This window comes from Apodemus sylvaticus, chromosome 6, assembly GCF_947179515.1.
Source record: "Apodemus sylvaticus chromosome 6, mApoSyl1.1, whole genome shotgun sequence".
Lineage (NCBI taxonomy): Eukaryota > Metazoa > Chordata > Mammalia > Rodentia > Muridae > Apodemus > Apodemus sylvaticus.
The window spans coordinates 36057898-36118845 of NC_067477.1; the positions used below are offsets into that span (position 1 = coordinate 36057898).

General features: G+C 44.4%; 1 protein-coding gene across 8 annotated transcripts; it reads right to left on the reverse strand.

The window, feature by feature from the left end:
• Positions 1–10944: 10944 nt before the first annotated feature.
• On the reverse strand, positions 10945–60320 carry Gpatch2l (G-patch domain containing 2 like). 8 transcript variants are annotated; one of them, XM_052185359.1, is made up of 10 exons: positions 60231–60320; positions 57505–58176; positions 44948–45012; positions 41343–41519; positions 40423–40502; positions 36799–36866; positions 34885–34924; positions 33044–33129; positions 21300–21391; positions 10945–13868 (listed from the first exon to the last, which is right to left on the reverse strand). In XM_052185359.1, the coding sequence occupies exons 2-10, from the start codon at positions 58164–58166 to the stop codon at positions 13717–13719; spliced, it is 1422 nt and encodes a 473-aa protein (XP_052041319.1). In that variant the 5' UTR covers positions 58167–58176; positions 60231–60320; the 3' UTR covers positions 10945–13716. The 8 variants fall into 8 exon arrangements, 6 of the variants coding, with proteins under 6 accessions (XP_052041319.1, XP_052041322.1, XP_052041320.1 ...); XM_052185362.1 differs by lacking the exon at positions 41343–41519; XM_052185363.1 differs by lacking the exon at positions 21300–21391 and having other exon boundaries at positions 13722–13868.
• Between the last annotated feature and the right edge of the window lie 628 nt (positions 60321–60948).

Consider the following 60948-nt stretch of genomic DNA (forward strand, 5'->3'; position numbering starts at 1 on the left):
CCATTGTAGATGGTTGTGAGCCACCATGTGGTTGCTGGGAATCGAACTCAGGACCTCTAGAAGTGCAGTCAGCACTCTTAACTGCTGAGCCATCTCTCCAGCTCCCTTCTTATTTCTTCTTTGAAGTCATGGATCATTTTTACAAGTAGACATTTGAATTATTTGTTCAACAAGTCAGCCATTTCACTATCTTTAGATTTGGGAAGTAGGGAGTTAGGATCTTTTAGAGGCATGTCCTGCCTTGCGTGTCCTGTGTTCTGTGTGATGGTCTGTGTTCCTGAGCCTGTGCTATCTCGTCCAGTTCTGTTTGGAGATTTTCTTAGTGAACAACCTACTCTTTGAGGACACAGTCCCCACTACCCCTCAGACAGAACCCAAACCACTGTAATTACAAGACTGAACTGAGAAAGACACAGAAATACATTTAAAATATACCAAAGACCACTAGGAAATCATCAATGACCACAGAATAAACAACAGCAAAGACAATGTAGACTATACCATACTTTACATTTTTAAATTATTTTATGTATATAGGTGTTTTGCCTACATGTGTGTCCACACTATGTGTATGCCTGGCACCCAGGGAGATTAGAAGAGGGTAGGTGCTGGATGCCCTGGAACTGGCACCGCAGACATGTAAACCACCATGTGGGAACTGAGTATCAGATTCAGGGCCTCTGGAGGAGCAGCCAGTGCTCCTAAGCATGGAGCCAGCGCTTCAGCCCAACTTTGCTATGAAGTTAAAATTATTTAGGGTAAAAATAAAATGGTGGATGAATGAAATAAAGTAAAGAAACTGGGAAAGGGGGGAAGAACAAGAGAGGCAAGGCTAAAGACAGAAGACAAAGAAGAAAGGAGATTAATCAAAACAGAGAGACGTGAGTAAAAGACAAAAGAAGCTGACTGCCCAAGGCTGAAAACTCATAAAATAAATGTAAGAGGAGGAATAAATATGTAAGCCTTTAAAGAAAAAATGTAAAAGCAAAATACAAGTAGTGGGAAGAAAAAAAGAACATTGGAGCCAAATAAAAAAATAAGTTAAAACATCAGTGTATCACCATGTGGGACTTTTTTTTCCTTTCTTTTCTTTCTCCCCCCTCCTCTTCCCCCCCAGACAGGGTTTCTCTGTGTAGCCCTGGCTGTCCTGGAACTCACTCTGTAGACCAGGCTGGCCTTGAACTCAGAAATCCGCCTGCCTCTGCCTCCCAGAGTGCTGGGATTACAGGCGTGCGCCACCACTGCCCGGCGGTTTGGGACTTCTAAATATGGAGCCTGGTGGGTGGAAGAACGTAGGTGCTCAGCTGACGATGGTGCCTCACCTTTTCTACCACTTGCGCTGGTGCTGAATCCAGCACATCGTGCCCGGTGCTCATCAGAGCCATGCTGCCTTTTGTACTGGGCCCCTGCTCTAGCCATGCGTAGCTTTACAGCCTGGGCAAGGTAGACCCTCTCACACTCCTGGGGCTCCAGGTTTGTATACTCTCCCTTGACTAGCCATGTGTGTTGGGAGGAGGGGTGAGTGAACGTCACTGGGACAGGCTGTTCTTAAAGCCCACTCAGTTCAGAGCTTCGAGAAACAGGGCAGCTCTCTGCTCTGCTGGTCCATCCAGGAGCTGATTCACAAACCCTCGACTGCATCCAAGGCTTGGGAGAGCTCTGGGCATGTCCTGACGGAGGACTATCGGTCTCCTTTAACCTGGACCACCGGTCTTACCTATTATCCTAGGTTCTCTTCCGACTCCTTCTGCCAGAGAGCCCCAGATGGGCCCTGTGCTACCTCCTGGGCACAGAATCCCACCACCTCTGTCTCTCCACAGTTCTCCACGGCCTCACTCCTCCTCTGTGGTTCCCGATGCTCCCTTAGGAGTGAAGTCAATCTTGTTATCCTGACTCCTCCCATTCAGTGTCTCACAGACATTACCCTTTTACACTCACAGTACATTTTAGATGAGGTCACCTTTAAGGATCAGCACATGGTCGCTTTTAGTAAATATTCCATAGGCATTTGCACAGAATGTCTTAAAACACTGTTGACGATAGTGTTCTATACCTAAGACTGGTAAACTGTGCCCTGTGCCCGCTTGGGTCTGACCCAAGGCCACTGTTTGCTGGGTGAGTGTGCTACCCTGGGTTCATGCCTGCCCCTAGCAACACAATTAGGTTAATTACTCCTCTATCATCCGTATTTTAAATGTCTATACAATTCAGTACTTGCAATTCTATTTTGCAACTATAATGTTTGGTACACAAAGATCCAACCTATATCTTCTTCTTTCTTATTTAAATTTTGTAAGAAATACTTGTGGCTCTGTGACCTTGCACTCCGGCTTCTGTCTAGCTAGACATCGGCCTCATTTTCCCGGCGCTATGCTCGGTTCATCTTTCCCGTCCTTTTACTTTAGCAGTGGTTCTTTGCATTTACATTAAGTGTGCCTCTTGGAAGCAACTGTGTAAGCTTCCAAGATATGTGTTGAAGATATTTATTTATTCATGCATGATAGCCACTTTAAGATTACCCTGTTGACTCAAACACAGAAACACACACACACACAGAAACACACACAGAAACACACACTCACAAAGCCTTTGTAATTCCCTCCCTTTTTGATGATTATGTGGACATGTAAAATATTCTTAACATCTGTGTTTCTTTCTTTTTTTTTCTTTTTGGTTTTTCAAGACAGGGTTTCTCTGTGCAGCCCTGGCTGTCCTGGAACTCACTCTGTAGACCAGGCTGGCCTCGAACTCAGAAATCCACCTGCCTCTGCCTCCCAAGTGCTGGGATTAAAGGTGTGCGCCACCACTGCCCTTCCAACATCTGTGTTTTTTAAAAGTCATGCGTGTTATCTCTGCCCTGAAACTCCCTCGATTCCTTCGATTCCTTCGGCTCAGCTTTATTTTGGACTGTTGGGCTCGTTCTTCATAGAAACTCTTCTATTTCAGTTTCTCCTCATAATGAAGCTGCCACACTTTACCCAGGTTCTCATTTGCCTTGGCTCGGGGCACTATTATCAAGAAGAATTTTTAATTTTTTATATTTATATATCTTGTATTTGAAGTGTTTTTCTTAAATGTATGTCTGTGCAGCACATACTTGCAGAGGTCAGAAAAGAACATCAGATCCCCTGGAATTAGAGTTAATGGAACCACCAAGTAGATGCTGGGAATTGAACCCAGGTCCTCGTAAGAATAAGTGTTCTTAACTGTTGAGCCATCTCTCTGTAGTCCAAGAAACTTTTATCTATGAAACTGAACGCAGTAACCTTTATAGTTTCTGTGCTTTGTTTTGTACTTAAAAGCCTTTCCACTCTTAAGTTTATATATATATCAGTTAGTTAGTTAAGTGCTTACTGCACAGTCGTGAGAACCTTGGTTCCAGCCTCAGCACCACATAAAAATACCCAATGAGAAGCTGTCTCAGAAAATAAGGTGGATGGCTACCAAAGACCACCCCTGAGGACTGGCCGCTGACCTCCACTACACCACACACCCACACAACTATTCCTGCTTCTCAATGGACCGTGTGCAAACTGTCCTGGCTCTGCTCACCTTCCCAGAACCCCATGGAGTGCTCCCGTGTCCTTCAGTCTATCTCTGACCTGCTCTGTTTTCCTCTATTTATAAATTATCGCCATGCTATAAGTGCTACACATGTGTAAACACGCTACACCCATGTAAACATTCATGTATAGCAAAGCCTCTCTCGTCACCGTTTCCTTCTGTCTGGGCCATTACTACTTAATTTTCCATGAGATTTTTAAACAGCTTATGTAAATATTTTTTAAAAGCATATACTAGTATGCTTCTTGGCTATCACGGGAAGATTTATTCTTATTTTTCGCGTCTGTGCATACACATGTGAATGCCTACAGACGCCAGAAGGGGGCATAGGATCCCTTTGAGTGAGTTTAGTGACCTCGTGCAGGTGCTGGAAACTGAACTTGGATCTTCAGAAGACTAGCAAGTGATCTTTTTTTAAAGTTATTTATTTATTGTATGTATATGTGTACACTGTAGCTGTCTTCAGACATACCAGAAGAGATCATCAGATCCCATTCCAATGGTTGTGAGCCACCATGTTGGTGTTGGGAACTGAACTCAGGACCTATGGAAGAGCAGTCCATGCTCTTAACCGCTGAGCTCTCTCTCCCGGATTTGGTTTTTTCGAGACAGGGTTGCTCTGTATAGCCCTGGCTGTCCTGGAACTCACTCTGTAGACAAGGCTGGCGTCGAACTCAGAAATCTGCCTGCCTCTGCCTCCCAGAGTGCTGGGATTACAGGCATGTGCCACGCAAGTGCTCTTAAATGCCGAGCCACCTCTCCAACTCTGGATATCACATCGAGCTAATAGATTAAACCTGGGAAGGTGATGTCTTCACGATGCTGTTCATTCCTATGAAAGAGCATGACCATGGAAGTGTTCCCACCTGATCTTATCTTCACTGGGTCCTGCTTGGGCCCTCACTAGTATTTACATTTTTTTCTGCAAATAAATTAATTCCTAATATTTTTTTTGTTTTCTGCAGGTATTGAAAGTTATTTTCCCTTAAAGCATGAAATTCGTCACCAAGTATATAAAGGTGCTGGTTTTCTGAAAGTTAATTCTGTAAATTATTTGTCTTTGATTAGTCCTCTGTTGCTTCTAGGTAAGCAATCCAATCATTTCATCTGGGAATTACAGTTTTATCTTCTCTTCCCTTCTAATTTCTCTGTCTTTAATTTCCTTCTCTTGTCTAATTGTTTTGTCTACGTCCTGTGGAACAATTTTAAATAATAGTGATGATTAGTAGTCATCTTTGTCTTGTTCATGGCTTTAATGAAATTGCTTCTGGTATTCTCAATTAAGCATGACGCTGACTTTGGATTGAGATAAATATATTTTATCATATTAAGGAGACACCCAGCTATTCCTAATATTAAATGATCCTTGTATCCCTGAAATAAGCCTCACTTAGTCATGGTGAATTACTCTTATCTACAGCCATCTGGTTGGTTTCAAATCCTAGCTCCACAGCATACCACTGCTGTTCAGTAGACTGCTTTTCCTTCCTCAGGACTCCCTTGCCTTTAAAGTGAGGATGGTAGGCACCTGCTGATTAGGTGACTGCGTTATCGCCCGGCTAGATGGAACTCTGAGCATTTCTTCAAATGTTTAAAAGCTATTTACAGGCAGACCCCTGAGCAGGCTGTTCATATTTAGTGCCCATTCTCCTATGGAACAATGTCTATTTTTTAAAGTTCCTTATACATTAAGTTTAGCCATAATCTGTGATGTCAATTCCAGTGTGCTTCCCAGTTACTACATTTTTGTTTGCGTATAGCACAACTGCATGCAAATGCTTTGTTTTCTTTAAAGGAGTCAAAAGTTTCCAACTGCAGCTGGATTTCCCAGCAGTGAGGGAAGACTCGAGGAGGTGGAGTTTTTTGCTACTGGTCCGAGGAGAATAAATGAAGATCAAGAAGCAGAGCCGCCCTGGCTCACCACCCCATCACAGCCTGGCAGCTGGCCACACCCTGGGAAGCTTCCCGCGCCCAGCTTACAGGTGGCCAGCTTCTTACATAATGTCTTTGTATTTTAAGGGCTTGCAACCACAGAATATCTCTCAGGCTCATTCCTTTCTTACTGAATCCTTAAATTGTGTGTGTGTGTGTGTGTGTGTGTGTGTGTGTGTGTGTACCAAATCAAACATTGACAGCTCCTAGCAGCCCTGAGATGGGCGTTGGGCAAAGTGGAGACTGCCAGCCATAGCCTCCTGACTCCTGTTAGAGATATCTGTCCTGTCATTTTCCCTAGTAATTGTATACTGTCATATAATTAAATTCCTGGCCAGGGTGGGAATTATCCTGCCACTAAGTATGAGGGACAGGTCTAATTTCCCCTTTTCTGTATAGCCATGGATGAAATTCTATCCAGTTGTTCCAGTATCGGTCTTCGAATCCATCTACACCCACCTACCCATTGCCAGTGTGACTGAGCACACCAACTTTACTGTACCCTGAACTTTCTGATGCAGTTGAGCCCTCTTCTGAATTGTCTGTTCCACTTCTTGACTACACGTGTGCCTGTACCACACTTTCAGAGATAGATTTCATGTGAACCTGTGTTAGGACAAAGTCTCCCTTCCAGATGCTTTTTCTGGGCTTTCTCTGTTCTTCCCTTTGTTCTTCCAAATCATTCTTATAACAAACATACCTAGCACCAGACAAAGGATGGTATTTAGAATGGGGGGCGGGGAAGAGGTGGGTTACAGATCCTTTTTACAGAGGACATTCCCAGATTTTAAATTACAGTCAAGTTTGTTTAATGTGGCAGAACTAATCCATCTTTTCATTTCTCCTGATTGGATACTTTTAGTCAATTATTTGGGGGAGATTTCCAAGTTTCTTGGCGAAAGTTGTTCACAGCATTACCTTGCTAACTTTCATATCTTGGCTGCATCTGCCTCACTTCCTGCTTTAGTTTATGGTTTTACCTGTAAGCCAGCTTCTACTTCACCTCACCTGTGGGGCTGCTTTGACACCTGCATGGACGTTTGCTCTGGCAGAGTTTTGACATTGCTTCTGCTAGTCATCTGGAATTATGACAGATGCAGGTCTGCTGCAGACTTTAGACCACACAAGCAGTCTACATTGGAACAGAAACCTCTTGTCAGGGACAACTTGTTAAACATTTTGTTTTTTAGGTGAAAAAATGCATTTCTTCCAGCAGATCAAGATGGAGAAAGGTAAACTTGCTTCTACTTAGGGTCCCTGTTCAGTTAGCACTTACCCCACACACTAGGAGATGTCATGCTTGGCAAGGAACTGGCCCTGAGACACACCAGCTGAAACCCCCGTGAGTATCCTGGGCCTGACCTGAGATGTTCACCTCAGTCTTCACGCCAGAAACTGGAGATCACTGGGGCTGGGTGACTACTTTTAGAGTCAAGGGTGGCACTGCCAAATGTGCCTCCCACCTTTCTGTTTGTTTTGTGCATTTAGGAAGATTTTCTTACTCCAGTGGATGTCTGGTAAAAAGTCACTCCCACAAGTAGAACAAGTCAGTAGCCGAAAATAAAATTAGCATACAAAAATCGGTAGCTTTTATATAGAGAATTATAGCTAGAAGGTACAATGGCAGGCAGAGAGCTTCTAACTGGCAAGGCATTGACTGCTAGGTCATGTTATCATGACTGCAGAAGTCCCTTTCTGTAGTGAATCTCATTTTAATCATGTTACCCAATTATGCGTAGGCATAAGATAGTGAATACAGGATGGACTCTCCCTAAAGTTCACTTGAAAACTGTTTTGCCTTTGATGAGAAGAAAATCCTATCTATTGTGCACGTGTGTCACAGCATCTCTGTACAAGGAAAAGGACACACATGTGAGGGCTGATTCTTCCCTTTTTCCATGTGAGTCCCAGGGGCAGAACTCAAATTCTCAGGCTTGGTGATAAATACCCTTCACCTGTTGAACCATCATCCCTTTTAAACCTTCCAGTTGATCCTCATGTGCATCCGGGATTAAAAGTCCCTGCTTCAATAGACAATGGTATTCCTAGGTAGAGTGGGGGCATACTTCAGTAGTAGGCAGGGGGCCAGAATTAAGAAAGTATTTGTGTGAAGGGAGGAGTTTATGAGCTTATTTTTTAAAATGCAAAAATATCTATAACAGCTAGCTCCAGTAATGCACAAATCAAGAGGACCGAGGGCAGCAGACTTGGGCAAGCGAGGAAGTGTGGTTGGGAGAGAGGGGAACGCTCTTCTCAATGGGTTGTGGGTGGGAGGGTGAGATAGCTGATGAGAGGCTGAGGTTAACAGGGTTTGGAATGGCTTTGCAAAAACTGCTACCAGAGGGGCACCGGCTGGAGGAGACACTGGGCGGTCGGAGCTGTCCCTATTCTGGCGGAGACACTGGGCGGCCCGAGCTGTCCCGATTCTGGGCTGGTATTATTTGGCTCAGCTGTTGTTCATCAGCCAGTGGCAAAAATATGATGTAGTTAAGTTTTAAAAAAAGCTACCTGGGGGTGGGGGTGGGGGTTGGGGTGGGGTGGGGGCTGGAGTGGTGGCTCAGTGGTTAGGAGCACTGATTGCTCTTCCAAAGGTCCTGAGTTCAATTCCCAGCAACTAGGTAGACGTTGCCGGGCAGTGGTGGCACCTTTAATCCCAGCATTCTGCGAGGCAGAGGCAGGTGGGATTTCTGAGTTCGAGGCCAGCCTGGTCTACAGAGTGAGTTCCAGGACAGCCAGGGCTATACAGGGAAACCCTGTCTCAAAACAGAAAGAGAAAGACAGAAAGACAGAAAGACAGAAAGACAGAAAGAAAGAAAGAAAGAAAGAAAGAAAGGAAAGAAACAAAGAAAGAGAGAGAGAGAGAGAGAGAGAGAGAGAGAGAGAGAAAGAAAGAAAGAAAGAAAGAAAGAAAAGAAACAAAGAAAGATAGGAAAGAAACAAAGAAAGAAACAAAGAAAGAAAGAAAGAGAAAGAAAGAAAGAAAGGAAGGAAGGAAGGAAGGAAAGAAAAAGAAAAAAGAAAAGGTACCCAGGGGCTATTTTGAAATTCTCTATCTTCATTCATTCTTCAATTTATAATATTTGAAGATTATGAGGGCCATAAACTACCTCGCGGAAAAAAATCTGCATTAATTAAACTTGAGGAGGTTTTTAAAACTGATTGGTAAAGACGAAGTCTTGCTATGAAGTTCAGGCCTAGAATCCCGCCTCTGCCTCTGCCTCTGCCCTGCCGGGCTCACAAGCATGAACCACCATCAAGACTTTTTTTTTTTTTTTTTGACAGCATTTCTCTATGTAGCTCTGGCTGTCCTAGAACTCAGTATGTAGACCAGATTGGCCTCAAACTCCTCTGCCTCCCTAATCCTGGGATTAAAGATGTGTGCCAACATGCCCAGCACTATCAAGAGGCTTTTGATATTTAGTAATGCTGACATGTTTGTCAACAGGTGGTCTTTAAGATGGGAAAGAAAAGCCGTGTCATGTTCTAAAGAGTTGTAACAATTGAGAGCCAAACCAACCATGCAGGTAAGCGGACAAAGAACAAGAGGAGACAGTTCTCAGAACACATTCCCAAACACAGTCAACTCCCTCACCACATCTGTCTGGAAGGGAAGACCTGGGTTGTGACCTTTGGCAGTAGTCAGGACTTGCCTTAATTATGATGAATAACCACAAAAAAACAATGTCCATTTCTACTGAAAGCTTCAAGATGAGATGATCATACTCTGAAGGGCTACAGCCATGACTCAGAAAACAAAGCAGTGTGCTATTCCTGCTGGACTTTGCGCCCTCGAACCGATTAGTTGTGTGTAAAGCACCCACGAGAATGTGGGTGGGCTGTGAAGAACTGAAGTTCTGAGATTACCAAACTCAATACTCAATAGATGCTTATTATATGCCTGTGATGAACCTGAGGTATTTTTTTTTCTCTTTTTGGTTTTTTGAGACAAGGTTTCTCTGTGTAGTCCTGGCTGTCCTGGAACTCACTCTGTAGACCAGGCTGGCCTCGAACTCAGAAATCCGCCTGCCTCTGCCTCCCAAGTGCTGGGATTACAGGCGTGCGCCACCACGCCCGGCTAAGGTATTGTTTTTTTAATTTTCATTTTTCTGAGCTATATATTGGAGTATATATATCATTATGTAGGAAACATGAATAAGGCTTTTCCCTGAACCTATGATTTAATGAACAAAGATTGAAAGCTCACGGGCGGCTATATCTTATATTACTGACAACTCAAATCTCAAGTCACTTCTATCTTCTCCTGTGGCCACTGGGAGAGTTTCTTCCACATCATCCTTTCTTAGTATTAATCTTTCAGGTGTCTGGGAGCAAACACATGGGGTAGACACCGAGTCAGCAGGCAGGTGCTGCTGGTGTGAGGACTGCCCTGAGCTGACCCTTTCCCTTTGCTGGGGACTGTCCTCACTGTGACCATCATCAGCACTGAGCTCCCTGCCAGTCTAAAGGTCAGTCTGAGGCTCTGCTGGGAGCACCCTTTCCCCTCTCTGCCCAAGATGGCTTCCCTGTGAATCCTCAGCACAGGCCTCATCTTGCTGAGATTTCCCACTGCTAGGAGTGTTTAGTCTGCCCGGTCTGCATTGCTAGACTCCTTTTGGAAAACCCTTACAGTCTACACTCATCAGCACTGCCGCTCCCTTTTCCTCCACACTGCAGCTTCCAGGCATAGGCCCTCCTTTTTCGGAGACCTTAACACAGGAGTCACCCCGGTGACTTGTGTGTGTACTGCCTGTGGTCCCACTCCTTGACTTTGCTTCTCTGACAGGCTAGGGACCTGATTGCTGCTAGCAGCTCTAACTCTGCTAACTGCAACAACAGGAGATAAGGAAATACTGAGAAGCAAAACTAGCTTTCAGCAAAGGGAGAGGCTGACTAGTATGAAATGCTTCCACTACCTCATTGCCTAAGCTCTGTCCCCAACAAGACAGCAGCCATGTTTGCTAGAACCAGCCACTCTACTCTCTGGTTCCTAAGAGACTGAATGCAGCTTCTGCTGATGAAGTATATCCATCCAAGGCATTTTCCCCAGGAAGGGAGGGTTTTGTAAAAGCACACTGCTCAGAACCACAGTAATGATGTTGAAACAGAGCAAAGACCTTAAATGAACCACATACCCACAACCTCCTTCACCCAGAACCAAGGAACCCATTGCACCAGCTGTGACCACAGCAGCCTGGCAGCTCCTCTTTAATACTCTCAGCTCTGAGTGGCTTCTGTGATTGACAACTCAGATGCAGCAGAACCTTCTAGATCATGGAAGGAAATCTTAGATGGATAAATAGGTAGATATAGATAGATGATAGATATAGATGACAAACAGATGTGTTTAGTGTCTCTCATCCCCAAATGTAAAGCTTAGTCAATCTTTTCAGGACTGGTAATTAATTACTCATTCTATATTGAGCTTTACTTAATAAAAGACCACATTCATAAGCACCACAAGTTAAGACGCTTTATTTACTTTGGGTCATTTGCTGTGAGAACTGCCTTGTTTAAGAGCCAATGCTCTGAACTTTTTCATTGCAATTGACTTCTAACCACCTCAAGGTGCCTGACCACGTCACTCAGAACCCTGCATTCTGCCCTCCAGTGCAGCACCATGTAAGAGCACTGGACTCCTCTCCTCATCAGCTCTGACCAAAGAGCTGCCCGGGTGATACAAATGAAGTTCTTCCTTTAAATGCTGCATTTGAAAATAGTCTCAGATCCCTTTAAACTTCTCAGTAAAGCTAACATCTTGTGAATGGACTTCATGCAAGTAGATATTGTGACTTTTGTCCACTATAGAAAAAAAAAACCAAAAAAACAATGAAATTCAGAGAAATATCCATGTAGTCAGTCCATAAGGCTATATCAGAATGTGGACATCAGAGCCGTGGCACTTGGCTTCAGTAATTCTGGTATGAAATGCACAAGCACAATCAATGGCCATCTCTAAGGTCTATCAGGTGATCTTCAATACTGACAACAAAACTTGATTGCAAAACTGCATCCCTCCTTGAAAAGCAGATCTTAATTTATGACATTATCCACTGTGACATAAAAATTTTTTTAAATGTAAAGTTTAAAATACAACTGATACTAAAGTTTGCCCCGAAGCTGGTTAACAGAAAATAAGCAGGATACATGGCTTCCCAAAGCATGCATTTACACTTTATAATGTCCATAAATTACAACCCTGTTTTAGAATTTATGTGCTTAATATTCTATTTTCTTGTTAAATAACTTTATTCCCATTCATTATAGGTAGATGCTGTAATCTTGGATGATCCCTGTCAAAAGTATTCAGAAATGTGAAGAAATGCATGACAAATAAAGATGATAAACAGTCATGAAAGCACTTCATAGGTGTAGGCCTCAGGCTGACTCGGGATACCAATGAGAAACAACAGATTATATGACCAGGGCAGAACAGTATGTCCATCTGTTGTTTCAGTTTGGGCTCACTCGTGTGATGGAGTAAAACATGCAACTCTGCCTTCACCTCTGAAAATTGGCATGGCTTCGGAGAGATATTTAAATTATAAATAAATATGTATGTAGAAGCTACTTTAAATCCCAGGTAAAAAAGAGGACAACCAGGCAGTGCACCACAATGTACCACAAAAGAGAGCTATGGGAAGACCTTTGCACCTAACTGTGGAGGTCTCCACAAGCTGTCATCAGAACCAATGTCTGCATGAACCAGTTTGGAAATATTTAAAAAGCATCGTCAGTAGATTTCTCCCTCAGCCCATCCCAGAACAGTAGAAATGTGTTCCATTGGCCACTGCTGAAACATGATGGCACATGCACCACATTCATCTCTGAACTCTAGAACAGTGCCACACCCCTTATCTTCTCCGGATGCGGCTGAGACACCCTAAGACAGTCAGTCACTCCTTGTAAGAACCAGGGTGGTTCTGGGGGACAGGTTTTGGTGTTATACCTCTCACCTTGTGGTCTCCCTCTGCACCCCCTCTACCACTGTTATGCTCAGCGGACACAGTCTCAGCCACCCACAGATCTATAAACATGGTGCTTCACGCTCCCCTTTGCAAACAGACTCCCATTCTGGCCCCTGCCTACCTCACTGCTAAGGAGTCACAGAGCAGCCTCCCAAATGAATGCAGCTCTCAAGGGGAACCTGATTCCACTCCGTGTGGGAGAGAGAATTACGCTTTAGGAAAAGGAGGCACTAGATCACCTGTCCTCAGGAGAGGTTATTCTCTCCGACATGACCAAGGCAGTGAGCATTTAACAATGCTACAGTGTGTTTCAGAGTGCGCATGCTCAGCTGATGTAAAGAGAGCACTCCATCAAGCAGCGCCCTGAATGACAGGTGCTCTGGTGACACGGTTGGGAAATGTGGCTCTTCCCCTGCAGCCCGGCACTCACTCACTCCTCACCTTGACAAAGTAGCATCGACTTTGGGCTGAGCAGTCATAAACACAGGAGGCATGTCAAGAAGACATCTACACCATGGCCCCAGCCAACCAGCACCACAACAGATAACAGAGCGGGAATTCCTGCTGAGCACTGCTTACTGACCTAGGAAACACTAACAACGAAATCCCACTTCAGATAAAGCCTCAGAAAGAGCGTCATCCGCTCTTCTGCACAGACCTCTGCGCCCTGTCAGGAGAGCACTGAGCGTGAGGATGAGGGCAGCTACAATGGAGCTGCTGGCGATCCCCTCAGACCATGTGCAGGCAAGGGAAGAAGCTCCCAAGCCATCCTGCCGGTGTCTCCCGTGGGCCCCACACTGAGATCGTGGCTGCTGTATCTTCCTGGCACTGAGTGAGTTGAGGCCCCACGACCAGCCTTACTGCATAGACATAATTCCATCCAGGAATGTGTTTCCAACTAGCTGCGCATTCAGGACTTCATCAGTGATGTTAAAAGCTCTACACAGAAGGTGTGCAGAAGCTGTTCCTAGATTTTCAAAAACAGAGAGACACCTGCCAAGGAGAGGCAGCTCTAAGGTGGCAGCTGGAAGTGAATGGTGGGCTAGCAACAAAGGAAGGAATACAGCAGAGGAAGCCCGCCCATTTAAAGAAAATTGATATTTTACAAAAAAGATTCCCCAAATATCATTTCCTAAAAGAAAGAGCAACTGCTGCGTGTGAAGGAATCGGTCCTTGTGGCATCAGGACCAAGACTGCCGATCAGAACACTAAGACTGCACAATACGAAGTTTCAACACCCATTGGTTACTGGGCTCTAGCTGCATCCAGAACTCTTTTCCTGTGGTGTTTTGAAAAATGTGGCTGGAGGAAAGGCAGTGGCTTTCTCTGCTGCAGAGGTCCCGTCCAAGCACTCTGAGTCAGGAGGCTTCTGTGCTGGGATGGCCGGCTCCAGAACATCTGGGTGCACTGCGTCACAACAGAAGGGGAGATGAGTTAGTGTAAGAAGTCAGGCTAAGAGGCACTTAGAAGTCAGCTTCTTAGGGGCTGGAAATGGAGAGATGGCTCAGCGGTTAAGAGCATTGACTGCTCTTCCAGAGGTCCTGAGTTCAATTCCCAGCAGCCACATGGTGGCTTACAACCATCTGTAATGGGATCCGATGCCCTCTTCTGGTGTGTCTGAAGACAGCTACAGCGTACTCACATACATAAAATAAATAAATCTTGAAAGAGGAGGCTAATCTTTGTATTTTATGTCTTATTCACCTGTTAATTTTTTCTTCATTTAAAACATTTAGAACAAATTTACAATACAGAAAAACCCAAAGCATGTCACCCATGGAGCATACGTGTGCCAGGCACTGCTCTGCTAGACACTGCACTCTCAGGACTCCCCACCCCACTCTTCCCCTCTCACCCCATGTGGGATAGTGTGTGTGTGTGTGTATGTGTGTGTTTCTTTTTAAATATAACATCTTACGTGCGTGTGTGTGTGTGTGTGTGTGTGTGTGTGTGTTTCTTTTTAAACATAACATCTTACAAAATAGCCCACGATGGCTTCAAACTCTGGTCTTCTTGCCTCAGTGCCCGAGTGCTGGGATCACAGCGGTGGCATTCATTCATTCATTCATTCATTCATTCATTCATTCATTCATTCATTTATTACCTGCATGACCTAATTTCTTAACAAAAACTCTTCAAAGTAGGCACTGTCATCCGTATTTTATGGATCAGGAAACTAAACTACAGAGATCAAAAGTAGAAATTCACACTCAAATATTAGGCTGGAAGCCCTATGGTTTTCTGGGCACACTGGACCCCCAATATGATAGCGTTACAAGGAAATAAAGGGAATCAGGCACAGTTACTTTACAGAAGTTTTATGAGACACTCTGGACTGGGTAATCAGTGCTGGTGCGGAGCGGTGCTGTGTGCTCACAACACTCAGCACCCTGGACCGCACCCACTGAATGCCAACAGCATCCCGTCACACTGTCACTTTCCTCACCTTTCTAAGTGAAGTCTGAGTAGATGACGACCGACCACCCCACCCCCATGTGTTCACTCTGCCAAGAATAAAAACACACTGAGACATAGTAACAGACAGCACAGTTTAGATCTTCCTTTCCCAGCCAGTAATCTACCCAAGTGGGTAACCTTGGTACATTTCTAATAGTGGGTCACACAGACAAATTTAGTTAAATGACACTCCCTGTGTGAACACACCATATTTTGATGCTCATTCACCTGGCCATGGAGATCTGGGCTGTTCTGCTATGATCAATGCTGCTGTGAACAGCAATATAGGAGACTCTATGTTTTGGGGGCTGGAGATATGGCGCAGCAGTCAAGAGCACTGGTTGCTTTTTCAGAGAACTTGGGTTCAATTCCCAGCACCCACATGGAGGCTCACAATCATAAACACTCCAGTTCTGAGTATCCAACATCTGGTTTCTGTGCGTTTTGCATGTATACAGCACATACAAGTAAGCAAAACAGCCATGTGCATAACATGATAACATTTTCTAAACATTTTAAATTTCCTGCTTTTAACTCTTTAGGTGCCATAACCAAGCAGAGTTGGCAGGTCTCGCGACAGTGTCATGGCGACCGTCTTGAGGAACTGCATGCTTTCCTCTAGGATGCAGACTTGATGTTCCAGCAGGAATGCTCAGGGCTCTGACCTCGTCTCTGTCAAGTGTTGTCTGATTTCCGAAGCCACCATCAGAGGAGTGTAAAGTAACCCAGAAGAATGTCTACACCATCCTCGCCCAGAACAATGTTTTCACAACAGTATAAAACAAGATATAATCTAAGGGCCATCAAGAACACTGAGCTGCGGCACAGGCCTCCTTATACAGTGTAATCCTCTGTGCGTGGCAGTCAGAAACAAAAGGATTTTGTACGAGAAAACATGCATCAATCTCAGAAACAGAACTGGGTGAAACTTGTCAATATGAATTCCTTTGTAGGAGGCCCAGAAACACTAAAAAACAGACAACATATTCTTTAGCAATATCTTTAAAGATGCACCTGGTCTGTTAAAAAACAAGTGATGGTTAAAACACAAGACAACAGACAAGTATGAAAACAGCTGCTGCTGGGCAAAATGGGAGCCCTTGCCTAAGGTGAATGATGCATACACACCCGCCACATTGTGTTTCTGTACGCCTATGCATCAATGATCCTTTATAGCCATTAGGTCTTTGACAAGGGGTTAGAATAACTTGGAGAACATTGTTTCAACTTAAAAATAATGTATTTAGATATATAAATTGGAGGTTGGCACCCTATGCTCAATTCTCTCACATTCTGATCAGTTAGTTGTAACTAGCTGTAATGGTCTCCAGCTATTGCAAAAAAGAGCTTCATTGAAAGCTACACTTAAGGGTAAGTCTTAAGAATGCAGTTAGAGATTATACTGATTTAAGATTTCCTCTAGGTTCTGTGGCCTCACTGATAATGTGTAGCTGACTAGGTTTAGAGTACCAGGCATAAAATCCTTCCTGTTGACCATGCCTTAAGACCAATCAGACATGGGGCTGGAGAGATGGCTCAGCAGTTAAGAGCCATCGGCTGCTCTTCCGAAGGTCCTGAGTTCAACTCCTAGCACCCACATGGTGGCTTATAACCATCTATAAAGGGACCTGACACCCTCTTCTGGAATGCAGGTATACACATAGCAGAGCACTCATACATAAAATTTTAAACAAAAGAAGACCAATCAGACAGCTGTTGGTCACTCCCAAGATGTAAGAACTACTAGGCATCACTGGTGATGTCTTGTTGTATTGGTCACTGTGTACAATCTAACCTACATCTAAGGCACACAGAACATCAAGAAGATGGAAGTGGTGGTGGTGGTGGGGGACTGCAAGAGCACGAGGACCAAGAGAGAGGGATGCCACACCACAGAAGATCAACAATATGTCTGCCTAAACACGACCTAGACAGTGACATCATCAAGTGACATGCCAGCATGAAAAGAAATCAGACAGGGTCTACCAAGAGATGAAGAGCTACAGAAAATTAATTACTGCTGAGACAGGGAATCCTAAAAACATGTACATATGAACAACACTAAATGGATTCAATAGATTGTACATATGTGTGTATGTTTTATATACATGTATAAGTATACATATGTTATGTGTACATCACAAAAATAATAAAAGCCAAGAGAATCTATGAACGTACAGGAGTGCTTAGAGGAAAGGAAAGGGACAGAGGAGGGAGAGCAGTACATGGTCATGGGGACTGACGGGGATCAAAGGGTATTATCCACATGTGTGAAATGTCACTGTGGCACTTCATAAATTAGCTTCATAAATGCTAATAAAAGTAAAAAAGATAACGTTGGTCTATTCATAAATCCTACCTGCTAAGCCTGCTACAGTGCTTCATGCCTTGCTAGGTATTGGGGGTTATCAGTGAACCAGTGGATTAAAAACACCCGCCTTTCCAAACACTCAGCTGGCTTGACGCTCAGTACAACTAACAGATCACATGTCAAACAGCTTTTTCATGATAATAATCATAATCATAAAAGTCACAATCCCAGGGAATGGAAGGTTGGGGAAAGGCTTTAGGAACAGAGTAAACTAGCCAGGCTCTAAGCAGAATCTCCAGTGGCCCCAGTTCCCCGATTCTAAAAACCATGGTTTACCTTTTAAAGGTAAAAGGTTTGCAGGTCAAGGGTTCTGATGAAAATCACTTCAAGTAGCACAGCTCAGTCAGTGTAAGCCTGGGTGCCTTACATTTCTCACAGCCACTGAGTGACTGGCAAGTTTTGAAGAAAACAGTTTTTCCTACTCCCACCCCCCCAATACATTTTTCTAAGTGCCTAGTACAGTTTGAGCCAGCATGCAGTTACAGCCTGGGTACCAGGCTTAGACAAGGCCTGCATGTTTACTCACTAGGATCCAGGAGACAGCTCCGCATTAAACCTCTACCTGCTATAAAGTCAGGGAGGGAAGGGAAGCAGAGACAAAGAGAAGAAAACAACAGTGCTCTAGTCCCAAAAGGATCGACTTAATGACCCAGAGGGTCCCTTCCCACCCTTGTACTATTAAAACAAACACACAAGCAAAACAAGGAGGCCTTAGGTGCCCCTTCCTTTCTTCACCCTTCTAGCTGTACTAAGATCTTTAAATTTAGTCAATTTCAACCCAAAACTTTCTACGGGTGGGGGAAGGGCAGAGATTTGTGGCTACATGCTTAAGGAAGAAGCTGAATTCATCACGGTGACAGGGAGAGTGTTGGCAGAGATCTGAGCTATTTATTCTTTTAGGAAAATCCTATAAAGAATGACACAAGGAAGCCTCTATCTGCAGCCTTGTTCGTCACCCGGGTGAGGCGCTGATAACAGATGTGGGCAGCTGTGTGATTTAGTGCCAGGAGCTGGCCCCTGATGTGTATTAATACAGCGGCAAGGCAGGACGCGCCTCTCTTCATCACTCATTTCTATAAAAGAGGTGGGATCTGCGATGGCCCGATGGTAGGCAGAGCCGCCCATTTGTTCTCCTGACTGATGGCACAGGCTCAGGCTGTGTCCTTCACCTCCACGGGGCACTCAGGTTGTGAGGAGAAAAAAAAAGAAAAAAAAGAAAGAAAGAAAGTGTTTGGTGAAGCCGGGCTCGGCCAACAAATTAGGGGAGAAGAGTCAGCCCCACGGGACACAGCTAACGTCTTCTTTAATGCACTAACTACATTTGCTGTTTTGAATGTGGAGTAAATTCTTCCCAATGGTTCTGTTCTCAGGAAGCGCTCAAGCTGGCCTGGGGTGTAGCTCGGCAGTACAGCACTTGCCTCTGGACAGGAGGGCTAGCCTAGGTTTGATCCTCAGAACTGGGGGGTTGGGAGGAATTAAAAGCAAGAAATAGGACCAAGGTATTAAGGAGAGGAAAAAAAAGAACAAAAACTAAAGGGGAAAGACTTAAATTCTTTAAACAATGCAGGGGAGACAAGGAGTGAGCTGCATTTCACAGTCTGGAACAATCCTATTATACATACAAAGGACACCGAAATGTTTAAAGGGCAAATCTAGCGCGTCAGGGAAATGTGTGCTCTGACCCTGTAAGTTACTAGCACTTGCCTTCAGGGGACGACTTAAGCTTACCCCTCAGTTTTCGCATGTGTCAGTGGGAATAGTAAGAACTGCATTGGTCCTTAAAGCTGAGGTAGAGGCTGAATCAACTACTGTAGACAAACTGCCTAGCTCACAGCCTGGACAGGTGGAAACCACAACCACCATTCACAATGACCATCAGGCCTGAGATAACTGTTTAGGATGAGCCACAGATCAACAGTCACCGCAAACAGAAGCTCAAAGAGGTCCGCATGAGAAAAGTCCCTCCTACTGCCATGGTGGGGGCACACTTCCTGCTTTCTGTCCTCACTCAGCTCACAACTGATAGAGTATGTGATGTGTAGCACAAGTTAAGTCCACTTGACCCCAGCTGTCTGGGTACAGAACTGCTTTGGTGTAGGTCTGTGTACAAACATCCTCACAGTTGAAAGAAGCACGAGTATGATGTTACCACGCTTGCTTCTGACTGCAGCCCATCATACAAGGCCAGGTAGAGACTCCCACTTATGCATGCATGTCAGGGTCAAAAGTTTCTTGGTTTTGTTTGTTTGTCTCTGTGTAGCCCTGGCTGTCTCGGACTCACTCTGTAGACCAGGCTGACCTTGAATTCAGAGATCCCCCTGCCTCTGCCTCTCAAGTGCTGGGATTAAAGGTGTGCGACACCAAGGAATGCTTTCACATTTTGAATTGCTTCAGAGTTTGGATTTTTTAAATTAGGGACGTTCGACCTGTAGTTTATCTAGGGAAACTAATTTACGAAGGGCTTGAAATTCAAAACCTCATTAACATGGGTGGTAAAGTACACAGATATTAAGTGTAAAGCTAAAAACATTTACATACATAAACACCCATGTCACTCCTGTCCAGTCTGTAATGTAAAACATTTCCAGAGCCCCAGAATTTTCTGTGTCCTCTCTTGGCCACTTTCCTACCAAAGATGGCTGCTATCTTGGCTTCTAACAATTTCATGATGAGTAAAAATGGGCACGCCATTACACACAGTCAGTGAAGGTGCACTGCACTGTGTTCACCAGTGAAGAAGGTAAACAGGTCCAGGCAAAGTGGCGCACACCTTTGATCCCAGCACTTAGGAGGCAGAGGCAGGTGGGTCCCTGTGTGGTGAAGGCCAGCCTAGTCTACAGTCTATGTAGTGAGTTGAAGGACAGCCAGAGCTATAGTAAGAGCCTATCTCAAAATACCAAAAAGAAGGACAGGACGGGGCATGGGATGGGGGACGGGGGATGAGGGACAGGGGACGGGGACAGGAAGGGAGGGGACAGGAAGGGAGGGGACGGGAAGGGAAGGGAGGCAACAGCAACAGGGACTAGGGAGATGGGTCAGTGGGTAATAGGGGAGATGGGTCAGTGGGTAATAGGGGAGATGGGTCAGTGGGTAACAGGGGAGATGGGTCAGTGGGTAACAGGGGAGATGGGTCAGTGGGTAACAGGGGAGATGGGTCAGTGGATAATAGCATAGTAGTTCTTCCTAAGGACCCAGATTCAATTTCCAGCACCCATATGGTGGTTTATAATCATCTACTCTAGTCCTAGGATTTTCTGGCCTCCAAGGGTACCAGGCACACAAGTATGTAAAATAAAAATTATTTCTTACAGAGAGAGTAAGGCATCTAGGACCGCTGACTGCTGACCGCTGACCGAGCTGCTGCAGAGGCTCGGACAACTGGGATAGCTGACAGGAGCCCAGAACGCCCAGTGACAGGAGGAAAAAGCAGACCCTACTGTCAGAGAGACCTGTGAAATTACTGTCAGCATCGAACTTCTTACATAAAACAGGACTATGCTGCAAGATATTTCCTATCCATCACACTGAGGCAGTGAGAGGCCAGGTATTGGAGGGGAGAGAGGAGGAGGAGAAGCTAAGGGAAGTGAGGGGCAGAGAGGGGAAGAGTTTGGTGGACTAGACGAGCAGAGCAGAGAAGGAGATGAGAATATCCAGATAGCTTCAGACATATTTCTGGTGTTTTGGAGAAGTTAGAAATATTGGGATAAAACTTTATCATTGTAAATTGGCATTATGTAAGTGGGAGTTTTATATACATAAATATATTTTGTTAACTATTCAAGTTTAGGAGTCATGCTTTACCGGATACTTGGAAGCAGTGGGTGCTGGGCAGGAGCGTGGGACTCCTGCCATTCGCAGAGTCTATGGTGAGGAGGTGCTTGTTTTAATTGTTCCCCACTACAGGATTAGAGATTCCTAATCACACAGACCACAGGGAAAGGTATACCAAATACATAACTTAGCATCTGGAAGACAATAGTGCTCTACATACGACAACTGTATGTAATCACCTGGACTAGGGCTAGAAAAAGATGCTGAGGCCACAGGCTTCCGTTTCCTTTTAATGTCACGTGGACATGGTCCCCAGTGCACACTTGCCTGCCTGCAGAAATGAGAAGAGAGAGAAGAGGAAAAGAGAGATGTTAACATCACAGTCCTTGTTGGGAGGCACCATGTCCAGAGGAAGGGCAGCAAGGCAGGCGCCATCTGCCACTCGTCATGCAGCTCTACACAAGCTCAGAATTATTCAGAACCCACAACACTTGGCACCCTCAACTATTTCCCAGATCTCAGGGAAGCAGATATTCAAGTCTAGAGCACATGTGTGCTTCGCCATGCTTTCACATGAAAACTCTTAACTGCTATCGGGCTGACCTTACTGAGGAGATGCCACCTTCCACATGATGACGCACTGCAGGGTGTCAGTGACCCGTGAACAGGGGCATCTACACAGAGTTCTAAACCCCTGCTTGGCAGTGGGCTCCACACCATTAAGCTCAACACCCTTGAGGCAGAGCTGGTGAATCCCTGAGTTGAGGCCAGCCTGGTCTATAGAGTGAGGTTCTAGGGCAGCCAGGGCTACACAGAGCACCTGTATCTCAAAAACCAGTCAAAGAAAGCAAAGCAAAGCAAAGCAAAACAAAACAAAACAAAACAAAACAAAACAAAACAAAACAAAAAAAACCTACCAATACCACCATCCAAAAAAAAAAAATCTTAAAAAGAAAAAACCCACAAAAAAAGTTTAACTCTACTGTTACTGGATAATCTGGATTTTTAAAAGTTTTATTTTATGTGTTCAAGTGTTTTGCCTATAAGTATGTATGTACATCCTATGTGCGCCTGACGTCTGTAGAGGATGGAGAAGGAGGGCTCGGGATCCCCTGGAACTGGAGTCACAAACAGCAGTGAGCCACCGTGTGGGGGCTGGGGCTGGGCTCCAAGTGCTCTGACCACTGAGCCGACCGACTCTCTAGCCCTGATTATCTGCGTTGCCTTCTTCTTTTAAACTTTTTATTGGTTCCTTGTGAATCTTCATATCATGCACCCCAATCATAATTGGGATTTCTAATACTCTTTATGTCAAAAGTTTTAACTTTTTGTTAAATAATATTTATATTTGGTTCTGTGACCTTAAAAATATAAATTATGTATCAATGTGTTAAACTGTTGGATTTTCCACTTATTTCACAAATAAAATACCTAAATAATCTAAGCTAGGAAAGCAAGATTCTCCAGAAAATGTTAGACTGAACACAGGGTCAGCCGTAATATCTGAGCTCCTCGGCTCCTCCTTCCCTGCAGGCTGACTAAGTTGAGTGCCTCTTTTACACAAAGCTTCCCTCCATACTGCAGGGCTTCCGTGCCAGGAATCATTATCCGGCCGGAGAACGTATACCATGCTTCCTAATGAGCCTAATCCCCTTGAGATTACAATGGGGATCCTGAAGCAGGCACCATATTTACACTTCTTTCATAATTATCCAATGATCTGCTATCCTGAGCACAGGGCAAGCGCTGATCCTCAGTAAGTCTGTGGTAGCCAGGACTTACAGGAAGAAGAATTTTAAAATCCAAATGGTCATACAAATGAATGAACCCTGAAAAGCAGGTTAAAATTATAAACTTTATATTACTTATATTTTATCACAATTAAAAAATAAACAGCTATAACCCATTTTAAAAGAAGAAAGAAAAAAGAAAAAAAACAAAGAAAGTCAGGTGAGTGGGGCTGGAGAGGGCACTCAGGGCTGCGGACCCAAGCTCCCGTCCCAGCCCGCAGGAGGTAGCTTAGCTGCCTGCACTTCCATCTGCAGGGGATCCAATGTGTGTGTGTGTGTGTGTATGTGTGCGCACGCGCACATTAGATGTCTTAGCATTCAGAGGACAGGCAGGAGGAGCTCAAGGCCAGCCTGGGCTACATAGCCAGGTACTGGACTTCCAGGTCGACATAGCAAGGTCTTTTTCCCCCTAAAGCTAAACAAAGGGAAAAAAAGAAAATCCTTTGAAATCATCTTTACTGATCACTCTGTACATGCAAGAGTTAACTTCCAGTTATATACTTCATGATGTTAATTCTGAAAGCTGAAACAATTAATTCTGAATAAATGGGAAAAGTAATGAAAGTAGCTGATTTCTTATACCTTACATAGATCCACTTTAAACCAGCATGCTGACTTAATAAACGTAGGTGACTGAGCACCAAAAGCACACAGGACTTCTGTCTGGACCGAGGGACACTTTGATACCAAGACTTGGGCAGAAAAGCAGTACAGAAGTGTTCCTGATCCAGAGATCAGAACCGCACCTTTCTACACAAGGGCCCTAATCACACTGATCAGAACCCTAACTACCTGTGTTTTCCCTAATCTGGGCACACTCAGCCAGAGACTTTGGGTGTGTATTAACCACTTTCCTCTTCACTGTAAGCTTACCAAAAAACAAAAAACCACTGATGTCCTTCTCAGAATAAGTGCTGGGAGCAGTTCTTAGATCAGGACAATAGCAAACGGAGAGAGGGACTGGAGAGAGAGGTACAGGGGATTCTGGGTTTCTTCCTGCCAAGATTTACTTTTTAAATCTTTTTCAAAGGATAGTACAAAAGACAAAGCCAACACAAACCCACATTACTGTAAAAGCAGCATTTACAGGGCTGGAGAGATGCCCTGCTGATCAAGCACACCGGCTGCTCTTACAGAGGACCCAGCTTTGATTCCCAGCACCCATTTAGTAGCTTACAGACACTGTCACTCCAGTGCCCTCTTGAGGCTCCACAGGCACTGCACATACACAGCGCACAGACTACATGCCGGCAAAACCACCACACATAAAATTAACAGAAGAAAAATAGGATAAGCGGCGTTTATTTATATCACATCCATCACTTGCCATGCTTTGCAAGTTTTGGTTCATGTCTGTAATACGGTTAAAGGCCCAGATTATCAACTTCTTCATGTATGTACTCTAGAATACTTACCACACACTTTCAAGAAATACGTTTTAAGTAAAAATTGAATTTGTTATGTATCAAAATGCTAAAAATTTAACCACTTTAAAACACAGCAGTTATAGAAACACCTCTTTTAGCAAATGGAATAGATGCTACTCACATGCAGGGCGCACCAACATGTGCCCTGTGCGTCCCTGGGGCTGCGGTGGACTACAAGCTCAGAGCAGCCCACACCCTCCGACGCTGACCCTGGTGAGCCACACTAAGCAGAGACTTGAGGGTCAGCTGCTCCTCAACTAGACAATCCCCCCACCTACGCTCATCCTTTCTCAAGGTTTATTTCTACTCCTACCTCTAACAGCTTCCTGGGACGTTCTAATTCCTTCAACTTTTGGAACTCTCTAGTTACTGAGGGGAAAGAACTGCAGGATTCCTAAGCGAATCAAGCCCCCCCCCCCCCAAAAAAAACCATTAGCTGATCATTTTACTTGATTGTAAAAGTTCATTTTGTTTGCATCTTCTATCATTCTCTAAGCTCTAGGTGAACACCTACTATGTGCTACTATATAGTAGCCTATGTCCTACTATAGCACTAAGCACTAAGAATAGTGTGATGAGCGACCACCTCTGCTGTTACAAGTCTTCCAACCAAGTCTGACCTGCAGCTTCATGGCTTTTCTAGAAACAGACATATGTAATAGAGACTGGAACATCAAAAAGAGAAGGCACATGCATCCCTAAATCTCAGGATACATGTGCGTGCATGCGTGCGTGCGTGCGTGTGTGCCCACCAAGCTCCAGGCTGGAGTGCCATGCCAGAGGAAGCAGGCTGAACACATGGGAGGGGCTTTGTTCTATGTCCTTTCCTTGCTGGGATTTGAGGAGAAACAGTCCCTCTCTTAGGAGCACACCAGAACTGAGGTCTGCTTGCTTGGGGAGAACCTGACAAGGACAAAGAAGGACAAGGACCCAGGACAAACCTGAGAAGGACCTGGGTGCCTGGAACAAGGAGACCAAAAGGGGAGCCTGCTGTGCTCATTTCTGGGAGCTCAGGTTACTCCAGAGATGCTGGCAAGTAGACAGACAACTGTTGAGCCTTCTGCTTCCTACCCAAGTAGTTCTGATTGTATATCCCGCAATAATTCAAAAGTGGACATAAATATATTTAAAGGAAGACAAATATAAAGACACTGAGCTCCCACCCACATCGTCACTTGCAGGGATCCGATTCCTGGCCTTTCTTTAATGTGCTGCTTCTCAGTGTAAGTCCTTTCACTATGACAGTCCCAGGCAGCTCTCACAAAATATCAACAACAAACCCAGCTCCCAGGGAGAAGAAGGGCGAGTCTGCTCATCAGCCTTAGAGCCTCGCTCTCAGGCAAGGCAGAAGACTTAGACTTAACCAGAGAAGGAGAGCAGTGTGTACTTGATCCTGCTACAGACCACACATGCTGGGCAAGGAGCCTCCCAGCTACGTGGAAGCTGGGCCTGTGTGTCTACCAGGCTACAGCATCACTCTCGACTGCTGTGACAAATGGTTACTAGAATCACATAAGGAGTTTCTGTAAACACATCTGGCTAAGATCTGTATTTAGTCTACAGAATTGGTAAAAGGTTTATTTTGAAATTTGCTCTGGGATAATTCTGATAGCATCTGTGATGATTACGGAGTTTCCCTCAAAGCCAACCTAGTCAGTAACAGAGTCTAAATACTTAAGACTACATACTAATTAAATATAAATAATATGACAATTCCCAGTATATAAGCCAGAACCCACTCTCCCCAGCTCCCTTCATCTGGCTGGCCTCAGGACTCCGCCCACAGGCAGTGAGCACATGGGTCAGGCGCTTCCTTCAGTGAGAGTTTGGGATCTATGTTTCTCCTACTGGCATCATAGTCTCCAACTGTGGACTGTGGTGGCAACTGCTAGAAACTGGCCATTAGAGGCTGGAGGCGTGGCCAGTGGCTATACAGCCCAGGGTGCACAGTAAGGAAGAGCTGAGTGTGGCCCCCAACACTCACATCCAGGCCAGGCACAACAGCATGCATCTGCAACCCCAGCACTGAGGAGGGACGGACATGGCTTCCTAGAGCTCATGGGAGGGTCACTGAGAGCTCAGTGGACTAAGGCGCTTGATGCCAAGCCTGATGCCTGCCTGGATTTGGTCCCCAGGACCCACGTGGTGAAAGGGCCAACCCCCGCACACTGCCCTCCGACCTCCACGGGAGTGCTGTGCACACATGCCTCCCACCCCACCTCACCTCCAAAACAAACAGATGCAAAAAATAAAAATAAAACCCTAAGACACCCAATGTAACGTTTGGCCTCCATATTCAAGCATGGACACACACACATGTACACATACCACACAAACATGTACACACACACACTCAAAGAAGCAGGTGGGGGGATAGGTAAGGGGAATAATTATTAATAATTAATACACTTTAAAAAAATTCCTTCCTAAGCAGCCTCTAAATTCTTCTGTGAAGGTGATGGTGAAGATTAACAATTAATGCAAGGAGAACACTTTCTATGCTCCTGTAAACACAACATTTTACTTTATTTTTGCTGCAGAGAATGAAGGATCAGGTGAGCTGCCCGGACTGCAGGGTTACTTAGGTAACCGGGCAGATTACTGTGTCCCAGGGGCAGGAATGTACTCTTAGGGGGGAAAATACTTGGAGAGAAAGACCTGCATGTTTAATAGAACCAATGCTGGCAAAAATAGAGAGAGAGAGGGAGAGAGAGAGAGAGAGAGAGAAGAAAGAAAGAAAGAAAGAAAGAAAGAAAGAAAGAAAGAAAGAAAGAAAGAAAGAAAGAAAGAAAGAAAGAAAGAAAGAAAGAAAGGAAGAAAGACAACTCAAGAGACTGTTTCTGGTTTAGAACAAAGATACTGAAAGTCACTGGAAGGAGCAAAAGCAGTCTTTGTCTGCCAATGGCAACCTAATGTAAGGAACGGTTCACCTTCAAAACTGCTTGTTTTAAAAGCTACAAAAAAGTTTGGGTTTGGTGTTTAAAAAAAGAAGAAGAGGTATTTACCTGCTACATTTTCTTATATAACACGCGAGGAAATACTGATATTAGTAAGAACCAAAGGTCATGCATAGCACATGTTTTAATTATTCTCCTTAATTAAAAGTCCATTCAGCTGAATTTTTTCTAAAAATTTATAGACTTGCCCTGTATAAAACCTTATGCTGGAGGCACACAGCATCAATCCATGGTGACAACCAGGACCCTGTCCCCAGGAGCTCACAACATGATGGGAGTCGGAGACCTAATACTTCTGAGGCAAGGAGTCATAATCAAGGAAGAAGCCAAGCACTGGGTGGAATGAGGGAGGAGTGGGGGAAGCCTCCCTCACCGCTGAGCCTATCTTCAGGGATCCTGGCATTTACTGAACACCCAGGAGGAGAAAGATCGTCTTTCTTCTACCTGCACAGGAGCTAAAAGTGAAGAGCCATGGCAGGAAGGGGAGAACCGAGAGGCAAGCGCTGGCCAAGCAAGGAAGAAACCCCAACCACTCCTCACTGCCTCCTACTTAAACCTAACTCTCCGCACCTGTGGCAAAGGCTCGCAGCACTTAAAACTGCATTTACGTCCTTCCCTTAGCAATGCCACAGCTATGTTACCCACAGGTACAGAATCACTTGGCATCCGTTGGGAAGATGTGTATTACAATGAAAAGACAGACAGACTGACAGAAAGACAGAAAGTACTTTCATCACTCCATACAGGCTCCTGTAAATAAGGCCCGCCAAGAGGTGAAGATTTAAGAATGGTGTGTTATACAGCAGGAGGCTGTACAGCAGGCTTGGGTGACCTATGGATGTGAGTGGTCGCCATTACAGCAAAACCCTTCCTCTCACACGGCTGAAACCCAGGCACTGAAGAGTTGAGTTGGAGCTGCTGTGTGCCACAGCATCCCACACAGACAGAGGACTAATAAAAGGTTCCTTCCCCCAAGCCCTGGGGTAAAACCTGAGGCTGTTTATTATGGCTCCAAAGGTCAAAATTAATAGCATGAATTGAGTCTTCTTCTTGTTCTTTGAAACTCCTTGTCAAGTGGTAGAGCCAGCTGGGCACACAACTCTGATATGCAGATCGTAAGGCTTATGAAGAGATAAAATGAATTACAATGAGCTCGGCCCATCATATTTCAACTCTAATGGGCAGGAAGGTCTCTCTTTCACTCTATCCACACACTTTCCAAATGTTTCTTCTTAAGAGTCAATTTGAGGCTATTTAAAGTCCTCAAGAATCTGCACGGCATCTTATTAGCAACGAAGTCTGGAGCCAGCTCAAAGGTCTTAAAATTGAAATCATCCTAAGGACAGGATAAGGAAGTAATTCAAAAATAATGGTGACTGCCAGGCTACTGAGTATTTACATACATCGTTTCATTTTGATCTCCACTAGTCCCACAAGAAAAGTTCCACTTTAAACACGTGGAAACTGAGGAACAAGGAGGTTAAGTGCTTGTCTAGGTAAACCCAAGTGAGTCTGCCATACATTAACATCCATGCCTGTAATGTTATGTTTCTGTCCAACATCTCATGAGCAATGATGACCACAGGAGATGCTATGAGACTTTCTGTTCTCTCATTAAAATTCATGTATATTCTATGAACACATGCCTGGGAATCTGCCATCCTTAATCAACTAAAAATAAGATTTCACAAGTGAAAAAGATTATTTACAAGGAAACTGGCCTATTTGGTGCCCACATGGGGCAGGGAGACACACATGGGCCCTAGAACAAGTGTCTCCCTATGGCAGAAATTAGAGAATAACTGGAAATGGATGCACCCAAAACAGAGGAAAGTTCACAGCAATCAGAAAAAACTAAAAGTCCATAAAACATTTATTTATGTGGGCCACTAATATGTACCAGAGAGATGTAGCAATTGGTAATCTCCACTTCTTTTCTGTAGGTAATAACATTAAGGTTTTTCTTCACAGTCTCATTTGGGGAAAAGCTGCCTACAGCTCTGGTCTCTCACTTGTTTACAATAGCACTGCCTCTAGCAGAGCCCAAGCACCCCATCTGCTGTTTGAGGAGCAGCAATTCTTAGACTGCGCCTTACTACTTCAACAGCAAATGCCAATGCTAGCAAACAGCACTAAACTAAACCAGCTCTATGGACTTTATGAAGACATCCACCAAGTGTTCACACATCCCTGCCCCCAACGAAACTCCGCTGCTCATTCATCAACTATGTGCCAGATACACGTCTTCACCTGGAATGGCTTCTCTCAAGCTAAAGGAACCCCAGTGGTCTGTCTCCAGGAAGAAAGAGCTCACAACACCAAAGAATGGAACCTGCGTCAGTTACAAAATAGATACTCCTGTTAAGGAGCAGCCGGGGAAACCATCACTACTTAGGGCAGCAGTCCTGGACCCCAGGTGCTTAGCAGTCACTCAGAAGCTGTAAGGTCTAGTCAATGCCTGGGCCTTGCCCCAGACCAACAATATATGATCTGTGAAGGTCAGGCTCAGCACAGATGGTCGTTGCTGCTGTTTTCAGTTTGTGTGCATGTATGTGCGCGCATGCGTGTGTGCTTGCATACAGGTGCAGATATATGAGCGTGGAGACTGGAGGTGTCTTACTCAATCATTTTCCAACCTGGGGCTCACTGCTTGGCTAGAGTGGCTGGCCAGCAAACCCAGGAATTCTCTTGTCTCTGCTTGCCCAGTGTTGAGATTACAGATCTACACCGTGGCACTCCACTTTAAAAAAAATAAAAATAAATGGATGCTAGGGATCAAACTCAGATCCTAGTGTTTGTACAAGTCCTTACCAACTAAGCCATCTCCCCTATTGCCCATGAATTTTTTAAGGCTTTTCAAATGACTTCCAAGTAGAGTGAAGGTTGAAAATTATCATCAAACTTAAGTATTTTTAGAGTGAACCTCCAAATGTACTGAATGGTACAACCACCACAAGTCTCCTTCCCATCCCCTGCACCTGGCACATGACACATCCACACAGTGTTACCCTGAACCAGGTCTCATAGTTATTTGATTATAGTGAGATGCTCAACTACAGTACTTGAGGTCACTCACCACACCCCTGTGGCCTCAGCTTATTCTGAGGTCTCAGGCTATGTGTGGCTTTTGAGGGGACCCACAGTGTCCAGCAGGGGGGCAGCAGCTCAGCTCAGATCCCTGACAGGAGGGACCTTCTGAGCCCAGGCACTGTTATCAGACTCTTTGTGCTCTTAAAGGAGAGTAATTATAGGCATGTGAAAAGGGGGAAGCACTCCCCGAGGAACTCTTTCTCACATGCTTCCCAAGAGGCACGAGGGCCATTAAAAATTCCATGATGAAGAGGAAAAACAGCCTGGGAACAGCCAGGAGGCAATACAGCAAATTAATACAGCAGCCCTCCTCAGGGAAAGCTGCGATAAAACAGGAAACACTTCTCTCTTTGCAAAATAAAATTATACCACTAATGATAACACAGTCACCACACACGCGCACAAATCGTTCTAATGATGGGTGTAAAATTCCCAGGGCTGCCCAGATGCTTTGAAAGAAATTTCTTCCTACTACAAATAAAATGGGACAAGGAAAAGATAAAGTCCATTTGAAACCCTCTAGTGCAGTCACTCTGCAGTCTCTTGTCTAGCACGCCGCTCCTCTTCCCATCCCTGATGCCAGGCTGCTGCTAAACAGTCCACTCTTCCTAAAGCCCAGCGCCTGGTTCCAATCCCATCTGATGAGTCGGAGTCAGACAGGCACTGGGGCAATGACACCTTGCTGCACAGGACCTCCTCACCCTGAAGGAGCTGAGCACTGTACCCAAGACCCCAGTGCTTCTCACTGCTGTTTTCTGAAACCTTCACTTCCGACGTCTGCGCTGATCATTCCCACAGAGCAGCACCTGGCAAACCGTCATGTGTGCTTCATTAAGTGAACAGCAGATATACATATCACACACACAGAGAACCCACACACATGTGGTTTTAGGACAAACACACTTAAGACAAAGAAAAATGTAAGGCTAAGGTAATGAATGTCAATTCAAACTTTTTTCTTTCCCAAACTTAAAGAGCAAGCTGGCAGCCTACTAATCTGGACTGTTGCCTAGAGACCAAGACAACTGGCAGTCATCTGCATTCGCTCTCCTTGCTTCTAGCAAGAGCTCAAAGCAACAGCAGCGCACCCCTCAGCTGTGTGCACTAGAAGCTTGGCTGAGACTACTTAATGTTTCCAAGGCTAGCCACACACATCATCAGTCAAGAGAAAAACAATAATGACATTACAGGATGCAGGATCAGGGATCCAGCTCTGGGTCCTGACTACAGGCGAGGCTTCTAATGGAGAGAAGAGGCAATGCTCCCTTTAGCACAGCCCAGGTAGTGGATGTGAGGAAGGAGGGTGGAGTAATTCTGTGTGCTGGATTTGTGTGGTGCTACTCAGCTGGTTGTCCCAAAGAACACACACTGCCACTGCTCTAGTATCAAGACAAAATACAGAGGTGTGCTCATCTTTGGACTAAAATCTAGAACTCATCCCATGGGCCTGCATTAGGAGCCTTACCTGTGTATGTCATAGCTTTTCTGTGCAAACTTTTATCATAGCTGTCAGTTTCCATACCTGATTTTTTCATTAGAGCTTCAATTCTAGACAAAGACCCTAGCACATAGTAGGGAGTCAGCAAATGGTGAATGAATGTATGGATGGATGTTCATCAAGAAGCCGGACACCGAAGGAAAGGCCTCTGGGAGAAGTTTTTATCACCCATTACTCCACATTTGTAGCAACACTATTTACAATGGCCTTTCTTCTCAAAAGGCTTTCTTTATTAAAATACTTCTTACAAAGATCCAGCAGCAGGTTCTGAACTGCGGCTCATCATCCAACCTACGGAGCTATGTCCAGAGAGTAGTTAACTTCTCTGTGCAGTCCACAGGACAAGTCTGAGCACACTTACTTAAACTCTGACTAATAAAACAACACAAAATACAACAGAACCTTGGAAAAGAAATCCTTTATGCTACCAAAAATAAAGCAAGAGTTCTCTGGTCTAAACTGTTAGCTGTTCTACACACAATAACACTGCTAAGAAATGCCATCATCAAACTTCCTTGTCACCTGAATTATAAGAATTCATAATGATGTGACAACAAAATATCTAACAAGTGCCAGGCCTATGTGCTGGGATTTATCAGGGACAAGGTCTCTGCATCACAGTGAGAAAGCCAATAATTTTAAATAAACTAGTATACAAAGTCCCTACAGACAAGGCAAGCACTGCATGAAAACAGAGACAATAACCAGATGGTGCTGCCAGTGGTCACTAGGTATCCTGGGGCTCAAAGAGCTTTCCAGGCAAAGGAATGAGAGAAAGGTCCACGGCAGGAAGGGCTGCCATTTTACAGGAAGAAAATGGAGTTCCCTGGTACTGTCTGATCTTTCCACTCAGAGAGGGGCAGGACTGTATGAGAGGAAGGTGGTAATGTTGGCAGAAATCAGATTATGCGGGGCCTTGCAGGTCAGGGCAAGAGGCATTACTAATGTTCTTTGAGGGTGGGCTTTTCGCAGCAGAAATAAAGTGAAATGTGAGCCAGAAGACAGGCCACAATTCAGGCTGAACCACAGAAGCTTGTGATCATAGGGAAAATTCCTCAGGCCTCAGCTTGCTTCTGCATCTGTGAAACTCCAACTTACCTCTGAAGATTGTTGTGAGGATCAAAATTGGATCCTTTGCACATACACCGTCTAACCTCAAGTGTTATGAAAAGAGACACAGAGTTTTCCAGAAGAAAACAACAGCCACTGGGAGCCAATTACCTGGCCGAGCAGTGAGCAGAGGAGCACCTTCGATGAGAAGCATCAGCGAGAACATCCAGGGAGTACAGAGGGGAGAGTGGATTAAACTGTGGGCATGAATGACATTAGTTCAGTAAGGCTTAAATCAAACAGACCTGATTCCAAAACACAGCCTATGTGCTTTCTTGAACAATGTTCAACCCTCCTGCCATAACCATCTATGCCATTTAAAACAGATATGCATGTCCACCCTTAGTCCATAAATGTCCCAGCACAGAGCAAACAACTACTGCCTGTCAATCAAAACTTTCATGTAATAATCACTTAAAGGCCAAACACAGTACTTCTTAATGCAGTCCAGGAATTTACACCTCACAAATATCCACCGTGTATCAGTCATTTCCCAAGAGGGCTAGCACAAAATTACCTTTTCAGGGACAACTGCATAGCACATTCCAGTGCACAGTGTAAGTACAGTGTAGAGAAGGCGCCTGGAGTGCCCAGCTGAGTGAGTGAACCGTTGTTGAGCTCAGTACTGAGTGGCATCACTGCAAGCTCTGCTAGCCTGCTCTCCAGGAGGTATGCATCACTGGCCATCTTACCTGTCCTCTAATAGGGTTCCTGGCAGGGCTAGCTCAAGTACTGCTTTTCAGGCCATAAAGCAATTTCAGTTTCTATTGACTTAAAAGATGACTAAGAGGGGGTGAAGGGGGTTCTGTGCATGTTAGGAGGAGATCCTCAGCACTAAAACTACAAACCCAAACCTGAGGCTGAGGATCAAATGGGGCACTGCATACAAAGCACTGGGGATCAAATGGAGTACTGTGTACAAAGCACTGCACTTTTCTCTCACAAGAAGCACTCCTTTGAAAAATGAGTAACTTAATGGCTTAAGAAAGAAAGAACTTGAATGGTAATAGAAATGTACTTTAAAAGAACAGAAGCAAAGCTGGAAAACACCATTCTGCAACTTAGGAAAACAGCTGAAACTCATGGTGCACGGTCCTCACTGTACATCACAGACACGGAGCACGTGACGGCCACAAGTCCCCTTCTGCCTTTGCATAGTCTGAAGAGAATACAATCTAAACTCTAGCTTAACAGTCCCAAGTCTCTTGCACGCCAGCCACCTTCATGACCCTTCCTTGTCTGCCCACCACCTGCACTACTGTTTTTCTAGAACTTTCCTTTACATCAATTACTTACACCCAGCTTTCTGTTTCCACAAAGTAAGCTTGACATAGTAATTGCATTTTTCTAACGTATATTATAATATATAACTTAAAATATATGACCTAAAATCACCTCATAAACACACAGTGGTTAACTGTGAACCATCAACTTCACAGTGAACTTTCCAAGTGTGAACTGTGTAACATAATAAGCTAAGTAGTGGCCAAAAGGGCCAAGCACCAAGCAAGGAGCGAGAGGAAGCCAACTTTCCCCATCAGTCTCCATCAATTTCACTACGGTAAAGCACCCACGCCTGAACTGAAAATGGTTCAAATATCTGTAAACATAACCATGCCCACTGCCATGAGTCACTTCTAAATCATGGATACCACTCAAAGGCCTGATCTATATATCAGGGTCCCCCTAAAGGGGGAGCCAGGGAAAAATAAACCCACACTTCCCTTGAAATGGGTGTCACTAATAAGAAACTGACATCTGCAGTGGAACCTAAGAGAGCTGGCTGCAGTTCTCCCAGATGAGCGTGTGGCTGTCGAGGAACACAGCTCTCACGAATCTTACTCTCTTCATGTGCACAAGCAGAAATGCAAGGAAAACCAGAAGCCAATGCTTTATTCTTTCTAAAGAAAAGGAAACTGAATGATAAAGATGGCCATGAAGAGTGATCTTACCTGATTCCGGTCTCTTTTCCCAGCTGATGGTAACCAGAAACTAAAGAGAGAATAACAGGAAAGAAGACGATAAGAGGTGCTAGGGAGAAGAGAAAGGGGACGGGGTACTGCAGCAAGGACGGAGAAGGACTGGGAGACATGCGGCCCAAGGAGGACACTGGCCACAGGTGAAGTAACCCTGACTACAGCCTGACAGCCCTTATCTCAGCTGTACAGTCAGAAGGCTCTAACTCCAAAAGTAGACTAGGTGAGACATGGGTGTCGACTATAGCATATAAGGAATATGATCTACAGATGCTTTAGCATATACAAATGTGGGGCGTTTTTGCATGTGTAGGCGTGTATTGCATGTGTATGTGTCTGAAGTATTTAAGTTCACAGGTATACATGTATGTGCAGGCCAGAGGTTGATGCCTGATGTCTTGCTGGATCATTTTCCATTTTGTTCATTGAGCCATGGTCTCTCACTGACCCTAGAGCTCACTGCTAGCCGGCTTGCCATGGGATCTACTGCTCAGGTGCTGATCTTACAGGCAGGCCTGCCACACCTGCCTGCTTTATATGTGGGTGTTGGGGATCCAGACTCAAGTCCTCATGCTTGCTTCACCAAACCATCTCTCCAGCCCCAATATATATATACTTATTCAGCAAATATTTAAATTTTTGCCACAGAAGACCCAGTAAGAAGGCAAAACATACAGCAAAGCCAACTGTTCAGGAGTTGAAGCTTTTACAAGAAAAGCAGATGATTCCTGAACATTTGGGCTTCCACTGTATTCACCATGGTAACAAGGCAAAAACATTTCTCCTTAAAGAGGTCTAAAGGAGAACAGAAGCAATCAACCATTTGGAATGACTATTTAAAACAACAACAAAAAAAATTTAATTTTTTGTTGGTTATTTTATTTTTTATGTTTCAAATGTTATCCCCTTTCCGGTTTCCCCTCCACAAATCCCCATCCCACCCTCCTCCTCCCTGCTTCTATGAGGGTGCTCCCCTACCCATCTACCCACTCCTACCTCACTATCCTAGCATTCCCCTACACTGGGGCATCGAGCCCTCCCAGGACCAAAGGCCTCCCCTCCCATTGATGTCTGACAAGGCCATCCTCTGCTACATATGCGGCTGGAGCCATGAGTCCCTCCATGTGTACTCCTTGGTTGGTGGCTTAGTCCCTGGGAGCTCTGGGAGCTCTGGTTGGTTGATACTGTTGTTCTTCCTATAGGGCTGCAAACACCTTCAGTTCCTCAGTCCTTCTCCTAACTCCATTAAAACAAAACTTTTAAAAGAGAAAAATGCATTTAAAATCTGGCACCGTGCTCCTCCTCTCTGTGCGCACGCCCTTTCTCTTTTTCTCTTCCCCTCCCCTCTTCTCTCCCCAGGGCAACTCCCCGGCCTCAATCCTTGGAGCCAGTGAACTCGCCAGAGGCAGCTTCCCAACAAACCTGGCTTTAAAATAAAATAAAATAAAAATAAAAATAAAATAAAATAAAATGTCATCTTAGTGGTGGACACTAATACAACACCTAGAAACGTAACAGACAACAAAATACTAATCTAAAAGGGAAAAGAAAACCACTGTCATAATTATGACATTAGCCATCTTAAACTCTTATTTTTTAATTTACTGTGTGCGTCATAGCACATTTGTGGGGGTCAGAGTATAAGCCTACAGAGCTGGTTCTTTTCTCTACCCATGGACTCGGGGACTGAACTCCGGTCGGCATACGGTAGCAGGTACTTTTAGCCACGGAGCCATCTTGCCAGCCATCTTAACTGCTATGAAGCACCAGTCTTTAAGATGTCCTCTTTCATCTCCAAGTCTAGTAGAAAGGTTGCTTTCTAAATGCCTTCTCTGCCTGGTCTCCAAGAACAGAGCAGGCCGGGCAGGCAGCACGCGCCCAGGCACTTACTCTGTCTGCCGGGGGTCACTGATGGTGTGGTTGATCCTGTCGGTTCCCAGGCTGCTTATGCTGCTCTCCTAAGAGGACAAGAACAAGAGTGTCATCTAACCACAGAAGCAAAAGTGGACAGGCAAGCTGTCACCAAGCTCAAATTTTCCCTAACTATGCGAGCCAAGCAGCATCAAGGTTGTGCACTCTTAAAAACAGCAACTATTTTTTATGTGACTCCGTCTTAGAAGTATTATATAGTACCTAGCTATTCTCTACTGATCCAAAAAAAAAAAAAAGCCTTTAAAAAGGCTGTTGTAATACTGTTTGCTGGACTTGGGGGGTTCTTCTGTTTTAAAATTAGCTTTATGTAAATATGTGGGGTAGTACATGTGTGTAGGCATGTGTAAGAGTGTATATGTATGGAATCCTGAGGACCATCTCCAGCATGCATAAGCGTGTGTATGAACAGGAGCCAGAGGGCCATGTCCAGTGTCATTCTTCAGGTACTGTCTACACCTTAGCTCACCATACACACGAGACTGTCTGGCTAGTGAGCTGCAGGCATCTTTCCGTTCGCTTTCTCCCCAGCGCTGGGATTACGAGCACGCCGCCACACCCGAGCCTTCCCCACTCACATGGGTGGGGAGCAAACTCAGGTCCTCCGGAAATGCTTCACTAGCTTGAGCTTTCTCCCCAGCCATAAGTTTATTTTTTGATTGGCATATAAGCGAAATATAAAACTAATACCAAGTGATGTTTTAACATGTGTATACAGTGTTTACTGTTTGCGTGTGTATGTAATTACAATATAGGAATACAAATACAATAATACTTCCTCCAGTACTAAAGTATAAAGAAGTAGAAAAGCCTCTTCAGAAGACTCAGCACTTTTGCTGTTGTTGTTTTGAGACATGGTTTCGCTATGTAGGTAAAGCTGGCCTCAACGCCTGCTCCAGATTCCCAAGGATTGAGAATGGAGGTCTATGTCACCAAACTCAACAACAGGAGCCAGACGTCAACACAAGAGCACACCAAGCTTCGTGAACTATCTGACAGAGGCTCAACAACCACCACAGGCAGAACCCTGTGTGTTAAATATGTGTTAAAGAACTGTGCTACTTACAAAAATAAGCCACGTGGATACACAAAGCTCAGTGGCAGAGCGTTTGCCTCATATGCACAAGGCCCTGAGTCCAGTCCCCACCACCACAAGAAACAAAAACCACAAGGATTATCACTGTGTTCTGTCCCTTGCACATCATTTCAAAATAAAAGCAGAAGACTGAACAAACTGACTCATATTTGGGGCTCTCAGGACTGCAGTGTGACCCAGTAACCCAGAGCATACCCGTAACCCACAGCAAGCCAGCCCCCTCCACTGAAGAGTGAAGGCACTCTCCTCCCATAACTGTAGCACATTTACATGATATTTGCCACAGCAACCCCCACAGAGCCCAGAGTCACACACCACAGTAAGTGCTAAGGTGACAGGTCACGTCACAGGCATGAGTGTCAGCATTACTCAAACAAATATGTACCTTAGCAACTATGTGTATGAACTAACCTAAAGAGTAGGAAACACACTTCAGTAGAAGCATCAGCTTTAGAAAAATTAATTTGAGGTCAGATTCTAAACAGAGGTGGAGCTAAGTGGGAGGTTCATACATTAATTTTTTTATCCCTCTGGCTATGGCTCCAGGTCAGAGATAGAGAATGGTAGAAGGGCCAAGGGAAAAGATGGATGAAAAATGAGCTATTTATTAAAGCAGAAAAATTATTAACTTAAAATGCCGTAATATTTAAATTTACAGTTTATTACTGTGTAAATTACAAGCAGTACTTTACGTAATTAGCAGCTCACTGGCAGGGAGCTGTGAATGAAACTCATTATTTATGATTACAGTTTAGAAAGAGAGGAGAGGGACTGGGGAGGGGAAGGAGGGAGGGAACGGTGACCTCTGCTAGAAATGACAGATTTCCCTTTAAGGTGATGAAGATGAATTAAACAAGTGCATAACATCCTATTCACTTGAGATCATTAGCTGCACATCCAATAACCCCTAGGCTCCTCCCAGGCACACTGAAGGGACCTTCAAGACGAACTAACTCACTTCCAGGAAGCAGGAAGGTCTTACTTTATATGAGCTTAAAGCAAGGAGGAAGATGGTTAGAACATGGTTCAGCGCTCACCGCAAGGGGAAGTAAGGCCTTCACCCTGTCCTCTTAACCCTATGTACACAGAAGCACTCCAGGCACGGTGAGCTCCCCAAACAGCACAGGGAGCAAGGGTCCATGCTCTGTAAATGGAGCACGCCAAAAGAAACACTGTGTGATTCTTTCCATGATCAAACGCCTCTCCAGTTAGAGCCTGGAGCTGGAAATCAAAGGTAAGAAAGAAGAACTGCTTGGAGAGGTAGCTCAGGAGGTAAGGGCGCTTGCTGCCAAGTCTGATGACCGAGTTCAATCTCTAGGATCCAATGCTGGAAGGAGCAGAGACTTTTGCAAATCGCCCTCTGCAGCCAGAATACACAAATTAACCTCACCTCTTTTCTTTTTTCTTTTCTTTTCCTTTCTTCTTATTTTTTTCTTTTTTCTATGTCCTAAACTTCAGAAAACAGTCCTCTAGGTAGACTACAGTACAAAGCAGTAGCCACAAGACTGCGACCAACAACCACAGGCCTGGCTTGGCAAACAGACACCCTTATAGCAGGAGTTCCGAGTGCTTGATGAACACTTCCTTGCTGTTGTCCCTGCCTGAGTGGGGAACCTTTGCCTTAGCCGATTTCTCAGTCTCCAAGCTAGAATAGAAATTAGGTCAAGGGCTAGGGGCATGCCTATAACCCTACGATTCAGGGAGTTGGGATGATTTCAAATTGAAGGCCATAGAGCAAATGAGACACAAAGCAAGTAGTAGGTGAGTATGGACTTCATAGAGATGTAAAAATAACAAGACAAATTCAACTTAAAAAGAAGACCATTACCCTAGGTCCAGGTCTTGTCTCTACTACTTCAATGCAGGTAATGCCAAGTTTCCTACTTCTCAAAACCTAGGTTCTTGTGGGAGGAATCACTGGCCAGGTGCCTGGCAGAGATGGCTGGCACAGATGGCCCTAGCAAGGACAGAACTCAAGGAACAGTGGATGGCCCTGGGGTTTACAAGAAGCTCCTAGACTTCTGCAAAGCAAGCTAAGTGATGCTTGTATGGGAGGGAAGTTGCTTGTTTCTGTGTGTTTACTGTTGCATCAATTCTAAGATAAAAAGTCATCTTAGGATAAAAACACACTCCTGAATTCAGGAGTTGTAAAGAAGTCAAAAGAGATTTTTAACTTATACAGTAATATAGGATTAGTCAAAAGTGCAGGAGAGAGAGAGAGATCAAGCTAGCAGATTTACACACAATGGAGGCTACAGGGAATGTTTGCTTGGTCAGAACTTCTGTTGATAAAGTGATTACCTTTCACGTTGGTATCAATTCAAAGCCCACATAATGGCCATTATCCCTTCTTAATTCCCAGAATATTTCAGTTGGTATCATTATCTCCAGAGAGTCCGGTGATGCCTTCAACTGTCAGTAGGGCATGCAAATCCCATGGGAACTACCACCTTCCCACAGCACCAGAGAAACCAAGAGATCTGTCTCACCTTCCCAGGCAGCCTTCTCCGCCCCTTCCTCAGGCACCGAGCTGCAGCTCCTGGCAACCGATTCAGGCGACCATGGTACCCTGTGGAAAGAAGGACTTGGTTATTGAATGCACAAGATGTGTAAGCACAGATGTAGCACACTGGAATCCTTTCCCCAGTGTCCTCACAAGGCTATCTGCCAAACACTTTCTCCATATCTTTGTCCTGAGCAGTATGATGGCAGGGGAGCCATGCTAAGACCAACAGATACTAGACAATGGTTGATTGCCACCTCCTGAGAACCCTAAGTTTACAAAGCTAAAGAAACCTGTACCAATCCTCTTCCTTGTCACACATCTTAGGCAATGGCTCTGACATTCCTAAGCATAAAATGACTTGGCCATGAGCATGGAGCTAACTAAAATAGAAGTACCATCACATTTCTGTCCCCCGTCATGAGCCCTTTCCACCCCATTCTGCTACTTTAGAACTGAAAAAAAGCAGATATGCATTTGTGTCAAAGTACATAATAAGAGGATCATTGAAACAATTAATTTAAAGAAGTATTTTTAAACCATCCACTTAAAAATGCCATCATTTCTTGTATGTGAATGTCCTTACAAAAGCCTGTTCCTTGTGAGAGCCAAGCTTCCAATGAGCACTCAAAAGCAGTACAGCAGCATTACCATGACTGTGGCTGTGGCTTTGGCTGATGCCAGGCTCTGGTGCTATGTCCCAAGAGCCTACATGGATTGACTCAGGAGAAGGAGAACGCTGAGCTTTGAGACTCACCCTTGAGTTCCCTAAAATCCTGAATTCACTCCATGATTCAGAGAGCATTGCATGGTCAGAGGCATGCAAGTGCCTGAGCAGAGCACACCCAGTCTCCCCCTGGGGAAGCATAAAGCCATGGCCTGGACTTCCATCTTCTGCAAACTCACCTCTTTGAGCTGGCCGGGAAGGTAAAAGGAATGTGGGGTCTGAGAGTTTCTCCAGTCCGGAGTCCATCCTTTCTACTTCAGTGCAGTGATCAGGAGCCCACTTGGGCAGAAGATTATGGACAGTGAATCCGGGGACACATTCTCCTTCATAAAACCAATCACTCTGTTCATCATCCCCTAAAGCAAACAGATGGTGTCCTGAGCTGTCATGATACAATCCAGATGCCAGGAGGGTTTCTCAGTGCCATAGTTGTGATACTTTCAAGTAAGCCAAGGTGCAAAAGAGCCTGTCCAGTCCCTTTCCATACACAGTAAGATGACAATGAGGCATCAACCTAGTCTTCATGGATGGAGGACTGTTTTCACCACTAACATAGTACATCTAAGATCTAGCCTTATGCCCTCCAGAATCCATGTATAAAACCCACAAATAATTTCTCTCTTCCAAAACTCATAATAGCTCCAACTTATTAGTCAGGCAACGAATGCCCAGAAGTTGGGTTCAGCTAGTAAATGAAGTCAGCATTTGAATCTGGGACCTGACAAAGTCCAAGGTATTTTCCATAAAAAGCAAACTGCCTTCCTGACCATTACCCCTGGAGTTCAAAGCCATAAATGTTCCTCAATCCAAAAATTAGCAGTCATTGCTGGGGGGTGTTATATATTTACACTTTATCATAATAGAGCAGTAAAGAATGTAAACCTTGGTATCTCACTGATAGGACAGAAAACAATTTTGAACTAGAAATCCAAGCTTCCAGGAAAAAACCAACCATAGTAACAAGCGATAAAATTCCCTAAGGCTTGTCAAGGAACTATGCCACTTGCTGAGCCCACACTGTTCATTAAGGTCCCAACTAACCCATACATCCAAACTCTTGGTTCAAACTTCCAACTAGCTTCAATAACCGCTACAGTGTATCCCTGCCAACAACAAGACCTGTAAGAAAGAGGCAGTGTCTCTTTCTGTTACCGTCCCCTTTCCAGACTCCAGGAAGACAGCAGACTCTCACAGCAGCATCTAGAGTACACACCGCCTTCGTCCTCACATATAGCAGATCCCACCTCCCCACTGACACCCAAATAATAACGACTCTTACAACTAATGTGCAACTTTCCAAGAGGGGCAGTGAAACCTGCGTCCTGCAAATAGTCATGCCACCAAACACCAAAGGGGTTGCTCTTTGGTATATAACGGTGTCTCACTATAAACACATGCAGCAAACAGCTATCTCAGAAATAGGGACTCCCAAGCTTCAGCAAGCATCAGAAGCATCAGAAGCATCAGAAGGGCTTGTAAAAACCAGGATGTGGGGGAGGTGAGGGGATGTCGACAGACAGGAAGGAAGACACATACATGCCAGGTGAAGGGCAGACTGCTGGGCCCTAGCTACCAAAGTTTCTGGTTCTGATTTGAATCAAATACTAGCAAGTTCCCTCATGAAGCTGAGTGCGTGTGGGGAGCACAATCTGAGAACACTATTCTACAACCAGCCAGTGACACAGGCAGATCAGGGCAGGGACTGGTAGACATGGCTAGGCTAGTTCATGCAATTTAACATGTCCACTCCATTCTTATCCAGAAGCATTTCTCAGGACATGCACTGCAACGGGTAAATCCATTAGGTTAGGTTTCCTGACAATGAATTAATCCAGAATGTTGGTTCTTATAATTCACTCATGATAATAAACATTTTTAAAAGGGCTTGTAGCTGGATGAGGTGGCACACTCCTTTAATCCCAGCACTCAGGAGGCAGAGGCAGGAACATCTCTGTGAGTGCCAGGACAGCCAGAACTACACAGAAAAACCCTCTCTCAAAACAAAAACAAAAACAAAAACAAAGGGGGAGGGTAATGCCTTGCTGAGCTCGAAGAGACTTTGTGAGACTACCAAACAAAATCCTCGAGCTCTCCTGCCATTCTGTTTCTGTCTCTCCATCCTAGAGATAGCCTTGGCAGTGTGACCCCAATCCGTAGTTTTCCTACCCATGGAGTAGTCTAACTCAGTGTTCACTGTACCCTGGCTTACACTTACCTGAGTTTGTCAATTTAACAGGGGCTCTTACATTCCAGGCAATGTCTAAGGCGCCATGGTTATAAATAATTTCAATTCAGTGTTAGGAGCACTTACTGCTCTTGCATAGCACCTGGGTTCAGTTCCCAGCAACTACATGGCATCTCACAACTGTCCTATAACCCTAGTTCCAAGGGATCTGATGCCTTTTCTAACCTTCAGGTCTGTGCACCCTTATGGTGCACATATATACACTCAGGCACAAACACACACATACACAAAAAATAAAATAAGAAAATATAAAAAAACAGTAACTCCAAGCTGTGAAATCCTTCAAAGGAAAGCACCAAAAAATACATAACACAATGAGCAATTTTGTAAAAAGCAGAGGTTAGAGAGATGGTTTAGCGGTTAGGAGCTCTTGTTGCTCTTGCGGAGGACCCGAGGTCAGTTCCCAGCACCCACATGGTGACCCATGACCAGTTCCTGGGACCCAACACCTTATAATCTACAAGGTACCAAGCATACACATGGTACATATTGCATATATGCAGACACAATACTCATATACATAAAATTTAAAAACATCTAAAAACAAACAAAAATCATGATATAACAGGTACAAGGAACTACAGTGTATACGTGCAGGCACAAACATAAACTTGTACACACATGCACACACTCAGGTAAAGACTATCAGTCAGGGTTTCTTCAGGGAAATAAAATGCATATTTAAGTGGGATACAAGGTGACTTTTAAAGACATTTAATTAAATATTCACCCAGAACACTACAGGATTTATTCACATGACTGTAATAATTTTCAGGCATTTAAACTTAAAAAACATCAAAGTTGTCTGTCAGTAAAAATACAAATATGCCCCCCCAAATAAATGACATATTGGACTGGAGAGATGGCTCAGAGGCACTGATTGTTCTCTTAGAGGTCCTGAGTTCAATTCCTAGCAACCACATGGTGGTTCACAATCGGATGTAATGGGATCTGATGCCCTCTCCCAGTGTGTTTGACAGCTACAGTGTACTCATATAAATAAAATAAGTCTTTAAAAAAAAACTAAAAAAGAATCACATATCAGAATATTATTGGTTATAACTAAAAGAAACTTTCCCAAGCTCAGTCTTGCCGCTCTGATCCTACAGACCAATGATTTTCAAGTGACAATCTACTATGTAAGGGGCTTTAGGGGCTTGTAAAAATGACAGGTTCTAGGAACTAACTCCAAATGTATTTGATTTCTAGCAGCTCGGGAAATCTAAAATTTTCACAACTTCCCAGGTGAAAATTCATATACATTAAATAAGTCCCTCCACAGTCAACGGAGTCAATCATTAAGACAAAATCCCAAAACTGGAATCAAGAGTACTTTGCTAGGAAACTGGAGAAATAGCTAAGCAGTTAAGAGTGTGATCTTTCTTCAGAGAACCAGAGTTTGGTTCCCAGCACCCATGTCAGGGAGTTCACACTGCGGCTTGTACTTACCCATACTCAAGACACACAGGTGTAGATATAATTTAAAATTAAGACAATAAGAGTCTTTAACAAATTAACCCTTTAACCCTGTAAGATTACCTTGCCGTCCCTCATCATTGGTGAAGAGCCCCGTGTCGCTGCTGCTGCACACACTGCTAGTTTCACTGGAAAAGAAAGACAAGGGAACTCAGCAACTCTGGTCCAAACTTTTTCTTTTTTTTCTTTTGGTTTGGTTTGGTTTGGTTTTTGGTTTTTGGTGTTTTGAGACAGGGTTTCTCTGTGTAGCCCTGGTTGTCCTTGAACTCAGAAATACACTTGCCTCTGCCTCCCAAGTGTTAGGATTAAAGGCATGTACACCACTGCCCAGCCAAAATCTATCTTCAAATGAAAATATTCCAACTGTCTCTGTAACTTCACTTTAGCCCATTAGCCAATTTTATACATAAATTTCACACAGAAGACACAAGTAAAGTTTATTTCTCCTCCCCTCAAAAGGTGAGAGGAGAATGCTAAAACTCTTACATATGAAACTAGTTCCAGCCGGCGGTGGTGGCGCACGCCTGTAATCCCAGCACTCTGGGAGGCAGAGGCAGGCAGATTTCTGAGTTCGAGGCCAGCCTGGTCTACAGAGTGAGTTCTAAAACAGCCAGGGCTACACAGAGAAACCCTGTCTCGAAAAAAACAAAACAAAAACAAAACAAACAAAAAACAAAGAAAGAAACTAGTTTCAAAATACTTAAAGCCACTGTTCTAAAAGCCATAGGGAGCCGCAACACAAGCACTAGGCCGTCCTCCGTCTTTCTCCCTGCTCTGGCCTGACGCAGGAGGACTCAGGCTGTCTGTTCTCTGCCACACTGCTAACCTGTACAGCTGAGTGCAGATGCTGGCAAATGGTTTCTACAGTTTTAAGTGGTTGGGGAAAAAAGCCCTCAAAAATGAGTATTTTCTGATATGAGGAAACCACATGGAATTCAAATTTCAATGTACATAAGTGTTCTTGGAGGCAGCCACGTGCACTCGGCCACAGGCCACCCAGGGCACCTGCACTCACCCACAAAGGGCTGCAGCTGCAGCAGAGCGCACAGCCCAGAGGCCTCAGATACTAGCTGGCTTGCTCACTGCAGGGAAAGCTCCTCTCTGAGATGACTACATTCCCATTGTTTTAATGTTAAAATCTAAGGGAGGCGTTCATCATAAAGTCTGTCAAATCTCCTTCCATTAATTTCAAGTCACAGCAACACTACAACATTCAATGCCTCTATGATTATTTTTACATGGAATCTACTTCTTCCTTATATTGTAAATTAAAAGGGCAGGGTCAAAGAGGATCTACTGATCAAAAAAGATGATACAGCATTTTCTCATACTGTGTCAACAGCATTTCAAGAGAAGAGCCTTGAAAGAGCTTGGACTGAACTTACCTAAGAGTTTCCTATATGGAGTTTGTAAAAATGATGTCATGAAATTATCTTCAGGACTCAAAGACTCTGACCAAGGGAGGTATATATATTTTTTTAATTAAAAAAAATGTCTATAGGATAATTACTCCATACAAGTATCTCATTCTACCACTGTGGAAATAAGTGTATTATCTGTGGCACTTTCTAGCCCTGTGTATTCCCTTAATGTAATTTGTATTGTGAAACTCTAAGTACATGTAAAAAAGTGTTAGTACAATTTGCTAAGAAAGAAAAAAGTGGGAGCGTCACAGCAAGCCTGCACGTGAGAACTAAGAAGCAACCTGCAGGAAGGTGTCCTTGCTAGAAAGGCAAGTGCGTCCTTTTGTGAGCTGGCGAATGTGCCCGGCCCTACAGCCTCCTCACTCGTTTCTTGCTCAAAGATTATGCCTTGTAAACAGCTATATTGATTTTATTTTATGTGCATGAGTGTTTTGCTTGTATAAATGTGCCTGGTTGATAGCTTTTGTTTTGTTTTTTTGAGACAGGGTCTTTTTACATAGCCCTGTCTATCCTGGAAGTCACTATGTAGACCAGGTTGGCCTCAAACTCTGCCTCCCTAGTGCTCGGTTAAAAGTGTGCGCCTTCACACCCGGCTGAGGCTGATATCTTTCAATAAAAGCTATTTTCGTTTAGCACCTTTGTATGCCACAAGCCAAGAAATGTCAGGCTTCTGCATATTCTTTCCCATCCCCAAGCCTTGAAAATGTGTTTATAATTTTGTCAGAAGCCTTCTGACTAGACAAGGAGAAAAGCTGTTTGTCCTTTCTGTTCAGAGACACTGACCCCTTCTCTCTAGCATCTATCCCAATTGTCCTGTGAAGCTCCGTGGGAAGACGGATAATGCAATGCCAATCTCTTAAAGAGACGGTGGCTTGAGTGGCCTCCATGCCCCCGGCCTTGGCTCATGAGCTGTCCTATCCATCCCATGCTTACTGGCTTATGAGATCCAAGCCTACCAATGGTGTGCATACAACTTCTTCCTAGACTAGCTTTGAGACAATAGAGAGGACTACATTATCTTTACAAATAACTAGCACATAATGCACCCCCCCATCCAATCCTAAAATGAGAGAATAAAGACGTTTGCAACAGAAAGGTGAAGGGAAGAGACCCTCTTCACATTATGCCCGAGTTTCACTGAGGAAGAATTTGTTCTGGGTTTACTAGACACTGCTGGAATCCCATCAAAACCAACAAGGACAGCAATTTAAGCAATGCATATGATAAATACTCTTAGTCCAGCTAATAGGAGAAAGATATGAATTTCCCAAAGACAATACTCCTCAATTGATAAGGGATAATGCAGATCTAACACTAGAAAAAGCATCCCCTTTAACAGCTAAAAACTCTCTAAAAGATTCATAGGAGGATAAAAAGAAATTTAGAAGTGGTCTGAGACAAACCTGGAGGTGAGTTCTCTGATTCCCTTACTTACTTGTGTATCTGTGTATGTACGCTTGTGTGGTAGTCAGAAGACAACTTCTAGGGGTGAGTTCTTGCCGTCTACCATGTGCATCCTAGAGACTGAACTCTGATCATCAGGCGTGGCAGCAAGCTCCTTTACCTACAGAGCCATCTCACTGACCCCATACTCCTCTACAATGCTTTCTACTAAAAATCAAGTTTCTATATTTCATTGAGCAGCATGATCACCATTTTAAATGAGACACAAAATTAGAGCCAGGATTTTGGACTACCAACTACATTATCTAATTACTGGAGTATTATTGGAAAAGCTACTGAAGCACATCCAAATGAAATGACAGAAGTGTACAGAAAGCTACCTTAGCCAGCTCCTCTAAAGATTGATCCTCCCACCCACATTCTATTAGAATTAGAAGGTGGCTGGCACCCACTTATCACTTCCACTCGGCAAGCGGCACTCTGCTTTATCCCGCACCCATCCATCCAAGCCTCCTTGTAATTAGAGGCTCTCTCAGTGGAGCAGATGATTGGGCACAGGATTCACATCCACATAAGCGTGTATCACAGGAATGAGCCCAATAAACTGCCTGATACCGCTCGCTCGCCTACTGCCACCATCTCCATCACTGCCAGCCCAGCACTGTAACCCTCAGCAGTGACTGGCCTGCTTTTGTCTCTGAATGCTGCTCTTTCCAAATTCTGAAAAGGAATTGTATGTACTTTTGGGAGAATTAAAGGTTATCCTTTCAAATAAACACAAGGTCTCAGTTTTAAATCTGTGGTATATTTATTCTATAGGAAAAATCAATTGTTTGGTTTTATTTCGTTGTCTCTATTTGAAACCCATGTTATTATATAAAGCTGAGCCAATGAAGTGAAAACCCAATCTCAGCAGAGGAGCATCGGCAGTCATTCTCAACTGGAGACACTTCTGCATCCCTCTCAGGGTTATTCCGGAATGCCTCAATCTTCTCCCTGCTGTTCTGGAGATAGAAGCCCAGGCCTCATTATTGAGTGCATGAATACTGCCACAGTCCTTGGAAGGCATATATGGTAAAGAGAGGCAGAAGTACCTCAGGGACTTACTATCCAGACAGTCTACTGAAAAATCACAAAGTTCCAGTGTTGGTGGGAGATCAAAGGACTAAGGTGAACAAACAGACAGGAAGACACCCAATGTCCATCTTTGGCCTAGGGGTGCACATCTGAGTGCACATAGGCATACAAGACACACACTGAACTGTTGTTAGCACAAAGGTTTGTTGTTCATTTATTAACCAAAAAGTTTAAAAAGAACTTATCTCTTACACGTAACTTTCATATATTTAAAACCAAACAGAAATTCATGACTTATTACAAAAACTAAAGTTTTTTAGGTTAATTATTCAAAATAAGTAAAAATGTATTTAACAAAAACTTTAAAAATATTTTGGAATCTAGGAGAGAAGTCACCCTGTCACCCCTATATGTTGCGCAGAGACACCCCTGCTCTTCCCATCTGTTTTCTACCATGCTTCCAGGCAGAGGTGGGGGCCTCTGCAGCTGCATGGCATAGTGAACCTGATCCCACAACAGAACTCAGGTCACTCAGAGACAGCTCTGTTTCCAACTCCAGACTAGTTCTGTGAGCTACAATGGTGGTGAGAGTATGCAGTCAGCAGCCTCTCCAGGCCACACACAGACAGGGACTGGAGAGCTGGGTAGTATGCCAGCTCATCTAGGCTGGCCCTGAGCTCCGAGAAGCCTGTCCACCCTTTAATGTGCATCTGCCTATGTGGAGCATTAGCAGCAATTCACCTTTAGGTGGGTAAGGGTTCATTTTTCAGAGACCTACATTTCCGAGACTTTTTAAAAATCTTGTTTATGTGTATAGGTGTTTTGCTTATATGTAGTCTGTGTACTCTGTGTGTGTGACCAGTGCCTGAAGAGTCCAGTGGCAAGTGTCAGATGCCCTTGAAACTGGAGTTACAGATGGTTGTGAAGCACCACGTAGGTGCTGGGAATCAAGTTTAGGTTTCTGGAAGAGCTCTTAACCACTGAATCATCTCTCTAGCCCCTATTTCTGAGACTTTCTGCTGCCTTTTCACATAAAATGTCTCTTTTTTGTGTGTAAAATTCAGAATGAGAGACAGTGCTTTTCTCTTCGAGTCCCTCTCATTTATCACGGAGGATGAAGGCCATGGTACTTTTCTTTGAGAATCTGCCTTCACACCTGCTCCCGCAGACTGCCAATGCAGAACATAAAAATATGCCAGAACATGTATGGAGAGGGACTGCTTTCATTAGTTCCCCTTTAAAACTTTAAGTGTGTTTATTTATTTATGTGTTTATTTATTTATTTATGTTATTTGTTTACTTGGTTGAGGACGTTCTTCCTGATAGCTGTATCTCCTAACACCTTCTTTCCAGCACCGGTGCATCCTTTGCGGGAGTGCTCACAGACTGTGCCTCTAATCCCCTGTGCCCCACACCTGGTGTCCTCTCACCAACATCTCTTCCATCTGCGTTCCAGGAAGACTTTGAAGTTTTCGGTATGATCAACTCAACTAGCCTTGGTTTTGTAATTATAATTACACTTTAAATTTCCTTATAGTTTTCCTGTGAATTTTGTCTGAATAGCTGCTTTCCAATTTTGTGTCCTAGATCAGAATGTTGTTTTTGTTTCCTGATCTGCTCCTCCTCTGAACTGAGAAGAATGTTCCCCCTTCCCTTACTCTACAGAATGTGTCCAAAGCCTGTTTTTTTAGTGAACATGTCCCAAATTATTTGTAATATTTATTTGTAATAAATGAAACTGAGCAGAATTTAACCCAGTTCCTCTGACTTCATGTTCTAGTGTGTTTTCAGTCATATCACATTTCCTTATGGTGAGCACACTTAGACATCACACACCTGGCTCCTACCCACCCCCTCCTGTGCCCTTCTCCTCCCATGCTGGCCCCTGCCTCTTCCTAAATGGCTGCCACACTGATTTGTGATTTTTTTTTTCAAGATGTATTTACTTAATGTATGAGTACACCATTGCTCTCTTCAGACACACCAGAAGAGGGCATCAGATCCCATTACAGATGGTTGTGAGCCACCGTGTGGTTGCTGGGAATTGAACTCAGAACCTCTGGAAGGGCAGTTGGTGTTCTTAACCACTGAGCCATCTCTCCAGAACATTATTTTTTTTTAATGTTTAGGTTCTATATAAGAGAGAACACATGTGATATTTGTCTTGCTGAGCCTGGAAACTTCATTTAGCATGTCTCCAGTACCAGCCATTTTCCTGAAAACGATATGATTTCAGTTTTCCTAATAGCTACATAATATTGCAGCATTTGTGTCTACAGTACTTTCTTTACCACAACAAACACAGGCATGCACGTATCTCCTCCATCTGTGTTGGCAGGAATTCTGTCAGGTATCTAACCAGGAATGGCAAAGCTGAATCATGAGTTGTCTTAGGAGTCTCCATCATGATTTTCACTGCAGTTGCACTGATTTACACGCCAACACTGTGTAAGTGCCCCCCAACCCCATTCTTGCCAGCATTTGCTATTGTCTGACTGCTTGCTGACAGCCATGCTGACTGGGGTAAAACTGAATGAATGCCAATGTAGTTTTGATTTGCTCTGCCTCACAGCTAAGGATAATAAACATTTTTTCACTTTTTTATTGGGATTTTGTACTTCTTTTGAGAACATACTAAGCCCATTTCCTGAAGGATTATTTATTTTGGTGTTTAAATTCTGAGTTCTTTGAAGACCCTGGATATTAGTCAGACGACTAGCTGGCAGATTTCCTCCCATCCTAGAAGCTCTCTTTATTCTGGTAATTATTTCCTCTGCTGTGTAGCAGCTTTTTTATTTCATGCAATTCTCTTTGTCAGGTCTTAGGATTATTTCAGGTTCTCCAAAGACCACTGGGTCTTCTCTGTCCACAGATACTTACTCGGCCTCAGACCCATTCCCCTTTGCCAGACCCACACCTGACCAATGGGCAAGAGGTGAGGAAGCTTTGAAGAACCCCAGGGCTACTGGGGGTTTCACCTCACACAGGTCTACACGACCCGCACTGGGTCATCTCCCTCCTCTCACTGTGTGACCCACCTCACCCACCCTAACAAACTGAGGTATATGAAACACTAGAATGCACTACAAAGTGATTTTCTTTTTCTTTTCTGGCCATGCGATACTGAACTGTCTGCTGGGAGGCTCAACTTCCCAGGACTCAATCCCCTGGGGCTGCCTCCTATATCCAATACAAAACACACGGAGAGAACCAGATTTCCCCATCCAAGTATACTCCAAACGGAAAATTCAGTTATAGGTTGAAAGTGAAGGAAGAAGCAACATGCCACCTGGAAAGTTGAAGTCATGTTTGCAGTTCTGAGGCCAGGACTGCCTGGGGAGAAGGCACTCTGGGCCTTGCCCCTTTGGGCAGACTGACATATTGCACAGCAGCCTAAAGCAGAGGAATCCTCACTGACAGGGCAGCTCTCAAGTCCTGAGGATGTGAATGTGCAAGTGGCTGGTTACACTGTTTGATTGACTGACTGCATGTGTGTAGTGAGGAGAGTTTGTAGGGGACTGGTTTCTCCTTCCACCTCTTGGGTCCTAGAGACTGAATTACATCATCCCCCAGGCTTGACTGATAACCAGAGCTTCACCCACAGAGGCATCTTGTTAGCCCAAATGTTTAATTTTTTTTAAAAGTATTCTAGTAGTTAGTGGAAACCATTTCTTAGATGCCTTTTAAGATATGAATTCACAGTATCGGGTGGACTAAGAAGCACAACCTCCTGTGTCCGGGTCCTTAGAAGTGTTCCAGTTTGTGTCCTTTACAATGCTATGCATTTACCATTTAGCTCTGTACTTCCTAGCAAAGTCCTTTCCAGGAGGGAGAGCCTAAGGGACAGACTTCAAATACAGGCATCTCGTATGTGCCTCCAGAGGTGTTTTCCAGCTCTTTCTAAGGATCCACCAGCAGAACCAGGCTGAGCCTATCTAAGCAGTCTCTGCTGGCCTTCTAATACCTTTCAGGGACTGCTGCCAACTGCAGAAAAGGTAAGTGTGCTCTTGGTCGACACCTCTGTTTACAGACAAGCAGAACATTCCAACACTACAGATATTCCTTCCACTGCCCCAGTAACCCCTGATTAATGACCTCCACTTGCAAAGGAGACTACTTACCTTAACCATGAAATAATGAAGGCTATTGATCCAACAAGCTACTGCTATAGAGTGTTATTGATCACCCAATCTTTGGTTAAAATGGTCCTCATTTGGCAATTTCATTGTCACAAACACCTGGAGCAAAGCGCACTCATAATTAAAGAGTTTGGGGCCGTTAAAGTGAGAGGTGATGGACAGAGAGCTCAGCTTTCTCCCATTTATTCTTGCTTCTGAGCTATTGTTTGTGTCAGAAGGGATATTGATTTTCTATAAAAATAAGAAAACAAGAGGCACCGAGGGGCTGCAGAAGGTCAGCCTGGGCTGGGGAAGGAGGGGACAGGTCTAGTATTCCATCTGTCACTTGCCTTCCAGGACAAGGGAATATTTTCTTTCCTGTGAGACCAGCCTCTAATACATCACCTGAGGAAAGCTCCTAATGTGACTTTGGGCCACCACCCGACCAATTTGCTCATAAAAGAATTAAACTGTATTCAAGAGGAACAAACAATGATTCACTGAAGAACAGAGCAGTCGGGCCAAGTGCATCACCTGATGAGAAGTGACTCTCAGAGAATCTAAATGAAGAGCGACAGGAACTAACTTCACAGGACTTGTTAAATCTCAGAGCATTCACTCCCATATATACACAGAAGAACATTACAGTAATAACGTGGTCTTTATGCAGCATAAATAAAGCTACTATGTTGTACCCATTTCTAAATCCTCACTGTTTTCACTAGAACACAACTGAACGAAGGACAGAGAAAGAAAAACAGAAATAGTGGCAAGGCTTAAAGCTGTTGGCAATTTTCAGTTGTTAGTAATAAGTGAATTTAAGTAAACTAGAAATAAAGCCAAATTAAGATATGCATTCCCAAATCCAAAACATTTAACATATGGTTTCTTAAAATGCTATCCATAGACTAGGCTAAGATTAAAGATCGACTTCTTACGTCAGTACTTTTACAAGATAAATCAAGACTAGTAACCTTACAAGGCTGCTGGTGAGAGACCTCCACATGACTTATGGAAGTAAAATCCAACATTCTGATCTCTATGTAACTGAACCGCGGCACTGCCATTAAAGAATGACCACTGGGGGACTCTTGAAAGTACTTCTTTTAAAACAGGAGGTAGGGACATTTTGACATAACCAACTCACCAAATATTTTTATATTTGTAATATACAAATCATAACTATTTTCTATTTGCAGTTTAATGTTAGCCCTGTTTATACAACATGCTTACTCCCTGGAGGCAGGGCGGGGGCGGGGCTCAGGGTCAGAGTGTGAAGCTCTGAGTTCAATCCCCAACACCAAAGCAAAACGAAAGCCAGGCCGCATGTCTGCTAATGCCAGCATTTAGAAAGCTGAGGCAGGAGGATTGCAAGTTGAAGGCCATCCTGAGTTAAAGACCCTATTCCAAATAATGATACAGTAATAATGAAGAGCTGCTTGAACATTATAAGATTTTATTCCCCTTCACTGTTGAGGAAAGTCTGGACATACTGATGAAAAAGAGTAAGAAGCACCATCTTTCCACAGAACAAATTAGGGGGGGAAATACAAAAGCATTTCTCCTTGTAACGACAGATAAGTGGAGACAAAGTCGAAGAGTGACTTAACATTCCCTTGAAAATAAGATCCTACTTTTTAAAAACAGGGTCTCATATAGCCCAGGCTGGTCTCAAACTCATCACTCATCTTGAACTGATCTTCTGGTCTCTAGTCCCCAACTGCCGGACTACAAGGATGTGCTACTATGTCTTGGAATCCAAGTAGAGGGTTCAGAGAATTTTTCCTAGTTTCCCAGTATTTTAAAAGAAATTAGGAAACAAAAGCAAAAATTATTTACAGTTTGGCCAAAATTGAGAAGAGAAAAACCTCATAGGGTTTCCACTGCCTTCCTGTAACACTGTTACTGTTACCATCTCGGATGAAATAACCCTGGAAATGTTCCCATTAACTGTGAGATAAGCTGTGCAGAAGTGTGAAATCTCTTCCGGGTAGGCAAGCCAGCGTCCCCTCTGCTAGGTACTAGCATTTCAGTTTCTCGCTGCCCCAGCATAGGACTCCTGGGGAATTTTAATTCTTTAGGGTCCACTGTTTCAATAATCTTAACAGTGGACACTGAAAGCACAAGGCTTTCTAAGGTAGGGCATATGTGCATGTGCATGTATGTGTGTGTGTCCCCAGAAGAGAGTATTGAATGAATCATAGGTGTAAGCCACCCAATGTAGGTACTGAGAACTGATCTCATGTCTTTTTGAAAACAAGTGCTCTTAACTGCTGAGCCATTTATCCAGCCTCTGCATGAGGGTATCCTTTTAGAACATCCTTCCCAGCCATGGCTCACATAGGACAGACCAATGTCACACGAGCACTTCACCCATTGTTTCTTCACAGTGATGAGGGCTTTGTCATCCCAATCACTGCAAGGTTCTGAAGTCCTGGCCAGGAAGGGAGCCCACAGGGGAGAACCAGGTCCCTCAATGTGAAAACAAGAATTTCACAAGAACTACTCTCGACTACAGTGTCTCCAGGCTCTTGGGGGACCAGAACTCAGAGCCTGTGACAGCCTGGGTGGGAAGGGACAGCACAGCTGGACCACACACACAATAACGTCAGTTTAGCAAGAAACTCTGGGGAGAAAAAGATACAACTAACATCACAAGGGGCTATTTTAATTCTCCATTCTCAATTATAAGAATTTAAGATATATATGCTTAATCTTGAAGTCAACTTGAATGTCTTTCAACAGAAGGCTTAGTTTCAAGTTAGTTAAGCAATTCTTGTTTGATTAAAAACAGTATGATTATGGAAGAAGAGTGCCTAAATAATCTAAAAACTACATATAAATTGGATAAATAGGCCTTAGAAAGAATCAAGCTTAGAAGAAAATTATAAGAGTCAAATTGTAACATAGCTGAGCATGCTGGCAAAATATACAGTTAGTTTAAATGTTTTAAATGTTAAAATTTTTAAAGTTAAATTAAAAATATTCAGAAAAAGAGAAAGCATATAGACCTACAACAGCCTCACCTCAGCTTACCTAAGCTATGTCTTTGGGGTGCAAACCTTAAAAGAATAAAGTCCTAAGGAAGGTTACTTGCTCTATAGCTGTGAAACATAACAAGCAGCAAAACTTGGTAAAATACATGCTTGGAAATCAGGTTTGTCTCTCAGTTTAGACACTAGGTGACCCTCCCAAATTAACCAAACTCTAAACCTAGTTTCCTCTTCTAAAAATACAAATAATGAGGTTCTACCTTACAGAAGAATTAAATACGAATACCCAGCAGGCATGCAGTTCAGTGCCTACCAGAGTCCTTAACAAACCCACAGTCCTCAGCCCAGCTGAAGGTCAGCTCTGGCTGTGGCTGCAAGGAAGAGAGGTAGCAACACAGCAGACCTGCCAAGCATCCTACAGTGTGCTGCAAGGCACTGCCCAGTCACGAAAGCTCATCATCACTGAGAGGTAACATTCAAGTACCAAGCTACCAAGGATCCATGCTTTCAGGAGATCTGACACAAAGAGAAGTGAGTCACCAAAATTACACTGACATTTTAAACATGCAACCATCAGAGTACTTGATCCCATGTGATCCAGGTTAAAGGGACTCCCTGTCACTTTCAATCCCCACTCTATATGCATACAACTTAAATGTCTGCCATAGACACTCAAGGACTGGTGGCTTGAATGAATAGCTAAAGGCACCTGTTGACAAGCCTGATGATCTGATCACACGTGTGTGTGTGTGTGTGTGTGTGTGTGTGTGTGTGTGTGTGTGTGTAAGAGAGAGACAGAGAGAAACTCAAGACGCTGAGGCACTGGCTCAGTGGGTAAGGTGCTTACTGAGCAAGCAGGACTGAGTTTGGAACCCTTCCCCCCTCCCCCGACATGAAATCCAGCAGTGCACTTCTGTAATGTTACTGAGCGAGCTGAGACAGGTAGATTCCCAGAGCTTGCTGGCCACCTACACAAGCCAATTGGTGAGCTCTGGGTTCAGTGACAGACTTTGACCCAAAGGAGGGTGACAAGTGATAGACACACACCATCCACCTTGGACCTCCACACACACCTGCGCACACAAACACATACACACACGCAGAAAGGAAATGCACTCAATACAGTCAAAGTATAAACTAGCAGAGAACAGAATTATAGTCCCAAACTATATAAAGCCAGGATTCTTAAAGAGTAAACATAGCCTGCGTTCATTTACAAATTGCCTAGACCTGGCACCTGCATGGTGTCTCTGTCACAACTTTCAGTGCCAGCTCTTGGCACTGAAACAGTATCTCTGTATGACCTGAATGGTATAAAGAACAGCAGATCATTTTTAAAAACAAATTCTTGGTTATGCATTTGAAGTACATGTTTGAAATTAATTTTAGGGTTAAATTATTTGTCACACACAGCCTTCTTGATATAGCAAAACAGAGATTCATGAAAATCTGAAACTGAAAATTTGCAAAGCAGAAATCAACTACTAACTAAGAGAGGGCAGCAAGGCAATTCTAGCAGTAGAGTGGACCTCATCCAGAGGCTGCGGGCTTGCACACGGGCACATTAGCCTCGGAAAGCCTCGCTTTAGGAAGGGAGAGCTCACCATTCGGACATGTTCTCATCAGAGCCGTGTTTCTGCTCTTCTGCTTCACACTCCATCCTTTCTTTCCGTCCAGTTTTGCTGAGGAAAGTCCGGTTTTCTGCTGATTCACACAGCCCGTGGCCAGCTGAGGTCCAGGGAGTATTCTCCTTCCAGCGGGACAAACGCTGCTTCTTGGCAGATTTGAACCTGCAGCCTCTCTCGTAGCTCCAATCTGACACTTTCAGCTTCTGCTGAAGGCTGGCAGCCACCTCCGATGTCACCCTCTTCACCTTCCGCCGGCGCCTGAGGGGCCGACACGGTGCATTTTCTGTAAAGGAGTCAGACTCGTGCCAAGAATGCTGCTTACCCCTAATGATGGCACTGAGCGCTGGGTGCCGTTTGGCCACCACTGTGTCATCAGAGTCACTGAAGTTGGTGAGCGGAGCCACTTCTCGACAGTCCTTGGTGGCCTCATCCAGACTCGACTCCGAGGCCTCGCTGAAGCAGCGGGCATGCTCTGCCAGCTGGGTAAAGTCGGAGCGGCGCTTGCGGCCTCGGCGTTTGCGAAGCTGCCGCCGCTGCTGTCTGGGGCTCAGGGCCATCTCCTCCCACAGCTCACCAAGCTTGCTCTGCTCAGAAGTCTGCTCCAAGGCTGAGGCCAAGTCATGCGCCAGCTCATCCATGAGGCCACATCTGCCAAATAAAAGAGAAGGAGGGCTCGAAAAGAACTGCTCTTTCCAGTAATCTTATAAAGCACATAACGACATTGCGGATCCCTGCTTGGCTAGAGAAAACACACTTCTTTTATCCACTACTGTTTCTATCATCACGCACCAGGAAAACAGGTGTCCGGCCCTTGTTAAAAACTGGAAATCATAGTCAGTGGCTCACCAGATGACAACTGGGACATTAGCAAGAATAAACAAGTTGAACTTCCTCCTTTCTCCAATTAAATGCATCCCTTGGTTTCCTAATCATGAGAAAGTGGCTCGCTGCAGAAGAAGAGCAACTTCTCCACTACGGGAAAGCCATGGGAGCACCAGACACAATCCAACCATGATGGAGGGCCACACTGTGGCCTGGGACACCTGCTGAAAAGGCTGTAGTAGAGAGGAGAGAAAGAGTTGCGTGGCACCTAAGAGGAAGACTTCACACTTTTCGTCATCACAGAGCCTGGGGTGAGCCTGGAGTTCCCATCCTGGGAACTCAGGATGGGAAAAAAGAAAGCCCACATCTGGTACTACCACGGCACCAACTGCCACCTGAAAGTTACTAGAAACAGACTACAGTAGAGTATGGTACTGATTGGTGGTATTGGTGGTGGTGGTGGCGGCAGCAGCAGCAGTAGTAATATAGCATAGGACTTTTAGACTCCTCATCCTGGTGGTGGTGGTAGTAATAGTAATTCTAGTAGTAGTAGTAGTAGTAGTAGTAATATAACATAGGACTTTTAGACTCCTCATCCTGGTCACCAGAATTATGTGCTTTAGTGCCAATCACACAAAAGCTGGACATAAATGAAACTAAAATGGAGGTACAGTGTAAAATCTCTAAGATATCTGGCTAACAGAAGCAACCCTTTCAAGGCATGCATAGTAGAAGCAATTTTCCAATTTTCACTTTTCAAAAGAAATGTCTAATACCATCTGTATACAACACCTAAATTTGCTAAAATAGCACTTTCTTGTTAAGCCCAAAATACATCTTGCACATAATTGGAGTTTAAAGTTGAACTCAGCCCATATTTCCCTTCATGCAACCTAAATTTTGCAAGGGGCTTTCTAAAAAATGAATTATCACAGGGTTCCTATGTCATCAAATTTAAAACCAGGAAACGTCTTCTGGCACTTGTGAGAGCAATGGGGCCACCTAGCTCCAAAACCACCACTTAAACTTCCTCAAAGTGTCAAAATCCTCACACATAAAGAACATTTCCTTTAGCAATCGGTAGTAGTTTAAAATGCGAAGGCTGCCATTTGGAAGACAACTGTCCCTAAGCCCAAAGCTGATAAACAAGTAGGAATAGCATTTCTAACTCTCTAATAAAGAATAACAGCTTTGAAACTCAGGCAGAACTGCACAAACTTTAACGTGGGGCAAGTGTACTACACAACGTGTCATCAAAAGCTGTGAGAATTCTTCTGAGTCTCAAAGGGGACAGACAGAGAACCCTGGTACGCCTACACCTCCAGTCTCACCCTCAGGAGCACACCCTGGAGACCCTGGTCTGAGTCACAGGACGCTGGTGGGCCGCAAAGCAGCGAGCCAGTGTCCGGGTCAGAGTGACGGGAGGTGGGGAGACAGGAGTCAACTTCTCATTTGGATTCACCCGAGACTGGGGGTCAGCTGTTTAGGGCAGAAACTGTCTCAAAACTCGCATTCCCTCTGTGATGGTGGGGAGAGAGGTATCACAGCACCACCATAGAGATGGGAAAAAAAGCCGTGTTTTGGAGGACTCTCCACCATGTCCAGCCCGTCCTCGAGGGCTAGGGAGACCCTAGCCCGGGACACCAAGCCTGAGCTCTCGCTGTCGCCCACCCAAGAGACAGTCAGAATGGAGGGGGACTGTCGCCACGGAGGCGGCCCGACCCTCAGAGCCCAGGCTGGGAAGACGCGTCTAGGGCAGCCAGGCCCCGCCACCCTCGTTCACTCGCCGCAGCCCCACGGTGCCCTAGGTCGCCCTACACAACCCGGAACCCTGATCCCGCCCGGCACTGGCCCAGCCTCGCCGCCACCCTTCCCCTCACCGGCTGCCGCAGTCGCTTGCACCCGGCGCCGCCTTCGGGGCCGTAGCTCCCAGCCCGGGTTTCCCTTTCTGACCTCATTTCCGGTCTGGGCCTAAGAGGTGGGGCTGAAATGGTGAGGGAGGGGCGGGGTACAAGAAAGGACGGGCGTCCGCCCTGCACTTCCGCCCTTCTCTGTGCCCACTTCCGCTCCACGGTGGGCGGGGCCACCGGGGAAACCAGGAAGTGGTGCCTGCAGGCAAGGAAGGACAGGATGGGCTAGTATGGGGTGGGAAAATCCTTAGGTCTGAGTGAGACGAGACCCTTAGGGTGCTGACGTTTAATTTCTGAGTTTGAGGCAAGCCTGGTCTACAGAGTGAGTTCCAGAACAGCCAGAACTACACAGAGAAACCCTGTTTCGAAAACCAAAAATTAAAAAAAAAAAAGTAGGCCTTCACATTAAGTTACTCATGGCATTAAAAGTGTACGTGGCTTGAGCAAAAAGCAAGTCATACTACATTATAATTCAAAGCGTAAAAGAAATATTAATTTTGAGTGGTTATTGATATCTCATATTCAGTAAGTGGAGAAGTGATACATTTCCCATAGAAGATATAGGCTCTTTTGGAGCATAAGTGGTTTCCTCTTAAACATTTTCCTGCTGAATAATGCTATATCAAAAGGAGTCACCTTATACTGGAGAAGCTGGCCAGCCTGGTCTACAGAGTTTGTTCCAGGACTA

Coding starts and splice junctions, on each gene's coding strand:
- Gpatch2l (XM_052185359.1), bottom strand. CDS start 58,166: ATGGATGAGCTGGCGCATGACTTGGCCTCAGCCTTGGAGCAGACTTCT. Junction 45,013..57,504: donor GATGAGAACATGTCCGAATG/GTGAGCTCTCCC, acceptor TTTCTTTTCCAG/TGAAACTAGCAGTGTGTGCA. Junction 21,392..33,043: donor TCTGCTCACTGCTCGGCCAG/GTAATTGGCTCC, acceptor TCATTTCTGCAG/GCAGGCAAGTGTGCACTGGG.